Source organism: Chiloscyllium punctatum, chromosome 13 (genome assembly GCF_047496795.1).
Source record: "Chiloscyllium punctatum isolate Juve2018m chromosome 13, sChiPun1.3, whole genome shotgun sequence".
NCBI classification, from domain to species: domain Eukaryota; kingdom Metazoa; phylum Chordata; class Chondrichthyes; order Orectolobiformes; family Hemiscylliidae; genus Chiloscyllium; species Chiloscyllium punctatum.
Window position 1 is genome coordinate 43,205,358 of NC_092751.1, and position 72,089 is coordinate 43,277,446.

The following is a 72,089-nucleotide window of genomic DNA, read 5'->3' on the forward strand; positions in this document are numbered from 1 at the left end:
TGTTTGAACAGATATTTCGATATCGCTGCTTGTCAGAAAATAGGAAGAGATAATGGTTAATTAACAGTGTCCTTCACTGGACCAGCTTGTCTCTCCAGGCTCCAAAACTTGTTACTGTGTGGATCAGAGAACATTAGAATTAATACAACACAGAAGGAGGCCATTCAGCCCACTATGCGTCCATGAGTTCTCCAATTTGTCAACTTGAATGTAGAGGGAATGATCGGAGCTAGACTGAGAGGGAGATAAATAAACAGAGAAAAAGACAGTGCAGTGAGATAAACAGAGTGAAAAAAAATGAGCCACAGGGTGAGTGAGTGAGAGCAAGGGTTGTCAGACGAATGTGAAGTTAGATCAGGAGACAGCACGAGGAGAACTATACAGAAACTTTTCTGAGAAACTCTCACAGGCTGTAAGCCATTTGTCTGGTGACATACCCTGTGAGCACCATGCTGATACTGGCTGTCATCCCAGATCATTTATCGCCAATAACATCCCAGAGCTGAGTTGCTGACAGCTAAACACAATCCAATAGACCAATAGATTGATTCCAGGGAGAAGGTGGATTAATTTAAATATTCTAGGCCAACAGGAACTTGTAGCCCCTCTAGACACCGCGTGAGAGGCAGGGGAACTGGGAACATCAGATGGTAGTGGTTCGCAAGAAAAGGAATTTTAGGAATGTTTATGAGATGGCTTTTTGGAGCAACTTCTAGTGGAGTCCACTCGGGAACAGATGATATTGGATTTAATGACGCAGGATTCCTAAGGGAGATTACGGTGAAGGTAAACTTCGGAAGCAAGGATCGGAACATGGACTAATTTATTCTGCAATTTGAGAGAGAGAAGATAGAATCAGAGATAACAGTATTTCAGCTGAATACAGGCAACTGCAGAGGCATAAGGGAGAAGCTGGGTAGAATTGACTGGGAAACAGGTCAAGCATAAAAGACAAGGGAACAGCAATGGCAGCAGATTCCAAGATTAATCCAGGAGACACAGCCATGATCCTTGCCGAGGAATAGAGGCATGGTACAGGGAGGATGAGACAGCCAGCGCTGACGAGGGAAGTCAGGGATTGCATAAGAGTAAGCAAAAGAGTAAGCGTATAATGTGATGAAGGACAGTGGGAAACGAGAGAATTGGAAAACTTACAAAGACTAACAGAGGGCAAAAAAAGGACAGAGAAGATTAGATATGGAGATAAGCTACCCAGTAATAGAAAGGAGACTGTAAGAAGTTCTTTAGATAGATAAAGTGCAAAAAAGAGGCAAAAGTGAATATGGACCACTGGAAAATGATGCTGGAGAAACAGTAGTGGGAAACAAAGAAATGAATGAGGCATCAATGTTCATGCTGGAAGACACGAGTAATTTCTCAATAAAATGAAGAAAGTGATAGGGCAGAGCTGAGGATGGTGGTCATCACCAAGAAGAACATTTTAGAAAACTGAATGGCCTGAATTTGGATAAAATAACCTGAACCATATGGACTACACCCCAGCATTGTAAGGGAGATAGTTGAAGATGTCGTGAAAGTGAAAGTGGTAATCTTTCAGGAATGACAAAAATCAAAAAAGGCTGGAAAATTGCTAACGTGGTACTCCATTTAATAAGAGAGTTGGGCAGAAGATGGAAAATTACACACTGATTAGCCTAACCTTGGTTGTGCGTAACATCCTGGAATCCATCGTGAAGGATGGGATTTCTGAATACTTGGAAGTATTTAGTAAAATAGTGCAAAGTCAGCATTGTTTCATCAATGGGAGGTCATGCCTGAAAAACCTGCTGGAATACTTTGAGGGAGTAACGGGCAGATTTGACCAAGGAGAACCAGTAGATGTTATCCACCTGCTTCTCTAAATTCCTTTCATAAGGTGCCACGCAGGAAGCTATTGAGAAAGATTAGGGCCCCTGGTGTGACAGGCAAGGTGCTAGTTTGGACAGATGTTGGCTGTCTGACAGAAAGCAGAGAGTGGGGATAAAAATGTCCTTCTCAGGATGGCATCCAGTAACAAGTGGTATTCCTTAAGACTCAGTGTTGGGACCACAACAATTCACTTTATGCGATAATGGTCGACGTGAAGGAACAGAGGGCATTCTGGCTAAGTTTTCAAACAGTGCAAAGATGGAATAGAGGGATAGGGAGCATCGAAGAGGTGGTTCGGCTGCAAGAGGGTGCAGTAGCTCCCCTCTGATGCTCACCTTCCAGACCACCAACCTCAGGATACAACACATCATCCTCCGTCACCAACAGTCAGACCACACCACCAGAGATATATTTCCCTCCCCACCCCTATCAGCATTCTGCAGAGACCATTCCCTTCACGGCTCCCTCGTTAGATTCACACATAACCCATCCCACAACCCAAGAAGCCACCTTTCACTCCCGGAACCTTCCCTTGCCATTGCAAGAGGTATGAAAGCTGTGCCAACAACTTCCTCCTCAACTCCATCCAAGGCTCCAAAGGATCCTTCCACATCAGGCAGGGAATATCCTGTGAATCCAAACACCTCATCTACTCTGTCCATTGCTCCTGGTCTCCGTGACACTGGGGAAACATGACGTCAACTTGCAGAACGGTTCAGGGTGCACACACCCAACAATCCCACTTCCCATTGGCTGAATACTTCTCCTCCCCCTACTACTCCTCCAAGGACATGCAAGTTCTTGGCCTTCTTCACTGCCACATTCTAGCCACCAGACCTCTGGAGGAAGAGCGCATCGTCTTCCACCTTGGGAACCTTCAACCACACAGTAATCAGCGCAATGTCACCAGTTTCCTCATCTCCCCTCCCTCCACCTTATCCCAGATCTAACCCTCCAACTGAGCACTGCCTGTTGAACTGTCCTACCTGTCTATCTTCCTTCCCAGCTATCCACTCCACCTTCCACTCTCACCACTAACCTTCATTTAGCCATCGCCTTCCAAGCTAACTTCCTCACAGCCCCTCCAATTCATCTCACAACCCCCTTCCGCCCACCCACTTCATTCGTGATAAAGGCTTTATGACTGAAACATCGAATATCCTTCTCCTCAGAGTCCGCCTGACTGGCTGCGCTTTTCTAGCACCACACTTTTTGACTCTGATCTCCAGCATCTGCGGTCCTCACTTTCTTCTGCTGAAGGATTTTCACAGGTTAGGGGAGTGAGCAAAGAAGTGGCAGATGGAGTATAACGTGGGCAAATGTGAAATCATGCAGTTTGCCAAGAAAAATAAAGGCATGGACTATTTTCTAAATAGCGAGCAAGTTCAGAAGACTTGGGGGGAGGGGGGTCCAATCCAAGTATCTTGAAAAGTAAATCTGCAGGTTGTCAGCAGTTGGAAAGGCAAATAAAATGATTCCAGTTATTTCAAGAGGGATTGATTTTAATGCAGGGATGTACGTCTGAGGCTCTATAAGATTTTGACCATGCTACATTTGGGTTATTGTGCACAGTTTTGGGTCCCATATCTCAGGAAGGATGTACTGGATCTGGAGCATTCTCCGATGAGATTCACGAAAGTGGTCCCCAGAATTAAAAGCTTAACAATTGAAGAAAATCTGAGGGTTCTTGGTCTATATTTGATCTAGTTCAGAAGGATGTTAGGAGGTCTAATTGAAACTTACAAAACATTGAATGACCAGGTCAGGGTGGATTTTGGGAATATATTTCCAATGCAGGGGACACTTGGACCCGAGGGGAAAGAGTAAAGAGAAGACCTTTTCAAGCACAGATAAAGACGAACCTCTTCAGCCAGAGAGTGGTGAATCTAGGGAATGCACTGCTACAGAAGGCTGTCGAGGCCAGGTAATTGAGTATATTTAAGAGTAAGAAAGATAGGTTCTTGATTGTAAAGGGAATGAAGGGTTACAGATAGAAAGCACAAGAAAGGGTTTAAGAAGCTTAACATTCATCATTGAATGGTGGAGCAGGCTCAATGGCCTGAAAGTCTAAATGTCTGCTCCAATGTCTTCTGGTCATATGGTTAATATTGGCTCTCCTCATTCCTCATCGGAGATGTACACTGGAGTTTGATTTTCTTATGATTTATAAAGAGTAACATCCCAATACTGATAACTGGGAAATATCATGTTCCCTCTCTCCAGTCTCTGCAGCCATGTCCCCAATACCATAATCACACTGAAATTGAAAAGCAGTGCATGGTACTTAATCACATTTGATTGACATCAACAACATTAACAGTAGGACACTCACCTGTCCTCTCTGATCCTCGGAAAACCATCTGAATTGTGTGTCACATCATATTCTCTGTTAACATATCCATGACATTTGTCTATTATAACTCATGTTGTTGTGGGCACATTTGCCTGTCAGATTATGGACAAGAAAAGGTCTCTCCATATTTTACTGACAGTATAATCACGATCAGTAGTTACAGACTGTATGCTTCCATTCATAAACGGAGATACTTGGTTATGTTCTGACAATCCTTTGACATTACTCCCATATCCGAGGCAGATTGAATGATTACACGGTATCAATCTACCAGCTCCAATATTCCTTCCCTCAGCCACCCCGACATATCCCAAGTTAAATGAGTAAATTTTAAACGTTCTTTTGAATTTTAATAAAATCAATATTGAACACAAAGGGGTTTAATTGAGCTATTTGTTCAGTGACTGTGATTAATGTCCATCTCCGTGGCTCCTAATTATCACAGTAGAGAGTTTCAATCGTTGAAAGATAAATGGACTCTATTCAATGTGTTATCCCATAGTTTGAGTAGGAACATCATTGACAGCACTAACAGGGACCAGCAGCTCGAGAGAGAGGGGAGGAGAGATCAGAATCTTGAGAACTTTAGACTGGAACGTTGCAATAATTATTCATAATCTGAGGGCCATGGATTGGAATGTTCCAACAATAGATCAAAATCTGAGAACATTACACTGGAATGTTCCAACAATGGATCAGCATCTGAGAACTTTAGACTGGAATGTTCCAACAATGGACAGGAGTTTATCCTTGGGTTTGTACTGACTTTCTCAGCCTTGGATATCATTAGCATATCGGATCCAGGATATCTTTAGATTATTCAAGGTGGTTACTATCCCATCCTCGCGATAGTTGGTGTTCCTGTTACGTCATTATAGTTGTCAACTAAACCGGGTTGAACTGAATTTCTGCTCATGATATGTAAATTGTGGAAAGTGCAAGTCAATATCTTCGGTTCCAAACAAAAATACATTTCCTTATATGTTATAAGTATCAAACTACGATTTATAAGTTACTCACTGATATGCGAGAAGGAACCAGACTCTTCTCAAACTCCATAATCCATTTTGTCCTTCACACCAATCCTGTCCAATACCACCATCATGATATCCCAGTCTCGTCCTCAGTCTCAGTGCAATATCTGAATAAAACATTTGTGCCTTTGTTCAATCCGGATGCAACAGTTTCAAGTTCCTTGTAACCACATGTCCGTCACTAAATAATTGCTCTTGAGAATGTTTAACTTGTTCCTGCTCATAAGGGAAGACAGCTTATGGTGGTCAAGCCATTTACTCATAATCTAGAGCCGCAGAATAATGGTCTGTTGATATATCATGAAGGAAATCGGGGAGTTTAAAAGCAACCTTTATCATTTGTTATAAAAACCAATCTGCTTGCCTCAAGTCGTTTAGGGAAGTCAATATGTCATGCTTCCATCGTCAGGTTTCTGTGTGACTTCTGTGATGAACACGTGGGTGTACTGTACCTTTGAGAGAATTAAAAACCAACAATAACTACCTGACAGCACCAAGAGTTCTGAAAAATAGATATAATGTAACATTTGGTTGAACAACCCAATTAGCTAATTGTCTTGAAACAAATTCAGCAAAACATTTTAAATTTTACCCCAAAATACCCACCTCCAACCAATTTTCAATTTATTATATTGACAATCTTAACAGCCAATGATACAATACAATAGTTTGGCGGTACAAGACCATGGGAAATTGAACAGTTGAGAGGAGAACTGCCAACCCACGAGCATGCAAAGACTGTCTGAAAAATAGCTCGCCTATAGGTACCTTTATGGATTAGTAACTGGTGAAGCAGAGTACCCAAGAAGAAAAGAAGACAGGAATATGGAGAAGAACCAAAAGCTTACTGGTTTTGAGATAAGAAGTTTTGTATTGTAATTCTTAATTAGAAGTTTTATCGGAATAGTATTGTGGAGGGGGAAGGTCAAAGATAGATTAGAGCAAGAATTTGTAAATAGTCGTTTGTTTATCATTCTCTGTAGTTCTTTAAGAAATAAAGTTGTTAATTTTTACTTTAAACAGATCTGGACTCTAGAATTATCACAGAATACTGCATGGGATAAATCTTTTCTCTGTTGCTGGTTTTAATTAAGCAGGAAGGTTTATCCTGTGTTGTAACCCGACAAACCCACAGCTATGTGTTTTACTCTTTATGGTACTGTGGAACAGCTGAATCAGCCACTCAGTTCAAGATCTGGATAACATGCTGCCTTGACCAGGGCTTCACACATCCCTTAAGAGAAGAACTAAGGTAAAGTTGAACCTTTACCTTTACCACATCCCTTTCTTTGCCTGTTTTCTGTATTGCTACATGTGATTTCCATTCAGGTACACGATCATCCCCTAATTTAGGTGTATTCAATCTCATTGAAATTCTCCCCAAGAGTGATACACATCCCCATAGTTATCTCTGGTGCTGGCTTTATTGATGCTATGTACGGATGTAAGGGACTGATAAGTTCCATGTCAGTCATAGTGTATAGAGAAGGAATGGCTCTTTGTGGCACAGGAAAGAAATGGCGATGTATAAGTGAGAGAAAATATGTTTTTTGACAATCCCTGAGAGTGTTGTTGAGGCAGTATTTGGGGAATTGTGGATAGACTTTCTCTCAAGTTTCACCAGACTAATCCCTGGGATGATGGCACCATGAGCAGTGAGTGAAACACAGTGAGAGAATAAGAGGTGATTGCATTGAACCTTAAGGGGGATGGACAATCACTCATAATGTTCTAAACAAACACTGATATGGTGATAAGTTCATGGCTTTTTTTTTCCCACACAGATTACATGATTCTCGATAGTTTAAGAGCCGCTGAGAACGTTCCACCCAACCACCCCCACTCCCTATTTCAACTGAGACAGAGAGAGAAAGAGAGGAGAAAGGGAGGAGAGAGAGAGAGAGGAAAGTTCAGGCTTTTGAATAAACTCTCCCAACATTAATACAGTTCAATTGGTGTGTGATCCTACCATAAATGTTATGTTATCCCAACAGCAGCAGCAATACCTTCATTATAAATGTGTTAACTCTTTCCAGCAGTGTAGAGAGAAGGAAAGGCTTTCTTCGCCACAGGAAAGAAACGAAGATGTCTAAGAGGAAACAGAGTTGTTATGATCATCTCTGAGAGTGTTGTTGAGGCAGTATTTGGGATATTGTGCACAGACATTCTCTCCTTTATAAGGAATGATCGCCTTGCCACAGAGAGAGTGCAATTGACTTTCACCAGACTAATCCCTGCGATTATGGTACCATCAGGACTCAGTGAAGATTAATCTCTGGCGTTGTGAGAGAATGAGAGGCGATTGCATTGAAACTTGAGGAAGAGGGACAGTCACACACGATTTTCTAAATAGACATTGGTATGGTGAAAAATTCCATGGCTTCTGTTTTACTCGGGTTGCATGAGTGTCGATAGTTTAAGAGCCTCTGAGAATATTCCCCTCACTCCACACCCGATCCCCATGAAGCATGAGAGAGACAGAGGGCCAGTATTTGAATAAACTCTCCCAACGTTAATACAGTTCATTTAGTGCGTAGTCCTGCACTGAATGTCTCGTTATCCACAATCCCTACAGCAACCACAATACCTTCATGCTAAAACAGTTAACTATTCCCACCATATTCTGACCTCCATGGAGAACATAGGTGTGTCTTCTCGGAGATGGAAAATGCCTCCTTCAGACTTGACACAAATCATTTGGGTTCCCTCATCATTGCCAGCAAACTATGTTAAAGCAGCACACGTTCTACAAACAATGGAACCATGTTTAACATCATGGAGTCCTCCAGCAGTGCAGTCTCGATTTCATTGGTTTGTCATGATGGAACATCTGTGACCCCCACTTGTTCTTGTATAACTATCTCGTGGGGATGAACAGCCTCCTCCTGGTCTCATGGACCAGGGTTTAATGGTCTAATTGGGCTCTGCCTGCTCCTGTTTAACAGCTCGATGCACTCAACAGACCACTCTCCGTCCTGTGTAACAGGCAGGAGTATTGAATCTGCTGTCACTCTTCCTGTTCCTGAATGCTAGCTCATACCCGTGTGCAACCAGCTTCAGATGCTGAATGAGCTCTTCTTTTAACTGTGAAAATGTACAATGTCTGGCCGTGCTGTTACATAAATGTTACCGACACTTTAACAGCACAAACCGGAATGCTGTCCGGATCTTGCTGCACATGGACACAGAATGGTTGAGGAGCTGGTGGGGGACAAAATGTTCTGAACATTCTGTCATCTTCAGTCATCATACCTACTTCAGAGCTTTTGATGAGAAAATACATTGTTGGAGCAGCTGAAGATATTTGTGCTGAGGAGGCTAACCTGAGGATCTCCTGCAGAGATGTCCCGAGAATGAGAGGATTGTTGGTGATTGACCCCAAACCTCTTTATTTGTGTTCTGAAAGACCCCGTCCAGTGGGAAGGTTACATCTGATCCACATTCAGCTCAAATAAGTAGGTGGTCCCGATGCCATCCTCAGTCAAACACTGCCTTGCTATCAAAGCCATTCGCTCTTTCCTGAGCCCCTGTGTTCGCCTCATGTTCATATCAATATGTGACGGTGTATGTGTAGGGAGTGCTTTCCTCTCACAGAAGGTAATCAATGTCAGGAATTATCTGGGTTCCAGAGCTAGGGCAGCTTTATCGCTGAAAGCATTTAAAGAGAAGTTAGATGGATTTTTGACCTGTCAGAGAGCTAACGGGTGAAGAATTGGGCATTAAAGAGGAGTTACTGTCAACAGTAGATCAGCCATGATGTTATGCAATGGCTTGATCATCCGAATTACGAGATCCGGTTCGTTTTCTCCTCATATTCAGTAATTGCAATGTTAATGGCTGTAATTTTCACGAATGTTCTTTTATTGAACGTTGCAATCAGAGAGAGTAATGTATTTTGTGAGTCATCTCGTGTTGAGGTATGGGGACTGTATTCACGGTGAATCTGAGTCTATAATATCACCAACAAATGAACCATATTTTGCATAGAGGAAACGCTCTGTAAAGAGACCAGAGGCGTCTGTTGAAACAAATAGAACTTTCCAACCGACACCAAACCATGTATGACAGTCTTGAGGGACTGAATGCGATCCTGTGTTACTGTTGACCAGGTATTTGAAGCAAGTGGCCTCCATCTGCTCCTTGCAGGAGGTGTGAGGGGGTTGAATAGAACATAGCAACACAGGACTGAGCAGCAGGAGTGAGCCATTAGATACTTTGTCACCGCTCCAGGTGTTTTGGGTCACAGCAGCACGTTTCTGTCTGTATGCCATTTTACTACAAATTATGCAATAAGAACTTTGAATAAATGCAAACATCTAGGCACCACGGTCCTCTGGGGAAGGGAATTTCCACTTTAACAGCCCTTTGAGAATTTCTCATTTGTGTTCCAACAAATGTTGAAGGGTCACGATGTCCTTTTCCAGTCCCACTCCTCCACTGGTTACACCCATCTTAAATGCAGCCAGTTTAGTGAGGTGGCCAATGATTTAGGTCTCAGACTAGGCCTGAAAAATGTGAGACACAGAAAGTTGAACTCATAACAAATGGTAAAATGATAGAGTGCCCCAAATTGTTATTCTTCCTTTGAAGTTATTCTGCTCACACAAGCTACTGGTAGTGGGATTTCTTTCTGGAACAGTGGGATTTGGCAGAATTCCCTTCGTTTCAGGCAGAGGAGAGATGCCAATGAATCCTCACCAGGAACCCTTCACAAGTGGTAAAGATAACTCAGGGAGTTTCTGGTCTCACACTTTGCTATCGGGTGGAACAAAAAAAGTGAGAGGGATCAATCGGCTGCTGCTTCTCAGACAGGGAACATTTTTCTCCCTCTCTGTGTTGGAACATACAATTTTGTCAACTGAACACCAAACTGGACCGTGTGCGATCTCCTGGAACATTCTCTGGAAAACTTGATAATGGATTATATGCAGGTGTGTCGTTGATCTTGTTGTACGCAATTCCTTCCAATCGCAAAAAAAGTCCCCACTTTATAATTTGAAGACATGCTTACATTTGTCTGTGTAATTTGTAAATATTGGTAGTTGTCTTCATAGTATGTGTTTTAATATCAATGAATCTTTATCTTAAAGTTTATTCTCTAGCTTTAGTCTTTCTGACAGGAGATAATATGCATCCAGCTAATACACTTTCCAAAAGTCATGGCTGGTTCAATACTATTCCTCAGCTAAGATCAAAACTGCTAATCCCCCATAACAAAAGGCCGGCATTCCAGGAATGAGTAAAGGGAAACCTCTTTGAAAATTATTATATCCTTTTATTTTAGTTTAGGCGATCAATCCTGCACACAGTACATCATTTGTGGTCTCAGCAATGCCCTGCACAGATGCAGTAAAACATTCCTGCCATTACATCTGATACCTTTGGCCAAAAACAGCATCATTCCACTTACTTTCCAAATCATTTGCTGCATCTGACTTCATATGATTCATGTCGCAAGAACATGGAAACCTCCTGTATCACAGAGTTCGGCAATCTCTCTCCATTTAAATTGTTTAGCACTGTTTCATCTTTCATGCCAAAATAGACAACTTAGGTTAAGTTATTTCTGCTGAAGCTTTGCTCACTAACCTTCCCTGTCTATATCACATTGCAGACTCACTACCTCCATTTGAATGACCATCTTGGTGTATGAGCTAATTGAGCTCCAACACATTCCCTCCCCTTCCTCCAGATCTTTGATAAAGATTATTGATCATTGATGACCCCACAGAGATATCTGAGGCACTCCATCAGTTACTGCTTTGCAGCCTGAAAATAATCATTTATCTCTACTTTCTATTTCCTGTAAGCGACAGCTTCCCTGTTCCTGTGTAACAGCTCAGGTGGGTTGAATGGTCTCCTCCTGGACTGTGTAGTGCACTGAACAAGCTGAATTACTTCATTCTATACTCCTGTGTAATTCCTTAGAGGGGCAGAATTGTCTCCTCCTGTGTTATTGTAATGATCCTGTCTGACAGAATGGAGTGGTCCCCAACCCTGTAACAGCATCGAGGGGTGGAATGAGGGAAAAACACATGGGGTAGGGACAGCAGTATATCTCTGTAACAGCCTCGAGGGTGGATTGAGGGAACAAAACATGGGGTAGGGACAGCAGTATATCTCTGTAACAGCCTCGAGGGTGGATTGAGGGAACAACACATGGGGTAGGGGCAGCAGTATATCTCTGTTACAGCCTCGAGGGTGGATTGAGGGAACAACACATGGGATAGGGGAGGAAGTTGCCCATTCGGTTGCACCATTCAGAATGTTCATGGCTGATCCGATTGTGTCTGACCATCCATTTCCTGTCTGTTCCCAATAAACACTGACCCTTCTGTCTAGTAAATATCAGTCGAGCTCATCCTTGAATACCTTCAATAACCGAGTCTTCACTGCTCCCTGAGGATGAGGACACCACGGGTAGCACAACACTAAATGGAAAAGGACATCCTTATTTCATTGGGGGAATAATATTTTAAAACTATAGAACATAGAACATAGAACATAGAAGAATACAGCGCAATACAGGCCCTTCGGCCCTCGATGTTGCGCCGATCAGAGCCCACCTAACCTACACTAACCCACTATCCTCCATATACCTATCCAATGCCCGCTTAAACACCCATAAAGAGGGAGAGTCCACTACTGCCACTGGCAGGGCATTCCATGAACTTACGACTCGCTGAGTGAAGAACCTACCACTAACATCAGTCCTATATCTACCCCCCCTTAATTTAAAGCTATGCCCCCTTGGAATAGCTGACTATGTTAACTGAACATCAAATCACCACCTCTTTTCAGACATAAGGACAGAATAATTAAGTATACTTAGGAACATAATCCATTCCCGACTCCAGACCTATCCCACATTCCCGCTGATCCTTACCAAACAAATATGTATCGCACCCAGCCTCTGCTGCTGTCTCAGGAAGAGAATGCCTGAGAGCATAATACCGCAGGAGCATTAAGGAAATGAGCAGAATGAGGCCATTCAGCCCATCGAATCGGAAATTCCATTCAATAATTTCTTATATGCACCTCGACCTCATTCTCTGCCTTCTCCCTAGAATCCTTGACCCCCTTACAAATCAAAAACATATCGATTTGTGCCTTAACGACACTAGCATCTGTGTATCGTATGTGAGTAAGTGTTTGTGCGTGTGTCTGTGCATGTGTCTGCGCCTCTGTTTGTGTGTGTGTGTATGTGTATGTGCCGGTGTGTGTGCGTGTTTGTGTCCATGTGCTTGTTATCTGTGTGTTTGCATGTCTACATCTTCTGTCTGTGTTAGCCTGTGTTTCTATCTGTATTTATGTCAATTTGTATGTGACTGTATATGTAACTGTGTGTTTATACGTGTATGTATACCTATCTCCTTGTAAGTATTGTGTGTGTTCGTCTGTATATTTCGGTGTCTGAGTCTCTGTGCTGTGAGGTATCTGTGTTTTGCTTTTTGGAAGTGAAAGGACTATTGTTGGAACGGCCACTGGGTTTTAAGTTAGAATTGTCTTTCACTGGACATTGCTCTGCAACTGGTCAGTAGGACGTTCATGTTTCAGATTCTCCACACGAGGCATCCTGGTCCTCTCCAGCTCTTTAAGAGTCCTCCCCACATGACAGCGGTGGGGGAAGGGAGTGAAGGAACGGATATCGGGCACTCCACTAACCGGCTTGGCCCTTTCTATCCTATTCAGGCTGTTTCTCATGGAATGGGAGAAAGGGATGGAGGGAGAGTGGGAGTGGGTGACACGGCTGTATGTGCTGGTGTAGGTGGAGGGAGTTCTGAGGTGTCTGGAATGAGTCAGTCAACAGTTTTGAATCCATATAGTATTATTATTTGCTGAATTCAATAGTGAGAGTGGTAGTGCCTGAGCCTTATTTGGAGACTTGTTCGGGGTGAGGTGCGATAACAGTGAGTGTGAGGGAGCAGAGAGTATATGGTCACTCTGATCCTAACAGAGCGAGGAGGATATTGTTGCTTGCCCAATATTGTGGGACATTTCTTCAGATCTTCTCAGCGTCGAGGTGAGCCTACCCGAATGTCTTGTCCAAGTCGATCACTAATAATGACACAGACCTGTCCCTCAGCTTCCACAGAATCAGTTCAGGTAGAGCTTACAGATAGCAAGGAGAAGCAAATATTGGTGTGTTATATACCAAACCAAAACGGTAGCAGAAAGTAAGCATCATATGCTCTGGAAATTAGATAGGCAAGTATTGTGGATACCGCAGTCTTATTGGATGGTCTCAAGTTGTATCTAAACTGTGTTAAGTAAGTGACTGCTGAAGCTGTGAAAAATAAGTTCCATAAGTTTATATGAGGTGGGTTGAAGAGTATGTTGCGAAGCAAACTAGGGAGCAGGTTATTTCGGATTTGGTGTTGTGTGGTCAGAAGGACGAATTATTAACCTTGGTCTGAAGCAGCCTTTAAAGAATAATGGCATTTATAAGGTGCATTTTACAAGGTGTCTAATACAGTATAGAATGCTTGAATATTCCTGTCAAACATCATGGAAGACTGGAGGCTAGAGTTTCAAGATATCTTCAGTGAATTTGCAAAGTATAAAATAACATTCAGTGGGAGACAAGCAATGATTATTAGAGTCATTGAGCCCGACAGCATGGAGACAGGCCCTTCGGCCCAAACTGGTCCATTCCGACCAAAATGCCCATCCACGCTGACCCCATTTCCCTGCCATTGTCCCGTATCCTTCTAATCCTTTCCCATTTGTGTATTTGTTCAAATGCCTTTTAAATGTTGGTAATGTATCCGCCTCAACCACTTCTCATTCCATATGTGTAACAACTCCTGAGTTAAAACGTTGTTCCTCAGGTTCCCTTTTATTCTGTCCCCTCTGACCTTAAACTGATGCCCTCTAGTCTGTGATTATCCAACCCTGGGAAAAAAGACTGGGTGCATTCACTCTATCCATGCCTGACATGATCTTATAAACTTCAATATGATCCTCCCTCAGCCTCATGCATACAAAAGTAAAAAGTCCTAGCTTGTCCAACCTCTTTCTGTACCTCAGACCATTGAGACCTTGGCAACACCCTTATAATTTTTTTCTGCACTCTTTCCAGTTTAATAACATCCTTCCTATAGCAAAGTGAACAAAACTGAACATACCGCTACCAATATGGCCTCACCGGCATCCTGTATAACTGCATCATAACTCTCTAATTTCGATACTCAGTGATATAAACCGATTAAGGCCAGTGTGCCAAAAGCTTTCTTCAATGTCTACCTCTGAATCAACTTCCAGAGAACCATGCACCTGAATCCAAGGTCCCTCTGATCCACTACACTCCTTAGGACCCAACCATTCACCATGAAACTACCAAACGCGATTTGAGTTTCTAAAATGCAAGAACTTACACTGATCTACATTGAAATCCATTTGCCATTTCTCAGCCACTTCTCCAGCTAATCAAGTACTGCTGTAATTTCTGAAATTTCTGATAACCTTCCTCACTCTCCATGGTGCCGCCTATTTTAGTACAGTCTTCAAAGTTACAATTCATGCCTGTACATTACCATGTAAATCATAGATCTATGTAATATGTAGTGGTCCCAGCATCCACCCCTGAGGCATTCCACTATTCACAGGTCTCCAGTCTTACCAGCATGTTTACACTATTACTCTCTGCTTCCGACCATCAAAGCAATTTGGGATCTAATTTGCCAGCTCCGCCTTAATTCCATGCGATCTAACCTTCCAGAGCGGCGTACCATGTGGAACCTTATTGAAGGCCTTACTGGAATTCATCCAGACTACGGATACCATCCGGACCTCCTCAAAGTTGCTGGTCACTTTAGCAAAGATCTCCAACAAAATTGTGAGTCATGCTCTCTCTTTGCACAAAGTTCCGTGCTGAATTTGATGAAGGGCTTTTGCCCAAAACATCGATTTTCCTATTCCTCGGATGCTGCCTGACCTGCTCTGCTTTTCCAGCACCATTCTAATCTTACTCCACTCCAGACCCTGTCTTTCCAAACGCATGTATGTCCAATCTGTCCGAATCTTCTAAAGTAACCTACCCACTAGCTTTTAGGATTACTGGTCTTTCGTTCCCAGATTTATCTTTGTAGCATTTCTTGAATACTGGCTCAGCATTCACTATATTCCAGTTGTCCAGGACATCAATCGTTGGCCAGCGATGATAGAAAAGAGGCAAGCAATGCTCCCGCAATTTCCTCTCTATCCTCCTATCCTCCTGTGGTGTTCCTGAATATATCTGGTCAGGACCAGGAGTTTTTAGAAATACTGCAAAGTCTGAAACATACGTCTATTTATTCAGGTACAAGCACCAAAGAGTGACAAAGTGACTCAATGGTGGTTAACATAACAAATTAGAAAATATGTTAATCAGGGGAAGTGACTTCAGAAGAATTCCAGCTATTGTGGAAACCTGAGAATTCTCAGAAATAAACGATCCAAAAATGGAAGGCCATGAAACTGAAAAGGAAACCAAAAAGGGAACATACATGCCAACAAACAGGAACACAAAGACTGCATCAATCTGCGATCTATATTTCAAAGGAAACAAAATAAAAGCAACGTCAAATGTGGAAATTTGTAATCGGGAGAGGAGAGGTCATTGTGGAGAACAAGGAAATGGCCAAGAAAACAAACAGTTACTTTGCATCTGTCTTCATGGAGGAATATCCAGAAAATCCCCCAGTAATACCAAGTGATCATATCGGACTCCTGGAGCTAAAGACATAATGTCATTTTATATCAGTAACAAGGTAGTACTTGAAGATGGAGCTGGATTGAGCATTGCGAAGACTGACGAAACAGATGTACTTTCTATCAAAATGTCGGAAATATATCACCAATAGAAGTATTAATTGCACTGTCGATGACTGTGTTATATTTTCCTGTACATTCTGCAGAGACCGGAAACAATTGTGGATAAACGTGAATCAAGCACTATCGATGAATGGAAGGGATCCAAACAGCTACAAAGGGAAAAAATACATAGCGTGGAGAACTGCAGACCAGTTAACTTGACATTTGTAGTGAAACTGTTGGAATCTATAACACAGGATGACATTTTTGATATTTAGAAATTAATACCAACAATGGAGAGAATCAGCATGCATTTCTGATAGAGAAATCGTACTTGATAAACCTCGGAATTGTTTGAAGTTGTTTCTTACAGCATAGATAATGGGGAACCAGTAGACATGGCATATATTGGAATTTCGGAAGGGTTTCTATAAGATCTCAGTGAGTTCGTAAATGCAATGAATGTGAAGTGTATTTGGAGGAATATATGTAAGTGGAAAATTAAAGTTTGGTTCGCCTTCATTTAAGAGAGTCAGAACAGTGATGTAAAGACATGTTGAAGCAGGTTCACAGCGTGTTGATGGGACTGTACCTGGAGTATTGTGTACAGTTTTGGTGACTGAATCTCAGAAATAATATACTGACCACAGAGGAAGTGCAATGGACATTCTCCAGATTAATCCCTTAGATGGTGAGATTGCCTGATGAGGAACTCGGCCTGTGTTCTCTAGAGTTTCAAAGAATGAGAGGTGGGTCACAGTGAAATTTAGAAAATTCACAAAACATACGACAAGTTGGCAATTAACAGAACACTTCCCTCGCTGTCTATTCCACATTCAAGGTAAATAATGGCAGGATCTGGGACAGCCCAGTTAAAGCTACAATAAGGAGGAAATTCATCACTTGGAGGGGAATGACTAATACAGGGGCATGGAAAGCAAATGACAGGCAAGATTAGGGAGAATCTCCAGATATTCTACAAGTGTCTCCAGCTGAACAGAATAACCAGGGAACAGGTAGGACTCATTAGTGACTTGCCAAGTTGCATCCAAATCAACTTTAATGGTAGGAGACAGAGGGTGGTGATAGAAGGCTGTTTGTGCGATTGAAGGCTAGTGTCCAATGGTGTACCACAGGAATCAGTGCTGTGTCTCTTAATTTTTGTAATTCGGAGGTGTTGGTGTTGGACTGGGGTTGACAAAGCTAAAAATTGCATAACACCAGGTTATCCTCCAAAACGTTTATTCGGTGGCATTAGCTTTCGAAGTGCTTGATCAAAGTGCACAGCCACCTGATGAAGATGCAGCGTTTCGAAAGCTTGTGCCTCCAAATAAACCTGTTGGACGATAAGCTGATGTTTCCTGATTTTAATCCTTATCATAAAGGATGCAGCTATGAATATGGGCGAGGGGTGGGGGTGTCATAAGTAAGTTTGTGTTTGATACAAAGATTGGCCGGGTAGTTGGCAGTGAGAAAGAAGGCCTTATGTTACAGAAAGATGCAGATGGAATGGTCATATGGTCACATCAATGGCAGATGGAATGTAACCCTGATAAATATGAGGTCATGCACTTTGGAAGAAGGAACCAGGCAGGGTCGGGGTCAATGAATGGCAGCACACTAGGAAGATCAGAGGGTGCTGCTCCATACATCCCTGAATGTGGCTGGACAGGGTAACACACAATTTGAGAAAGCATACGGGAGCGTAAACACAGCCTTCACACGTCGAAGCATAGATTATAAGAGCTATGTGGAACTTTCGTTAGCCAAGATGGAATACTGTGTGTAGTTCTGGGAGCCACATTCCAGGAAGGATGTGATTGCACTGGAGTGGTTGCAGAGGAGATTCACCAGGATGTTCCCTGTGATGGAGCATATCAGCTATGGAGAGAGGCTGGATCAGCTCGAGTTCTTTAGTTTGGAGCAGAGAAGGCTCAGGGGGACGTGAATCAGGAGGATAAGATTACGAGGGACATGGACGCGGTGGATAGATAACAGCTGGTCCTTTTAATCAAAGGGACACACTTTTAAAGTAAAGGGTTTGAGACTTAGTGAGGATTTGAGGACTGTTTTTCACCCAAAGTATGTTGGGTCTGGGATGCACTTCGTGAGAGGGGAATTGTCATGGTAACCCAAAACCGTTAGAAGATACATGGTTGTGCACTTGAAATGCCATAAGATTCACAGCGATGGGTTTTGTGTTGGAAAGTGGGGCTACTGTAGACCGTGCTGTATTTCTGATAGTACAAAGTCTGTGCTTCTGTGATTGTATGGCTGTGGAAGGTCAATCATTCAGTAGATCAAGATAGGAATTGATGGGTTTCTGAAGAATATCTTATCACACTGTATATGAGTGAACTTGTAATATCTTCTGAAAATACATCAATGGCAAAATTAAGAGAAAAAAGTGCAGCTTACTGACAGTCTGATACCAGATAATTGAGGACAGGTAAATAGCAGATCAATGGAGCAAATACTTCGGTTATGCATTCACAGAGAGAAAAAAAAACCAAAAATAACATTTCCTCGCAATACTAGGGAACTTTAGTCTGTTGAGAAAAAGGGAATAGAATGAAATTAGCAACTAAAACGTTTTAGAGAAAATATTGGACTGAAATTAATGGGCATAGACAAAGTCACGAGAGGTTTATGAAATAGGAATCATACTTGAGAAAGTGGCTTTTAGCAAAATTATGGAGAAGGTATCAACGCAATACGACTGGAATCTCAGAAAGACTTTTGATAAAGCCCCAAGCCATTTGTGCAAATTTGAATCCAGTGGGACTGGGGCTAATATATGTTCATGGTTTTAGAATGGGAGAGTTGGCAGGAAACAGTGAGTAGGAATAAAACCATGTTTTTTTTTGAATGGAAGGCTTGGAGGATATAACAGGGATCGAGATTTGGCATCCAGCTATTCCCAATACACATCATATCTTTGGTTGAGGGGCTCAATTGCAATATTCCCAAGTCTGCTGACAGTACTAAACGATGTTATCCTGTGAGTGGATGAGGAGGATGTAAGAAAGGCTCCAAGGTGATTGAGTTAAATGGAGTGACTGGGCAAATACGTGGCAGTTGGAGAGCAATGGGAGAGATGAGAGGTTGTGTACTTTGATGGGAACAATAGAATGGCATCCTATCATTTGAAAAGTGATTGGTTGAAAATGTTGATCTATAAATGAACTAAAGCTGCATTTTTGTTTATTTCTGCGAAGCTATCCGAGTCCATGTAGGTTAGTGAGTTCTGAACACGGAAGTCAATACTGGGAATGGCATTGGCATGCTGTATACAGTGTACATAGACCCAGCAAGTGGGGAGCTGTAACAGTGAAAAGAATCTGGATCTCCCTGTACACCAGTCACTGAAAGCAATATTGCAGGAGCAGAAAGCAGGTAGGAAGATAAGTGATTTATTCACCTTCATTTCAGGGGATTAGAATACAGGAGTAAGGGTCATTTACTGCAACTGAACAGGGCCTTGGTGGGACCCCATCTCGAAAATTGTGCAGTGTTGTGTGCAGTTTTGGTGTCCTTACCTAATAAAGGGCAAACCTGACATTGAGGGAGTGCAGTGAAGGATGACCAGACTGATCTCTGGGATGACAGGTTAGTTGTGGGAGCAGAATTTGGGGTGACTGGGTCTGTATTCCATGAGCTTTAGGAAAATGAGTGGAGATATCAGTGAGATATATAACACTCTGACAGGGTATGACAGATTGGAAGCAGGGATGATAGTTCACTTTGTAGAAAACAGTTCACGAATCGTATTGCACTCACATCGTACTTAATAAACATGCGTTATCAAAGAACTCCCTATATATTGATGGGCCGAAGGCACTGTATTTCATAATGTTTAAACATATTTTGGGATATGAACATTGTGTGGGCAAAACTGCATTGAGGAGATGTTCGCCCATGAAATAGCATGGGGAAAGCTCAATGTGCTGAATGACCTCCTCCTCTCCCGATGTTTCTGTGCAGTCTGTGGGAAAGCTCTTGTCACAAGCTCTAATATGTTTGGAAAGATGTCCAGGCAGGGACAACAGGATAGTACTTCCCATTCCCTTTTCAGATAACGAGGTTGATGCCAGATGTTCTGTCAGGTTTTATCCTTTAAGATCTCAGAGTCGTTTGCTACAATTGAGTGTCTCACGTGGCCGATTCAGAGACCATCTCTGTGTGTCTGGAGTCACTTTTAGGCCAGACCAAGAAAGCACAGGAGATTCACTTCCTGAAAGTACATTGGGGAAGGAGATTGATGTTTACAATCAACATTAGAAACAAGATAACTATTAAAGACACCAGATTTTAGGTCTCGATATTTTATTAATTTATATTTAACTTCCACCAGCTGCCAGAGCATTGACCTGGTCTGGATTCATAATCCAATGATATGTCCACCACAGCACCATCTTCACACGGGAACCTATCGGAAACCACACTGACCTGATTATTTCGGTGCTACTTGACAGCTCTGTCAATAAGTATTCCCACCAATGTGACTGTCGTGATGGGACTGTGGGTGTGGTAATTGGTCAGATTGTAACTATTCTCCTCTTCGGGGACTGGACATAGTTGAGTAATTTTCCACGTTGTAAGGGAGATGTCAGAGTTGGAGCTGGAATGAAACACCTTCCCCAGGGACACGGCTTGTGGTGCAGCACAAGTCTTCAGTCCTGTTGCAGAGATGGTGTCAGGGCCGATTGCCTTTGTCGTCTCTACTGTGTTTAGCTGTTTCCTCATGACTGTACAGCAAATCGAATTGCTTGAAGACTGGTATCTGTGATTCTGTGGGAATCATGATGAGTGTGAGGTGGATCATCCATTCAACCCGTCTGGCTGGGGGTAGTGCAGACACCACATCCTTGACTGTTTTCACTGACGTACAGAGTTGTTTCGATATTTAGGATGAGGATATTTGTGGAGTCCTCTCCTCCAGTAAATTGTTTAATAGTCCAACGACATCTATGTTTGGATTTGGCAGTACGACAGAGCTTAGATCTGATCTGTTAGTCTTGGGATCATTTCCCCTCTCCATCAGACATTAGTTCTGCTGGTCGGAATTTAACCAGTTAAATGTGGTAGCTTTAATGGGTTGTCAACAGGTTTAGGTCCACGTGATTCCGACCCTGCAATGTTCACCCACACTCATCACTGAACCATGGATCGGCTTGTTGGTAATGGTAGACTGATGAATTATCCTAGGTAAAATGTTACAGATTGTCGTTGAACACAGTTCTGCTTCTGCTGCTGCTGTGGTCTACAGCATCAAATGATAACCCAGTTTGAGTTGCAATATCTACAATTCAATTCTACTGACTGTCCCCCAGTTCACACCAAGACCCTTTCACCCATCAGCCCTGTATTCTTCACTAACCTGGTTTCTGATGCGGTAACACTTGCATTTTAATATTCTGATTTTGCTGAGGGCCTCTCCCTGCTGTCACGCCTCTAATTTGTTACTTTAATTCAATCCATTTATACTAATGATCTAAATCGTTTCTCTTCCACAATGTCACCTTCTGTATTTGAAGTGAATGTGTCTCCCTCTGTTTTTCTCCCTGACCGTGATTAAGAGCTCTATAGTGTCAGTGATTCCAGACTTATGTAGTTTCAGAGTCAAGGAACTTGTCCACCATGCATTATTGTTCAGGCCCCAGTGTACGACACTCCATGTTGGACAGGATGTTTGAGCATCTTTGACATCCTTCTTTGGAAATTGTCCAAAATCAGAAATTGCTGAAGAAATTGCTGAAGATGTTGCAGCATCTTCTGGAATGAATGCAGTGTAAAACTTTCAGGTCCTGTGAGCCTCTACAAAACTCTCAGTTTCTCAAGCAATTTTGTTATTTTTATTACCAGTATCCATAGTTATTTGTTTTGTGAAAATTTGTTCCGTGCCTATTCATTTCTGGAGAAAATCAGCAGGTCTGTCAGCATCTACAGAGACAGAGAAACCGCGTTAGCATTTCAAGCCCAGTGTGACACTTCTTCACAACTGAAAAGCATTGGAAACTTGGCTTTTTAATACCATGCCAGAGGTGGGAGATCGGTGACAGGGAAAAGAGGGCGTGGTAAAGATATACCGGCTTTTAGCAGTGGTGAACGAGAAGATGATATAAAATGGGTTTCAATTAAGGTGTGCATGGAGAAAGGGGTTCTCTCTATTGAGTGTAAGATAAAGAAGACACAATCACACAAGTTCATAGGGAGGCCAGGAGGGAGAATGTTGACTATGTGGCATTATAAAGATCTGGCCATAAATATGTTTTCACTGTCGAGATCATCGCCTCCTTTAGACAAAGGCTATCAGGTGCTTGGCTTCTCATTGGCACTAGTAAGTGTTTCATGCTGCCTTAGTTTTGTAATAGGGAGAAAAAACAAATCACAGTGTGTAGTTTGATCGAAGTATTGTTTATCTGTCATGTTTACTATAGTTTTAAATTTGCAGTATTTATCTTTAAATGCTTGTTCTTAAAGTTAGCATTGGGTGGAGTGTAGAAGGTTGAGGGATGACATTATAGAAGTTTCTAAAATCATGAGAGGTATGGATAAGGTGAATAGCAAGGTCTTTTCCACAGGATGGGGGAGTTCAGCCGTAGAAGGCATAGGTTTAAGGTGAAAGAGGGAAAATATACAAGGGACGTAGGAGCAGTGTTTTTGCACAGAGGGTGGCGTGGGTATGGAATGAGCTGCCAGAGGAAGAGTGGTAGATGCATGTACTGCTAACACATTTAAAACTCATTTAGACAAACATATGAATGGGAAGCATTTCGAGGCCTATGGGGCCAAAGGAAAGCAGATGGGACGAGCATAATTTGGAAAACCTGGCCAGCATGGACATTTAGAAAAGCTTCACGCAGGTTCAGAGTGGTTTGGTGAAAGGGAAATTATACTTTGCCCTGTAAGATCATGCAAAGTATTTCTGAAGATGTCTGAGAATGTAACAAGCGGACTTGATAAAGGAGATCTGGTAGAAAGCAGGATTTCTAGAGATTTTCCTCAAGGTATTACAGAACAAAAGTTCTTACACAAGACAGAAGCTCGTAGGATGATGGAAAATGTATTAACATGGGATGATGATTGGTTAGCACAAAGCAATCGGAGAGTCAGGATAAATGGATCTTCATGATAAAGGTGTATCTGCTGGAGGACCACAGCTATCAGTCCGATGGCATCAGTTATTTACACTCTATACTGATAGTCTGGTGGAGGGAGCTGAGTGCAATATACATCTGAGTTTGAGGATGACACTGAGAATCAAAAGGCAGGCTGTTATTTAATGGAGAGCGCTTCCAGAAAAAGAACAGTACAAAGGGATTGGACTGTTCCTGTGTATGAAACATAAAGTCAACATGCTGATGCAGCAAGTAACTAGGTTGGTACATTAGCCGGCTTCCAGTGATGAAAGGGTTGTGATATTGAGAATCTCTAAAATGGTGAGGCGATTATTCATTGGGGTTTAAATGAATGAGGAGTGATACTGCTGAAAATTACAAGACACAGAAGGGATTTGAGAATGTAGATGTTGAGAAGTTGTTACCATTCCTGAGTGCAGTCTCGAACTCGAGGACATAGATACCGAATATGAAATATCAATTTCTATCTGAGATACAAATTGATGTCTTTTCTCAGAAGGTAGTGAATTCCTGGAATTCCCTAACCCAGAGAGGTGTGGAGGGATACAAGGAGTCGGCAAGAAAGTGGAGTTAGACCTGGAGTAAATCAGCCATGTTCGTATTAAATGACAGGAATCTTGAGGGGCCGAATAGCCTACTGTTGTTCCTATTTGTTGATTCCACATGTTATGCTTTTGCAAAGTAACTGGTTATTTTCCCGGAAGTTGCGTTGTGTAATGCTACATTCGGGTGAGCAGAGGATTTGTTTGAGTAAACGCTGGGTAGGGTATGGTGGGTGTATTCTCAGTAAATCTGGGTCTGTAACACGACCCACATCTGAAGCAGACGTTGCAGAGAGGGGAAGCCTGGAAACAGGGTATAGGGGTGTGTGTCTCTTCCTGACCCAGCCTGGATTTTCCAAGTACATTTCCAAAACTGCACCTAACCATCGGAGTGGCCTTGATCTGCCCCTGTGTAGCAGGCCCGAAGGGCTTAATGGAACTTCAGAAGACAGCGCTGAGGGACAAGAGGGGGCCTTTCGGTCCTTTGACACTACTCCACCAGCACATAAGGTCATGGCTTATCTCGTTGTGGTCCCAGCTGCACGTTTCTCTCCATGCACCATTATCCCTGATTCACCTGTCTATGGATGATCAGACGAAGCCAGCCTTGATATAATATAAAGATTCAACCATCCCAAACTTCTGGGAAAGAGAATGCACACTTGAATGAATTCCCACTTTGTGATTTTATTCTCACTCCAGATGTGACTGAAGATGGAGGGTGTCACTCTTTCTTTTTCTAGTCTCACTTGTCCACTGCTCACAACAAATTTTAAATGTAACCAGGTTGGTGACGTCGCCAATGATAAAGGTCTCAGACTGGGTCAGGTTCAGTTATAAGAACAAGTCAGGCAGATTTTTTTAGTCAGCCACAAGTTACTAACAGAACTAATGGAGGAGTATGATGGATCTGTGGGTAGCACTGCTGCCTCACATCTCCAAGGTGCTGAGTCCAATTCCAACCTCGGGCGACCCTCTATGTGGAGTTTGAACATCCTCCCCCTGACTGTGTGGGTTTTCTCCCAGTGCTCCAGTTTCCTGCCACAGTCCAAATATGTGCAGTTTAAAGTGGAGTGCCAATAGTGCCCAGGGATGCGTAGGTTAGGTGGGTAAGTTATGGGAAATGAAGGGTTACATGGATAAGATTGGGGGGGCACGTCCAGGTGGGTCAGTGTGGATTTAATGGACGGAATGTCCTGCCTCCACACTGTAGAGGTTCTATGACAATGACAACAAATTTAGGCTATGCAAACACCCAGTGGGTATATACCTGACCCATTCTCCTCAAGGTCTCGTATGTAGTTTTTTTCTCATTCCAAGAGTAACCTGTTAAAACCTTTCACCCCAGGAAACCGTGAAATGAAATATCTCTGAACTGCTTCCAATGTAATTATATCCTTTCTCAGATAAGGAGACACAAAAAATTAATCTCACACTCAGATCATACTGTTTATAATGGCTTTATAATGTCTTTGGAACACTCTTTGCCACGGAGCAATGGAAGCAGATATGTTGAATTTTTTTTGAGGCACAGACGGAAGGTTCATGAATAACAACAGAGTCAAGGATAATCGAGGAATGGGCAGCAATGCGCAGTGTGGAGGGAAATGTAGACAGTGGTATCAAATAACACAGCTTCAGAACCTCCAGGAATATAATGTAAAATGAAATGATAATATCGATAAAATGTTAAGAGGCAATACAAGATGGCGGCGATCCAGAAGGTCAGGTTTGCTGGGCTCTGAATCACAGCACGGGCGAAGTGTTTCTCTAACCCACCCCATCCCAGCCATTTACCTAAATTTCAACACTAAAAGAGCAATAGAATCTTTACTAATCCCATTTTGTCAAAGGGAGATGACAAAACATGGGAAAGGATTGACTAAGTCCCAACAAGCGGTGAACCCGTCAGAAGCATCGAGCATGCCTGAGGCTGTAGCTGCAACCCACTCTGCTCGTTTAATAGACCCAGTTCCTCACCAGGCCTTGGTCACTGAGTTCACCAAGTTACGTGAAATGATTGAAGCCATGATTGAAGAACCGTTCAGCCGCTGCTAGAGCCGCTCTCAGCCGTGCCACAGAAACATGAGCAGCAACTTGACAGCCTTGGAAACAGAACAGACGATGCCAAGGGCCGAACTGCAGTGACAGAGACCGTGATCGATTCCTCTCGGGAGAGGATCCTCGCCCATGAAAACAGGTCTGCATCTTAACTGAAGAAGATGACGACCTCGAGAACAGGGGTAAGATGAAGAATATTCACATCGTCGGTTTACTGGAGCGGACAGAAGGTGGTCAGTTTTTTCAAGAACTGGCTGCAGCGATTCCTTCACTTCAAAACTGAGGAGGGACGGATGAAGAGTGAGAAAGTTCATCGGGTTATGGCACGGACGTCAGACTCAGACCAACGCCTTCATCCTGTCCTTGTTCGATTACAAAGTTATGGGGACAAACAAAGACTGATGGAATCTTTCAGAACCCAGGGGTTCTGAAATCCAATGGGTTTAATTGACAAGAGCTCCAGGATGATGTTCTTTCAGGACTTTTCAGCGGCGGTGATTCAGGAAAGAAAATCTTTTGATGATATCAAGAGAAGAGTAAGGGAACTCAGGATTCAGTATTCCTTACAGTTCCCTGCTGTGTTCCATATTGCTTTGAATGGATCCTTGAATCCTTCTGACTCTCCAGAGAAAGCGAAAACTTTTAAAGTAAGCTGGATATTTAGATAATCATGTTTCAATCTTAAATAAATTTTGTTGGATTTGTTTGCTATTAACCAGTGTTACATTATAGCTGGGAATGGGTTGATACCCATTTTTAACTTCCTCATTAGTATTACTTCTTTTTTTCTTTCTTTGCTTGTGTCTGGGATGCACCTCAAGCTGGAGGGGGATGCAAAGGTATTTGTGTTGACTAAGTGCCGACCGAAGGGCAGTTCAAGCCCGATTTTTGTTGTGAATTGCCCTGGATTCCATATTGGTAGCGGGCACAAGATAAAGCTTTGAGATATGTAAGCATTCCCAGTGGGCGCTGGGGGGTAAATTCCCCAATCAAGAGTCATTGGCATTTTGGATTTTATTTCGTTTTTTGGTTTTTTATGTGTTTAGCTTTGGAAGGTTTTGAGAGCTTGTTAGTTGTAGTAGTTTTAGTTTGTACAGTTTTTAGGCTCAATGAGTCTTTTTTTCATTAATGATCAGCGATGTGTAATTCGATGTGAAATTCTAGAGTTGAATTGTTGCTACAGTGTGTTATGGATAATGATGTGCTTAAATGTTGTACCTGGAATATTAAGGGGAGCCATCTGCCAGTCAAGAGGAAAAATGTATTTTCTAATCTTCAAAACGAGAGGGTGGATGTTGTCCTATTGCAGGAGATGCACCTTGATGACAAGGACCATTTGACATTACAGCAGGGCGAGTTTGATCGGATTTATTTCTCGTCTTTTAATACTAGGAGTAGGGGAGAAGCCATACTAGTGAAGAAGAATCTTCCATTTAAATTATTAGATTGTATTAGACACTCATGGAAGGATCATCATCCCCAAAGTCTTGAACTATGGGAAATAATACAGTATTTTGAATGTTTATTGCCACCCGGCGCACCCTCTTAAAATCCTGGTAGATGCATCTTCCAAATTAAGTTATCTTGCATCGTAGCACATGATTGTAGGAGGAGATTTCAACTGTCTTATGGACCCACGGTGTACAGAATGTCCAAATGTCCCCCAGTACCCTCGATATAATGTAAGCAATTAGTGGATATGTGTGCAGAACTCGAGCTGGTGGATGTCTGGAAGCAGATCCACATCACAAGTAGGGATTTTATTTTCTCCTTTAACCCGCAGAAATGGCACATGAGGGTTGATCTCTTCCCCATCCCTGCAACAATCTTAGATAGGGTGGCATCCTACACAATTGGGAATATTACCCTAACATACCTGCCCCAGAAGTAAGATAGAAGTGACATAAGATTATATTGTATGCAGATGAGGGTCTTATGTTTTTGTCAAATCCCACAGTTTGGGCAGCTCACGTGATGCAATGCATTAATTCGCTTATCACCTTTTCGGGCTATAAGATTAATTTTATACATTTGTGGCCTTCCCTGTGGGATGTCTCAGAGAAATAACTGATGTTGAAGGCAAATTCTGGTTTCCTTTCAAATGGTCACGGGGGTGGTTTCCCTATTTTAATATATTCATTACATCCATCTTTGATCATTTATTTAACGTGAACTATGTCCATTTGTTTGACAAAATTAAACAAGACCTTCAAAGATGGGAGGCACTTCCAATATCCTGGTTAGGTCGGATAGCGGTTCTTAAAATGAATGTCCTTCCTCATTTACTATACCCCGTGTGAATGGTTGAACTATGGGAAATAATACAGTATTTTGAATGTTTATTGCCACCTGGCGCACCCTCTTAAAATCCTGGTAGATGCATTTTCCAAATTAAGTTATCTTGCATCGTGGCAGATTATTGTAGAAGGAGATTTCAACTGTCTTATGGACCCACACAGATATTTCCCAGACAGATATTTTGGAGACTCAATGGCTGGTTTATCTCTTTTATTTGGCACTATAGGCGACTCTTTATCAAGCTAACCAAATTGAAACTACCCCACAGAGTATGGGGAGTAGGTCTTCCAGATTAAAAGCTATCAATTAAGCTCTTGATTATCCTATGTTAGTGTGTGGACCACTGAGGACTCGGTGTCAATATGGTGAGATATTGAACACTCTCAGACAAAGTGAAACCTTACTAGTCTGTTGTTCTTAGACAAAATGACAACATTTATGGAGTATTATCATAACCCAATGATTATCAATAAAGTTAAAGCATGAATGCCAATGCGTCAGGTCAAGGGCAATATAGCCAAAACCATGTTTCTTAACCCTATAATTCGTATACAGAATTGTCAACCGGGGATAATGGATTCCATGTTTAACCTATGGGAAGCCAGGGGTGTAACTTGCTTGAGTGATTTAGAATTAGTAGAATCCCTACAGTGTGGAAACAAGCCCTTGGGACCAACAAGTCGACTTCGACCCATCCAGACCCATTCCCCTACCATCCTATATTTACCCTGACTAATGCTCCAACCTACACATCCCTGAACACTATGGGTGATTTATCAATAGCCAATTCATCTAACCTGCACATCTTTGGACCCTGGTGCTGTGAGGACGCAGTGCTATCTACTGAGCCAACACGTATTATTTTAAAGAGAAAGAATGACATCATTTGCTCAAATAACTTGTAAGTATGGACGACCTAGTAGAGGCCTCTTCTGTTTTTTTGCCCAGATCCGAGATTTGATTTTTAAAAAACATACCTTTACCAGACTCTTACAGATATGATAGAGAGAAGTGAGTGCTTATTGCTTAGAATAAACTCTCTGTGAGTACCCTTTTTCATTAGTTGGAGTTTGTCCCCTCAGACAAGACTGTGCAGCTTTGGGATAGCTGCGAGAGAGAGTTGGGGGTTCCGAACAACTCGGAGAGATTGAGAGGACATTTGTGAAAATGCTCGAATGATTTTGATCTGTAATAGGACCCATTCCATGCAGTTGAAAATTCTTCATTGGGTCTATCTGACCCCAGATTGTCTCTCAAAATGCAAAGTGGGATTATCTTCAGCATGTGGTAAATGCAGAATGACTACAGGCACTCTTACCCTTGATTGTTGTCCTGCTGCAGTCTTCATATATATTGGAGCACTGTGTTATGTGTGATAGAGTAGGTATTGGGGACTGAATTGGAGATGGACCCGGTTTTTCTTTTCCTGGGCCTGCTCAGGGTACCTGACGCAGATGCACACGAGGAAATGCATTATATCCTTACTTTCTATGCTAGGAAACATGTTCTGTTGTGTTGGATGTCTAAAAACCCTGGGTCTGTTGTGTCGTCGTAAGTTCTTCATGGAGAATATCCCTTTGGACTTTCTCACTAGTATGGTACATCAAAAAAAACAGAGATTTTCATAAGACATGGCAGCCCTTTTTGGATTACCACGATGCAGGTTTATCTGTCACATTAGGAAGGGCTTTTATATAGCCATGACGATATTGTCTTATGAATCTAATATCCAATGAGAAACAATTATGAACATAAAGATGCGTATCAGTTAATGCTCTTGAAGAACGAGAGCTATCGTTTTGTTATGCTGAGCTGTACTATGTATTCATTATTTATTTTTTATTTTGGTTTTTCTTCTGTCCATTTAACGTTTTTAACCTGTTTTGTATGTACATGCACATGAGTGTAATTCTGATCAGTTATTTGAGTTGTGTTGTTATTGAGTTATTATAATATTAAAAATCTCTTTTCAATAAAATTATTTTTAAAAATTAAAATGCTAACATTGATAGAATAGAGTCCCAAAGAAATCTCATTAGAGAGACCACTTATGCTGGTTTACCCTGAGGGCCACCACATCTCGGGTGATGGGGTGAGGTTGAGGTTGAGAGAGCTTCCCCTTCATGGAAACCTCTGTCAGTGTGAGGAACTGAACCGGCGCTGTTGGCCTCCCTCTGCAACACGAACGGGCCGTCCAACGAACTGAGTGGGAGATAGTGCAACTGTTACAGACAGAAACAGTCACATGCAAAGGGCAAGAGAAACTTTCATAATAATGAAAATGGCAAATTCTGATAACGGTCAAGATAACGGCTGAGGGCAAGATCGTTCTCTGCTCGAAATTGTATTTTGTAACAAGACATGTTTAGAAGCTGTCTTTGACTTAATATCATTAAGGTAAGTCAAGTGAAATAACCAGAATTACTAAGTGTGATGGGAATCTATAACCATAAAATAAGTGTAGATGTCTTGCTTGGTCTGTATAAAGCATGCTGACCGTCATATGAAAGTATAAAGCAGATGGAATATATTGTTAGGAGAGTGCGTTCCATGGGAAATGCCCTCGAACAGGTGCTTGAAGAAAAATGGGGTAAAAGTGCCTGAGTGCCGTCTGGTCAATCATGATGGGTGGGAGAATCGGGCTGGTATTGAATGAGAGGGACATCATGGGGTGGGGTAGGTAGCTAATGAGGTGAGTTCGATAAGATAGCACCAGGAAACTAGCTCAGCTTTGTACAGACAATCCCTCTGTCACACTCATCGAAAATGAAACTGAGACAAATTACTGTTTTATACAGCTCAATGTAATGAAGATTCTCCAGCCCTTCCTCCCTCCCAGTTACAAAGTTGCAGGACAAATGCTCATTCAAAACTCTCTATCGCCTGAACTTATACTAATATACCATTCACTCATAATTCTTCATAATACTGACCCGTGTTGCATGGTACTATCGAAATGTCTTCATTTCAGCATTCTGGAAACAGTGAACATATCTTTCCATGACATTTTTTTCTCAGTCTCCCCTCCCTGTCTCTATCCCAAAACACACGTATTTACAGTCATACGGTTCTACAGACGGAAACAGGCCCCTTCGGTCCAGAGGTTCCATGCCAAACAAAATCTCCATCCACACTCATCCAATTTCTCTGCCCTTGCTCTGTATCCTTTAATCTTTTCCTATCTGTTTATTTGTCGAAATGCCTTTTCAAGTTGTTATTGCACCCATCTCAACCACTTCCACTGGCTGCTCAGCCCATAAGCATACCATACTCTGTGTAAAAAAGTTGCCCCTACGGGTTAATTTTCATTTTATTCCTCTCGAAGCATTAACAGATATTCTCTAGTCCTCGATTCCCCAACCTTGCGAAAAAAAATAAATTGTTCAACCCTATGCACGTCTCTCACAATTTGATAAGATCTGCACTTCTTGTTGTGGTTCTGTTCGGCGAGCTGCGAATTGGTGTTGCAGACGTTTCGTCCCCTGTCTAGGTGACATCCTCAGTGCTTGGGGGCCTCCTGTGAAGCGCCTATGTGATGTTTCCTCTGGCATTTATAGTGGTTTGTATCTGCCGCTTCCGGTTGTCAGTTCCAGCTGTCCGCTGAAATGTCTGGAACACAAATTCCCAACACAGCGAACAGAACTACAACAACGAACACCCGAGCTACAAATCTTCTCACAAACTATCTACACTTTTGTAAGAACCCCTTCAGTTTCCGAGACTTTAAAGAAATAAGTTCGAACCTGTCCAACTTCTCCCTATAACTTAACCCCTTTAGCCCAGGAAACAACTCTGAAATTTCTTCTACACTCTTTCTAAATCAATAATATCCTTTCTAGAGCAAGGTGAACAAAACTGAACCCAATACTCCAACTGCAGCCTTACCAACTTCCTGTATAATTGCAACATAACGTCACAACTTCTATACTCAATGCCCTGATGAAGGCCTGTGTGCCAACCGCCTTCTTCACTGTCCTGTGTATCTGTGACCCAAATTCCAGACAACCGTGCACCTAATCTCTAATGTCCTTTGTTCCACTACACTCCTTAAAGCACTCTCATTCATCATTAAACACCTACCTGGATTTGACTTTCCAAAATGCAAGACGTCATCCTTGCCTATGTTAAACTTCACATGCTATTTCTCAGCCCACTTCCAATGCCGATTAAGGTACTGCTGCAATTTCTGGTAATGTTCCTCATTGGATCCTTTCTATTTTAGTATCATCTGCAAACTTACTAACCTTGCGTTGTGCACTCTCGTCCAAATCATTGAACAGCCAAGGGCCCAGGACAGACCCCTGAGGCACTCCACGAGTCACAGGCCTCCAGTCCAACAAGCATGCCTCCACCATAGCCATTTGCTTCCGAACACCAAGCCAATTGTGTTGCCAATTTGCCAGATTACCTTGGAGTCTATGCGATCTAATCTTCTCGAGCTGCCTACCATGTGGAACCTTATCAAAGGCTTTACTGAAATCCATACAGACGATGTCCACCGCCCTGCATTCGTCAGCCTTCCTGGTCACTTCCTCAAAAATCTATGAACAAAATTTGTCAGGCATGATCTGCCATGCACAAAGCTATGCTGAATTCTCCAAATCAAACTCTTTCTTTCCAAATGCAGGCACATCTTATCTCTCAGAACCTTCTCAAGTGGTTTACCGAAAATTGAAGCTTACTGGTTTACCGAAAATTGCATGTGAAGCTTACTGGTGCATACTTCCCAAGCATTTATTTGCAGCCCTTCTTGAAGAAGGGCACTCCATTTGCTACTGCCCAGTCTTCCGGGACTTTGCCCCTGAACTGTCTTCTCTCGCCTCTTTCAGTGCTCTTGGATATATCTGGTCAGGACCAAGAGATTTATCTGACATTATGCATTCTAATATGTTCAATAGCACCTTACTGTGATATTAATGGTACCAAGATATGACAACTAACCCCACCAAAGGTAACAGATCTTCATGAATTTCTTCATGGTAAACACAGAGGGGAAATTGAGGACCTCGCCCATCTGTTGTGGTTTTACATATGAATGCCCACTTTGTATTTTAAGGCGTCCTATTTTCTCTCAAGTCGCTCTTTTTCTTTACTATACTGAAAGCACATCTTTGGATTCCCTACTTTTCTCAGCCAAGGCTATGTCATACCCCCTTTTCGCCTTGCTGATTTCCTTCTTCAGTAAACTCCTGCATCCCTTGGGTCTCTCCAGAGATTCCATTGATTCCAGCTGCCTGAACCTGAGCCACGCCTCCTTTTTTGCTGGTCAGAGCCTGATTATCTCTTGTCATCCAGGGTTCTCTCTTCCTGCCTCACTTTCCCTTCACCCTCACAGGAACATATAGACCTTGAACTTGAGATATCTCACTTTTAAAGGACTCCCACTTACCAGAGATCCTTTTGCCTGAAACCAAGCTACTCCAATCAACGTTTGCAAGTCCCTGTCTATTTCCAACAAAATTTGTCTCGCCCCAAATTAGAACTTGAATCTGTGGACGAATTCTGTCCCTCCCATAACTGTTTTAAAATTAATACAATCCAATCACCGGTCCCAAAATGCTCCCCCACTTTACCTCCGTCCCCTATCCTGCCCTATGTCCCAACAGTAGGTCGAGTTTGTCCCTTCACGAGTAGGACCCTCGACATGCTGCTTGTGGAAGCTTTCCTGAACACACTTAACTAATTGCTTTCCATCTTAGTCCTTAAACCTCTGGAAGTTCCAGTCTATGTTATTATAATTAAAATCACCTATTATGTCAAGCCTATTGCTCCTGCAAGTCTCGCCAGTCTCCCTGCATATTTGTTTCACTAATTCCCATTGATTATTTGGAGGCTTATAGTGCAACCACTATAACATCACCAACCCCCTCTTACTTCTTTGCACCATCCACAAAACCTCACTGGACATTATCTCAGTTATTTCATATTTAATACCTGAGTGGTATGCGCCTGAGTCGGAACTATTGGTATTTAAACTGTTTCAATTTAGATCTCTCCTTCCTAGTGATTGTCACACACACAGCACCCCTTGTCAAGGCGCAATGGGGATACAGAGCTGTAAATGGATGAGAGCTGCACATCTTGTCACTGCCGGCATTGGCTGCAAGTTTCCCCACACTGGGCCGTGATCTATCACAGCGTTACCGAACAATGCAAAAACCTGGGGTTATATATGAATAAACCAGTGCGGACTGCACAGCTCCTCACGCTGGACATTTAACCCAGTATTATAGATCAATTATTGGTGTGGGCTGCACAGAGTTCCACTCTGGACATTGCTGGGTTGCATTCAGCAGTTCGCTAGCTGGATCTACACAGTGCTCCATCCTGAATATATAATGGATGGGTTGGTTATGTCATTTGGATTGCGAATGTGAGAGAACTAAACATCTGGCAATGCCTTTATTTTGTGTTTTCATTCTTGTGATTGGACCCTTCAAATCCAGACTCATCCGGTTAGACCCGACCCTCTGGATGAGTCATGGTGACTGTTGTTACAGCATCTGATTCTGCAACATGACCAACAATGGAGCACAGGCTGCAGAGAGGACAGTCTCTGTAAAATGGCATGAGGGAATCAGTCAGATCAGCCGTGCTCTTAGTGAATGGTGGGGCAGGATTGTGTGGACCACGAATGCAATTTATTCATATATTTCTGTTTGTTAGAGGCAAAACAACCCTTCTCTCCCAGTGCCCAAAGCTGGTGGGGAGTGAGTCACCTCCTGCTATCCCTGCATAACAGGATCCTGGGGCCTCACAAGCCTCTAGATTTCCCAGTGATGGTCTCGAGCAGTTGAGTGACTCCCTCCTGTTCCTGTGTCCCAGTCTCGATCAGTTGAGTGACTCCCTCCTGTTCCTGTGTCCCAGTCTCGAGCATGTTGAGTGACTCCCTCCTCTTCCTGTGTACCAGTCTCGAGCATGTTGAGTGACTCCCGCCTGTTCCTGTGTCCCAGTCTCGATCAGTTGAATGGCTGCCTCCTGTTCCTGTGTCCCAATCTCAAGCGGTTGAGGGACATCTTCCTGTTCCTATGTCCCAGTGTGGGCAGTTGAATGACTGACGCCTGTTCCTGTGTCCCAGTCTCGAGCAGTTGAATGACTCCCTCCTGTTCCTGTGTCCCAGTCTCGAGCATGTTGAGTGACTCCCGCCTGTTCCTGTGTCCCAGTCTCGAGCATGTTGAGTGACTGCCTCCTGTTCCTGTGTCCCAGTCTCGAGCAGTTGAGTGACTCCCTCCAGTTCCTGTGTCCCAGTCTCGAGCAGTTGAGTGACTCCCTCCTGTTCCTGTGTCCCAGTCTCGAGCATGTTGAGTGACTCCGTCCTGTTCCTGTGTCCCAGTCTCGAGCAGTTGAGCGACTGCCTCCTGTTCCTGTGTCCCAGTCTCGAGCATGTTGAGTGACTCCCTCCTGTTCCTGTGTCCCAGTCTCAAGCATTTTGAGTGACTCCCGCCTGTTCCTGTGTCCCAGTCTCGAGCAGTTGAGCGACTGCCTCCTGTTCCTGTGTCCCAGTCTCGTGCATGTTGAGTGAATCTCTCCTGTTCCTGTGTCCCAGTCTCGAGCATGTTGAGTGACTGCCTCCTGTTCCTGTGTCCCAGTCTCGAGCATGTTGAGTGACTCCCGCCTGTTCCTGTGTCCCAGTCTCGAGCAGTTGAGTGACTCCCTCCTGTTCCTGTGTCCCAGTCTCGAGCAGTTGAACGACTGCCTCCTTTTCCTGTGTCCCAGTCTCGAGCAGTGGAGTGACTCCCTCCTGTTCCTGTGTCCCAGTCTCGAGCATGTTGAGTGACTCCCGCCTGTTCCTGTGTTCCAGTCTCGAGCAGTTGAGTGACTCCCGCCTGTTCCTGTGTCCCAGTCTCGAGCAGTTGAGTGACTCCCTCCAGTTCCTGTGTTCCAGTCTCGAGCAGTTGAGTGACTCCAGCCTGTTCCTGTGTCCCAGTCTCGAGCAGTTGAGCGACTGCCTCCTGTTCCTGTGTCCCAGTCTCGAGCAGTTGAGCGACTGCCTCCTGTTCCTGTGTCCCAGTCTCGAGCAAGTTGTGTGACTCTCTCCTGTTCCTGTGTCCCAGTCTCGAGCATGTTGAGTGACTGCCTCATGTTCCTGTGTCCCAGTCTCGAGCATGTTGAGTGACTCCCGCCTGTTCCTGTGTCCCAGTCTCGAGCAGTTGAGTGACTCCCTCCTGTTCCTGTGTCCCAGTTTCGAGCAGTTGAGTGACTGCCTCCTGTTCCTGTGTCCTAGTTTCGAGCAGTGGAGTGACTCCCTCCTGTTCCTGTGTCCCAGTCTCGAGCATGTTGAGTGACTCCCGCCTGTTCATGTGTCCCAGTCTCGAGCATGTTGAGTGACTGCCTCCTGTTCCTGTGTCCCAGTCTCGAGCATGTTGAGTGACTCCCTCCTGTTCCGGTGTCCCAGTCTCGAGCAGTTGAGCGACTGCCTCCTGTTCCTGTGTCCCAGCCTCGAGCATGTTGAGTGACTGCCTCCTGTTCCTTTGTCCCAGTCTCGAGTAGTTGAGTGACTCCCGCCTGTTCCTGTGTCCCAGTCTCGAACATGTTGAGTGACTGCCTCCTGTTCCTGTGTCCCAGTCTTGAGCAACTGATTGATGCCTCCTGATCCCAAGTTTGTGAAAGTAGATGCCCTCCTCTTGCTACTGACGCACAGGCTTCAATCGGTCTGTGTTCACCTGCTGCTCCTGTGGAATGGAGTTGAGGGACTGAATGGCCTCTTCACATCCCTTACAGCTTCTCTTGACTAAAGGCCTTTCTCCTGTTTCTGTGATTTACCATCAAAATCTGAATGATGAATTTTTGTATTTGACTCTAAGTAATTGAAAAAAAAATGACTGACAGAATTCAGAACCGCAATAACCTCTTCCTGTTCCAGTGTTATACACTCAAGATTCAACAGAGTCTCAGTGATGTACAGCTCAGAAAAAGACCTTTCGATCCAGTCGTCCATTCTGACCAAATATCCTAAATGAATCTCGTCCCCCTTGCCAGCACTTGGCCCATATCCCTCTAAACCCTTCCCATGCATGTACCCATTCAAATGCCTTTTAAATGGTGCAACTGGACCTGCCTCCACCCACCTCTTTTGGGTGCTCAGTCCATAAACACAGCAGTCTCTCTTTGAAAGTGTTGTACCTCATTTCCCTTTGTAAATCTTTCTCCTCTCACCTTAAACCTTTGTCCTCTAATTTTCGACTCGCCTATGCTGGGGTAAAGAAGTTGACTGTTTACCTTATCTATACCCCTCATGACTTTATAAACCGCTATAAGGTCACCCCTCAGCTTCAACACTTGAAAATAGCCCCAGCCTATTCAAACTCTCCCTGTAGCTCAAACCCTGCAACACCTGCAACATTTTAAAAAATCTCTTCTGCACTCTTTCAAGTTTGACAACATCTTTCCGACAGCAGGGAGACCAGAATTAAAGGCAATATTACAAAAGTAGTCAAACCAATGTCCTGGACAGATTTAACATGTCATGCAAATGCTTCGACTCAAAGCAGGCACCAATAAAGGGACGATCACCAAGTGCCTTCTTCACTGCGCTGTCTACCTGTGACGGCACTTTCAAGGAACGGAGAACCTGCACCACCAGGTGACACAGTACCTCAGTGACTAGCATTGCTACCTCACAACACAGCGATCTGGGTTTAACTCCATCCTTGAATGAGTGCCTGTCTGGTGTTTACACATTCTCCCCGTGTCTGCGTGAGTTTCTTCCGGGTGTTACATTTTCCCTCCACAGTACAAAGGTACACAGGTAAGGGTAGATTGGCCATGCTCAATTGCCCCAAGTACCCTGCGATGTGTAAGCGAGGTGGATTAGCCATGGGAAATGCAGGCTCGGAGGGATAGGGTAGGGGTGTATCCAGTGGGATACATTTTCCGAGGGTTGATGTGGCCTCGATGGGCCGAAAAGCCTGTTTCCTCCCTGTAGGAATTCGATAATTTCAATGGAGTTCTCTTTGATTGGCCACTTTTGACAGGACTTGACCTACATATCTTGCCCTGATTTATCTTGTAAAATGTAACACCTCACCTTTATCAAATTAAACTCCATCTGCCACCGCTCGGTTCACCTAACCAAGTTTCCACTGTGTTCTGAGATATCATTCTTCACTGCCGACTACACCACCAAATTTGTAATTATCTACAACCTTACTCACCATACTTCATATACTCAAATGTAAATGATTTGTATCAGTGACAAAAGGCAGTAGACCCTCGATTGATCTTTATGGCACGTCACTGGTCACAGGTCTCCAAGTTTAATGAACAAATGTCCACTGTCACGGCCTGTCTCCAATATTCAAGAAAATGTTGGATCTAAATGGCGAGCTCTCCCTGGATCCCAGGCAGTCTAACCTTGTTAACCAGTCTACCATGTAGAACGTTCGATGAGAAAGTGAGGATTGTAGATGCTGGAGATCAGAGCTGAAAATGTGTTGCTGGAAAAGCGCAGCAGGTCAGGCAGCATCCAAGGAACAGGAGAATCGATGTTTCGGGCATAGCCCACAGTTTGGTTTTCTGACTGAATTCCATAAAGACAACATCCACTATCCTGCCTCATCAATCATCTTCATCACTTCCTCAAAAATTCCACCGAGTCAGTGTGACATGATCTCCAATGTACAAAGCCCTCTTCAGTCCTTATCGTTCCAAATGCATATACATCCTTTCCCTCAAAATCCCCTCCAACAATTTAGCCACCATTGACGTCAGGCTCACCAGTCTATAGTTACATGGTTTTTCCTTCCTTTCTTAAATGATAACACTACGTTAGGAGCCTTCCAGTATTTTGGCACCTCACCTGTGGAAATCAATGATACAAATATATCAGCAAAATGCAGAGCAATCTCTTTCGTAGCTTCCCACAAACTTGTGCGATACAACTGATCAGGTCCCAGGGATTTGTGCACCTTTATGTGTTTTACAATGTCCAACACCTCCTTGTAATACAGATACTTTTCAAGCTGTCACTATACATTTCTTCATTCTCTCGCTCTTGTAACTCCCTCCACATTAAATACTGAGAACAAATACTCGTTTCATATCCCTCCCATCTCTTGTGGTTCCACACATAGAAAGCCTTCCTGATCTTTAAGGTGCCCTATTCTCTCCCTAGGTAATCTTTTGCCATGAAAAGATTTGTAGAATTTCTTCAATACCTCGTTAACCCTATTTCTAATTTTTGTGGCCCGATTTCCGAGTTGACTATACACTTATTGCCCTTATACTCCTCTGGGGATCCACTTGCTCTCAGCTCTGTTTACCTGACATATGCCTCCATTCTTACCTTGACCAGAGCGTCAATATATCTAGCCATCCAGCACTCCCTGCACCCACCAGACTTGCCCATCTCACTAATGGGAACACGTTGGCTCTTGACTCTCTGAAACCAAGTTTTGATTGCCTTGCATTTTCCAACCATCACTTTACCTGCGAATGGAGTATTCCAATTGGCCTTTCACAGGCTTCGCCTAACACTTTCAAAATTGGCCTTGTTTAAAGTTAGAACTTTATTGTTTACATCAGGTCTTTCCTATTCCATAACTAGTGTAAAAGAATATTTATACGTAACAGACTTGAAATGTTAAATAAATACTTCCTGCCCCTCTGTAACAGGCTCGAGAGGCTGAATGTGATTCTCCACTCCCTGTATAACAGCCACGAGACTTTAAATCACACATCAACCCCTGGATTACGAGCAGCCAATAAACTGTATCTGATGGAGGTCCATCCCTTCTCAGTTACAGAATAAATGACCTCCAAGTGTCCTCTCAGTGACACCTCACACAGCTGCAGCGACAAATCCTTTTATTTTGAATGCTTTTGTTGGCAAAATGTACTAATATTCCAGCGTTCCACCTTTTCTAGTAGCAACAGGCTAATATGGACTGAATGGTCTTCTCCTATCCCTCTGTAAGCGGCCCATAGGGACAGAATTGCTTCGGCCTGTTCCTGAGCAGCAATGCTCTGTCTCAAGGTTATGAAAGGATTTGAAAACATGGCATTTAAAACCCGGAGTAGCCTTACATTGGTCAATAAGTACCGTACTGAAGGTTAATGCATCTAGAAACTTGCCAATCAATCGTTTTTTTTTTCTGCAGCCGATCTGTTATTTTATAACTGCTCCCTTTCATAAACAGAGTGAAACATATATAGACCCCCTGCAGTGTTCTGTTAATACTCCCATATGCAAGGTAAAAAAGATTTAAAAGATTGAAAGGTTTATGGTCCATCCCTCAGCAACTCTCATCCATTCCATCCAAACACAGTAAATGTTCCCTTTTATAGTGTTATGGAAAGTGATGTATGGAACTGGTTAACTGATCCTATTTGTTCAGTGACTGTGATTAATGCCAGTCTCCATGGATTCTAATGATCCCAGACGAAGGTTTCCCTCTTTTAATGATAAATGGGCGCTGTTCAATGTGTTATCCCATAACATGAGCAGAGCATCACCGACAGCACTGACAGGGATCAGCAGCTCCAGAGAAAAGGGGAGGAGAGATCAGAATCTGAGAACATTAGACTGGAATGTTCCAACAATGGATCAGAATCTGAGAACATTAGACTGGAATGTTCCAAACATGGATCTAAAACTGATAACATTCGACTGGAATATTCCAACAATAGACAGGATCTTATCTGATTATGTTTGGCATCTTTCTGCATATGATTGGTTGCCATTGTCATCGCAGATCTGTTACGTTCTTCGCATTATTCAATATTTTTATTATCCCTTCCTGGCTATCGTTGGTGTTCCTGGTAAGTGTCACTGTCCTTTTTTTTCCTATAAACTAGTTATGACTGTATTTCTGTTTTTTCATATATTCTACACTTCTACTCACTATTATTGTTCCTGTTGTATCTCACAATCCAGATATTCACCATCCAGACCACTACTAACTGCATCAATGAAGGTGTTCAATTACGTCTCCCTCTCTGCTCTGGCAGTGTTAATCATGGGTCTCTATGTTGAACTACTTAGTTTCAGCGGAGAACTACAATTTATTTTATCATGGCCTTTGTTGTTTAAATACTAAGAACATGGAGGTCACTCTCCACTGTTCTGGTTGCAAACTCCACTTCCTTCCACTGTTTCCATCCCATTCCTGGCCAATATCTGCTGATGAAGCAGACATGTCACAACTGTGGGTGATCCATTTTTTCCATGAACTGATTCCTGACCCCATTCCCTGAATATTTTTAACTTGAAATACTCCCCACTCCAGAATATTAATCACTGGTTTATGCCCTCTGCCTTTTGAACCTTGAGCTATGACATACAGTCTTAATGAAGCCAATAATCTGCTGCTGATGCTAATGGCTTAAAACCTGCTGAAGCCAATCTGATTTGAACTCACGCCAAACTCGCATCCATCTGTCATTCATGTGCACGCCGATGTATATTGTTATTGTGTCTGGCAATGCCTTTATTTTAACATTCTCAAACACTTTATCTCATCTGTCCATGAAACTTCTCTCATTCTCTCTCTGTCGATTATCCAAAAGCCTGCCAGTTGTTCGTATTTAAAATAGTTTCCTCAATGTGCGTACCTTCTCAAACGAGTTTCGCATTCAACCACGCCTATCGCGCACACACATGGACTCTTTCTCTCACACTCTGATGAACACACACACACACACACATGCAGAGAGAGCAATCCTTCCCATTGGAGACGGTAATCTGATGCGAGTATAGTTAGCATATGATAGTAAAGTTTGCAATACTCTCTATGCTGGCAGATAATGCATTTTACTGAGCAACACACTAGCATGCTCTGCACAGCTCTCCGTGCTGGGCTGTCATCTTGTCCCAGTTTATGCTGTTTGTGGTGTTCTGTGAAGAAGATTGAGAATCTGATATAACAAACCATTTCAACTGATCTGACAATGCCTTTATTCAATGTTCTCATTCTTGTAATTATACTCTCGAAGATCTCACTTCTCCAGTTAGTCCCACTGCCCTGTCTTTTTCCGCATATTTCCACAACCTCCTCCCAGTTAATTAACTCTCTGTTCCTATTTAATGTGAATCTCTCTGTCCCTCTGTATCTTTCCGTGGCCTTGGGTTTTGGCTATATTTTTTTATCAAGTGCTGGCATTGTGTAGCTCAGAAACAGTGAAATGGTGTGTGTCAGGCTGTTTTTCACTTCCCGGTATGTCCCATGTGATTGCCCATGGACAGGCGTGTTTCAGAAGTTATGAGACACATCCTTGTAACTTGGACTGTACCTGTATTTGCCAACTCAGGTGACCTTGCGATCAGTAACACGGGGAAGCTCTTTGAGTAAAGTACCAGGCATCTAAATTGTGTGACAGTGCTGTCACGGTTTTTAAAAAAGGTTATTTTCCCATTTTTTAATAAGATTAGATTAGATTACTTACAGCGTGGAAACAGGCCCTTCGGCCCAACAAGTCCACACCGCCCCGCCGAAGCGTAACCCAACCATACCCCTACATCTACATCTACATCTACCCCTTACCTAACACTACGGGCAATTTAGCATGGCCAATTCACCTGACCTGCACATCTTTGGACTGTGGGAGGAAACCGGAGCACCCGGAGGAAACCCACGCAGACACAGGGAGAATGTGCAAACTCCACACAGTCAGTCGCCTGAGGCGGGAAATGAACCCGGGTCTCTGGCGCTGCGAGGCAGCAGTGCCAACCACTGTGCCACCGTGCCGCCCACAATAAGAGGTCTTAAAGTCCAAACTGCCTACTGGAAACGGCTCAAGTAAATAACTTTTAGGGTTTTAGGGTTTTTAATAAATAGTTGTAACAATGGCCAGCTCGCACAGACCAGGCTTTCTAGTTTTTTTCCTTACGGCTGTAAGTCACCAGGTGCTTGTGTCCCAGAAGGGTTGGAAGTTTTAGTAAATTATCTCTAGCTGCTATTCTCTCTGAAGCTTCACTTGATGCTGTTTCCTCCTGGATTGGAGAACTGTATGTCTGAATGCTCCTTTTTACAATGGAGTGTGTTTAGGTGATGTTAGTATATTGGAGCAGTTTATTTGTAGAAAATACTGTATCCATTATTCAGTTAAGGTTTCCAATGGTTAAGTTATTCAAAAATCTTCTTCGTTTTGTATGGATTTTCATTAGAGTGTTTAAATTATTATGTTTTAATTAATGGTGAGTGGTTTGGCGAGGAGCATCATATCTGGAAATTCCACTTTGCATCTGCCTTTAAAATAAGAAAATGTTGGCATCCAAGCTACCTTCTTGAAATAGTTTGAGTCAGTCTGGTTGGTCTATAACAAACTGGGGACTCCTGTCTGTTTCTAAATTGGTAACACCAAATTGGGTTTAGAATTACAATCCCTACAGTCTGCAAACAGGCCATTTGACCCAACAAGTCCACACCGACCCACCAAGGAGTAACTTACCCAGACCCATTCCTGTACCCTATTATTACACATTTACCCCGACTAAGGTACCTAACCTATACATCCCTGAAAACTATGAACAACTTAGCATGGCCAATTCACCTGACATGCACAATTTTGGATTGTGGGAGGAAACCAGAGAGTCCAGAATAAGCTCATGCAAACACTGGAGAGTATGCAACGGGAGACTATTGGATTCAAATGTCGTGTATGGTAGTTGTTGCGGATGTTGAATTCGATTGGTTTAAAACGTGTTTTGGGTATAAAGATTCTTTCAGTCACTGAGAGTTCTCTGGGTGTGGAAGAAGTGAATTTGGTGGTTTTATAAAAGGTAATGAAGGTAAAGCTATAGGAATTGGCAGACAAGCTGGAGTTGGGGTTGTGATTGTCTGTGAGAAAAGGAGAGATAATTATAACTATAGCTCGGCAATTACATTTGGTGGAAGCGCCATTAGATTATTTGGAAATGGTTCGAATTCAATTTCAAGTGAGGCACCTTGAACATGAGAAGGAATTGAAACCATTTAAATTAAAATGAGAAGTAGAAATAAAAGAAAAGAAAATGAAGAAGAAAGAGAGAAAAAAGAGAGAAGAAAAGCAGAGAGTTTCAACTTCAATAATTAGCAATTAGAGAGGAAAATTGACATAGAAGGCGGAGATGAAGGTAGACGGTCGGCTGGATGAGGAGGATAGTCAGGATGAGCAATCCTTTAGTAGCCAAAGTCTTGATGGGGATCTGTTTAAGTATGCCCAGGCATTATCTAAATTTGATGAGAAGGATGGGGAAGCCTTTTTAATTTCTTTTGATAAAGTGGCTAAACAAATGCAGTGATCAGTTACCATGTGGACTTAGTTGGTCCACACAGAGCTGATAGGTTTTTGCAACCCGATCAGTAGAGGTATTTGGCCATTGTGGGGTGGTGAAGAAAGCCATCTGAAATGCATATGAGCTTGGGCCAGAAGCCTACAGACAGCGTTTCTGGAATCTAAATCAAGCTGCCTCGTTAAACGCACATTGAGTTTGAAAGAATCAAACAAACTAATTTTGAAAGGTGCGGAAGGGCATTAAAACAGAGCAAAACTATGGCACACTTAGAGAGATTCTTATTTTGGAGAAGTTCAACAATTCACTTCCTGCAGTCGTGGGAACTCGTGTGGAAGAGCAGAGAGTTACAACGGCAAGGTTAGAAGCTGAAATGTCTGATGATGATAATTTGGTTCAGAAATCAAAGTTTGGTTTCCGTGAGAGATTGAGAAGAATGTGCGAGATCTTCTTAAAACATATACCTGTGAGAGTAAGGTTAACTGGCATAGGCCAGGAGTATCAGGTAAAGAGGTTAGAGCATTAAGAGGTACAGAAGTATGTAACTCTTTTATGCTGAGACATGAGGAGCTATGTCATTCAGAGGGACTATTGGAGAGATGAGAAGTGCTCCATTATGTAATCAGTGGTTGGAGTGTCCAGTAGAAACACCAACAGATTTATTCCACAATAGGGAAGGAGGCCTTGAGCTTGGTGTTGGCGTTACAGCATTTCAGCATTTAAATTGCCACTAACATACCTGAGACAAATCTTTATCACTGATCGTGACCCCTTAACATTTTTGGAGACGTTCAGGCGAAAAAATACCAGTCTGTTGCAATTAAAACATTTACCTGTGAAAGTAAGGTTTATTAGCATAGGCCAGGAGTAGCAGGTAAAGAGGTTAGAGCATTAAGAGGTACAGAAGCATGTAATTCTTTTATGCTGAGAAATAAGGAGCTATGTCATTCAGAGGGAGTATTGGAGAGATGAGAAGTGCTCCATTATGTAACGTGTGGTTGGAGTGTCCAGTGGAAACATTAACAGTTTTATTCCACAATGGGGAAGGGGGGCCTTGAGCTTGGTGTTGGTGGTACAACATTTCAGCATTTAAATTGCGAATAACATACATGAGACAAATCTTTATCACTGATCGTGGCCCCTTAACGTCTTTTGGAGAAGTTTAGGGAGAAGAATACCAGTCTGTTTCAATTAAGCTTATTATTGCTGCCATTCAATTTGAAATTATACAGGTGACAGGGTGAGAAAACCTAAGTTTTGACACATTCTGGAGACTTGGATGAAGAAAGACAAAGGCATTCCATGGCAGGAGTAAAATGACTGAAATCTAATCTCGTTGAGAACATTTATATGCTCAGAGTCAATATAATATATATGCATTGCAGTCATAGAATCACAGAGTCATAGAGATGTACAGCGTGGAAGCAGACACTTCAGTCCAATCCATCCATGCAGACCAGATATCCCAACCCAATCTCGTCCCACCTGCCAGCATATCCCTCCAAACCCTTCCTATTCATATACTCATCCAAATGCCTCTTAAATGTTGCAATTGTACCAGCTTCCACCAAATCCTCTGGCAGCTCATTCCATACACGTACCACCCTCTGCGTGAAAAAAGTTGCCCTTACGTCTCTTTTATATCTTTCCCCTCTCACCATAAACCTATTCCCTGTAGTTCTGGACTTCCCGACCCCAGGGAAAAGACTTTGCATATTTATCCTATCCATGCCCCACATAATTTTGTTAATATCTATAAGGTCACCCATCAGCCTCCGACGCTCCTGGTAAAACAGCCCCAGCCTGTTCAGCCTCTCCCTACAGCTCAAATCCTCCAGCCCTTGTAAATCTTTTCTGAACCTTATCAAGCTTCACAACATCTTTCCGATAGGAAGGAGACGAGAATTGCACGCCACATTCCAACAGTGGCCTAACCAAAGTCCTGTCCAGCCGCAACATGACCTACCAACTCCTGTACTCAATACTATGACCAATAAGGAAAACATATCAAGCGCCTTCTTCACTATCCTATCTATCTGCCACTAATAAAGGAAGATTAGGAGGTCAAAAATGAATCCATCTTTGTATAATGATAGATCCAAAGATGTGCAGGTCAGGTGAATTGGCCATGCTAAATTGCCCGTAGGGGTAGATGTAGGGGGGTATGGGTGGGTTGCGCTTCGGCGGGGCGGTGTGGACTTGTTGGGCCGAAGGGCCTGTTTCCACACTGTAAGTAATCTAATCTAATCTAATCTAATTTTATTAAAGGTGGAATTGTGAGGATACTATCCCTATAAAAAGGTTATTTTCTCTTGTTTTTTTAAAGAGACATTTTAAAGGCAGAGGTGCAGAACTGCAGTCTGAAAACGTTTTAAGTAAATAACTGAGGAGGCCTTTAAGTTTTATTAAATGGTGATAACAATCGAAGGGCGGTGGTCTGCTCTCATAGACCAGGTTTGCTCGTTTTGTTTTTCGCTGCAGCATTCAAAAGCTGCTGGAGATCCCAGCAGGGTTAGAAGTTCCAATACATGATCCCGAGCTGCTTTTCTCTCTGAGATGGTTGTTGATGTTGATTTCTCCTGGATCAAAAAACTGCATGTAAGAATCTGTATTTGAATATATCTTTGTACCGAGCCGTGTATACCAAGAAGGTACGGTATCTACTGTTTGTGTAATTGTTCCACATATAAGCTATCCCAAAATTTTATTTTCTTTGATTGTATTTTTACTAAAGCATTTGAATAGATTATATTCGGCTTAATGTCGAGTGCTTTGACCAGTCACAACATATCTGGGAAGCACACTTCACATCTATATTCAAAATAAGGAAAGCTTTGGGTCTAAGTGGCCTTCTTAAAATATTTTGCGGGGATCTGGTCTGGTCCACAATACTTGTACCGAGGGGTTTCTGACTGACTCCTGTATTGAAAAGTTAGTGGAGGTGCTGGGGATGGTTTGCTGGAGCTTGTGCTGTGAGCTTCCTCAGACGTTCAGAGAAACCGGTGGATTTGGTGACCCAATTTTGGATGGAGCCTAGGGACTATGGTAACATGAACACCAAATGGAACAGAGGCTGCAGACATGGAAGCTCTGAAACCACGGAGTGAGTGTGTGTAGGGAAAGGGATCTGCTGTATCCACCCCGGGTTTTCCATGAACAGCTTCCCAAGCTCCACTTAACCCAGGAGCAGAGTGTGAGGGGACCCTGATTTAACAAGGAGCTGGTCACAGAGCGGGGTCACCTCCTTCAACACGACCTGCAGCTTCACACCAGGGGGAGGATGGTGCTGCCAGGGGCTGTTAGGGTCACTGTTTCATTCAGCTTCTGTGATCCGAAACTTTCCAGGCAGGACTAGGTGACAGCTCCATCATCTCCCAGTATCTCAACATCAATGTCACCATTCAGTGACAGAGGATGTATATAGTGGATAAGGTCAATACATTGCTTCTCCCTCAGCGGGAAGCTGCCAGGTGTATCCTTATTTTCCCAGTATAGTGGGATTCCCAAGATGTACATGGTATCCGCAGAGTAGCCATTACATGGGGAGAGGTAGAGGAACTGAAGGAGCTCTCACTCTATTAAAGTTAAAGTGTGTACATGTACAATACATCATGTTGATGAATACCCCTATCCTGAAAGCAGCCACAGTTCCTTCAGTCAGAAGCAGGCAGCCATTCCCATCGTCTATGGGTTTCCATGTAGAAAGGAATAATTGTGTCTTGGATAAAAGCCGTCCCCTTGATACACGTTTCAAAACACCATCCCCACCACCAACTAACTACAACAAAATATTCCATGTGTACGGAGAGCAATGGGGTCACTTGCAGTGTCAAGGAGCAGACGATCAGGGATGGAGCAAAACCTCCCATGTCTGAACGGGTCTGAGTGAACCCCCCCAGTACACAGTATCACTAAGTCCTGTAATCCCTCTCCATTTCAGTAACATACTGCCTTCTATTAGTCCTGTAAATGAAATTATAGGTTATATTTTGTTGTATTGCACCTGCCAAATTATTATCCATTGCCTTTAACTTTCTGTATCTATTTGCAGACACTCCACACTCTCTTGATAATTTAATCTCTTGCTTATCCAAGCGACATCACCAAACTCAGTATCTGTATATCTGTTCCATCCTCCTGATCATTGATATAGATTGTAAATAGTTGAGGTAACCGCACTGGTCATTGTGTGACTCCACTGGTGACATTCTGTCAAGCTGATTAAGACTGACTTATCCGGAGAGACTCCTTCCTGTTTGATAAACCGTCCTCCCCCTTTACAGTGTCACACGGTCGAAAGGCTGAGTATGGACGAGGAGCATCAGTCAGAAATCCAACCCCTCGAATCTGCTCCGCCATTGAATATAATCATGGCTAATGTTATCGCGGCCTCTGTTCCACTTTCCTGCTATCTCTCCATCCTAAGACACCTTCTTTGCAGGAATCAGTTGAAGGAACCATCTCTGCGCTCCGTCCAATGTAACAATACACTTTCTTAATTGAGTGGAAAAAATCTTTGCACACTACTCCAATGTGATCTCACTAAGATCCAGTACAAGATGCAGCAAAAAAAATTACCAGGCTACTGAAAGGTTCCCACCCAGTTTAGAGCTGTCTCAGCTCTCTAGGGTAATACACAGCATTGTTTAAAATCATTGTCCTTCTCTACTCCACATGCATAACGGGAGATCTGGAGAATATCTCACAATGATGCTTGAGAAGAGCATAAATAAAGTGGCTAGATGACCTCTAACATTAATTTTAATTAGAATCTGACCTTCGGGGAGGTGTCCGAGTACTGGAGAACAATTAATACGATTCCACTTCGCAGTAATCATGATTTGGAAATGCCGGTGTTGGACTGGAGTGTCCAAAGTTAAAAATCACGCAACACCAGGTTATAGTCCAACAAGTTTAATTGGAAGCACACTAGCTTTCGGAGAGCTGCAACTTCATCAGGTGATTGTGAAAAACAAAATTGCAAGGCACCACATTTATAGCAAAAAATTACAGTATGATGTTACTGAAATTACACATTGAAAAATACCTTGATTATCTGTTGAGTCTTTCATCTGTTCGAATACCATGATAGTTTAGCTTCTTCCGTGTGTAAATCAAAAAAAAAAATTTTTTAAAAGTTGCATTCTAAGGTTAACTGTAACAATTGGGTTAGCTAGACAATATGTCGAAGGTGTTGGCACCCTGTGTTCTCTGTCTACGCCATGATGTTTAGATCAATTCTAATCTAAAAAGTCAGATAACAGAGTTTTACTATATTCATGCAGTTTTTGATCAAATTACAATGAAACTCTGCAAGTACAAATTCACCCCCCAAAATGTATGTGTGCCTGTGGGTCTTTGTGTCTGTCTGTGCGTATGTCTGTCTGGCTTGGGGGTTGTGAGTGTGAGAGAGAGTGTATATGTGTGTGTAGGGAGTGCAGTGTGCCTTAATTATGTGAGGGGGTGCACGTGTGAGTGTGAGAGTGTGTGTGTGTCTGGGGTAGGGATTTGAGAGTGTCTGTCAGAGAGGGTATATGTGCCTGCATGAGTGTAGAGTGGTCTAAATCTCTGAGAGGATGCATGTATGAGTATGGGAGCATCTGTGTCTGTAAGGGTGTGTGCGATTGTCTGTATTCGTGTCTGTGTATATGTGTGTCCGTGTGAGTGTATGTATGTATAGGAGTGCGTGTGTGCGTGTGTGTGTGTGTGTGTGTGTGTGTGTGTGTGTAGGTGTGTCTGTGTGTGTATATAGTGCAATGGTGATCATCTGTAATGTGACATGAACTCAAGTCCCGGTTGAGGCCCTCCCTATGGGTACCGAACGTAGCTATCAGCCCCTGTTCGATCACTATTGGCTGTTGCCTGTCCAGACGTCCGCCTTGGAGGATGGTCACCCGAAGGTCCGAGGTCAAATGTCCTGTACTGCAGAAGTGTTCCCCAACTTGAAGGCAACACTTCTGGTCTGTTGAGTGTTGTGCAGTACCCAATCATCCGTTGCTGTAGTCTTTGCTCGGTTTTCCCAATGTATCATGCCTCAGGGCATCCTTGCCCGCAACGTATAAGATAGACAACGTTGGCTGAGTCACATGAATACCTGCCACGTACATGGTGGGAAGTGTCCTCACATGTAATTTTGATACCAATGTCTACATTCTGACACGTCTTGCAGCGCCTACCGTGACAAGGTTGTATGGAGTTGTCCTGAAAGCTGGGCAGCTTGCTATGAACAATGATCTGTTGGAGGTTTGGCGGTTATTTAAAGGCAAGCAGTGGAGGTGTGGGGAAGGTCTTGGTGAGGTGCTCATTCTGATTGATAATGTGTTGCAGGTCACGAAGAACATGGCGTAGTTTTTCTGCTCCTGGGAAATACTTAACAACGAAGGGTACCCTGTCGGTTGCCACAGCAAGGAACCATAATGACCTCCTCAGGAGACAGACACGTGCTGCAACCGACAGGGTACCCTCCGTTGTTCAGTCCTTCCCAGGAGTTGAAAAACTTCACCATGTACTTCTTGACCTGCAACACATTATCAATGAGAATGAGCACCTCACCACGACCTTCCCACACCTCCACTGTTTTCCTTTAAACAACCGCTAAACCTCAAACAGATCATTGTTCATAACACGTTGCCGGGCTCTCAGGACAACTCCAAAAAACGCTGTCACGGTAGGCGCTGCAAGACGTGTCCGATTGTGGACATGGATACCACCATTACACGTGGGAAAACCTCCCACCATGTACGTGGCAGGTACTCATGTAACTCAGCCAACGTTGCCTATCTTATACTTTGCAGGCAAGGATGCCCTGAGTCATGGTACATTGGGGAAACCGAGCAAAGGCTATGGCAATGGATGAATGGGCACCGCACAACAATCAACAGACAGGAGGGTTCCCTCCCAGTTGGGAAACACTTCAGTGGTCCAGGACATTTGACCTCGGAATTTCGGGTGACCATCCTCCAAGGCGGAATTCGGGAGAGGCAACAGCGAAAAGTGGCCGAGCAGGGGCTGATAGCTAAGTTCGATACTCATAGCGAGGGCCTCAACCAAGACCTTAGGTTCATGTCACACTACAGGTGACTACCATTTCACTATACACACACACACACACACACACACACACACTCACACCAACACAAAGCCACTCCTATACACACATATACACATGGAACACACACACTCCCACACTCAGACATGCATCCTCTCAGAGACTTAGACTACTTTACACTCATGCACACACATATATCCGCTCTCTCATAGACACTCACAAACCCCACCCCAGACACACACACATTCCCACACTCACACATACACCCCCTCACAGATTTAAGACATTCTACACTCACTACACATATATATATATATATACACTTTCTCTCACACTCACAACCCCCAACCCAGACAGACACACACACACATACACAGACAGACACAAATATCCACACACACACCAATTGTTACATTTAACCTGAGAAAGCAACTTTTAATAATTTTTTTATATATACAAATGAAAGAATTGAAACTGTCATGGTATTCGAACAGATGAAAGACTCAATAGACAATCAAGGTATTTTTCAATGTGTAATTTTAGTTACATTACACTAAATTTTTGATATAAATTCGGGGGTGTCTTGCAATTGCGTCCTCCACAATCACCTGATGAAGAAGCGACTGTCCGAAGGCTAGTGTGCTTCCAGTTAAACCTGTTTGACGAGAACCTGGTGTTGTGTGATTTTTAACTTCACAGTATGGGTGGTAGAGATAGACCAGGGAACTATAGGCGAACGAGTATTAGATCACTGTTAAGGAAACTACTGGAGAATTAACAGAAGGAGAAAATTGAGCTCCAGTCAGAGTAGCAAGGTTTGATCAGGGATAATCATCATGATTTTATCAGAAGAAAGTCACATCTAATGAATTTGACTGAATTAGATTGAGGAGGTCGCTTACTTAGTTTTGCAGCAAGGCCTTTGACAAAGCCCCATGTGGGAAAATTTAAAATAAAGTAAAGTCTCATGCAATCAAGGCTAACGTGACAAGGAACAACGAAAAGTTTCTTAGTGTCAGGAGACAGAGGGTGGTGGGATAAGGCTGTTTGTGTGACTGGAGACCAGTGTCCCCTGGTGTATCACAGGGATCAGTGCTGTGTCCCTTATTATTTGTAGTATTTATAAATGGTGAAGATGTGAATGAAGGGGGTGGGTGAAGGGGGTGGGGTTTGTGATTAGTAAGTTTTTGATAAGTAAGTCTGCCGGTTTGTTGGCAGTGAGGAGAAAGGTCTTATGTTACAGGAAGATGTTTGTAAGTTTTATTAATGACTTAGATGAGGGAGTCGAAGGGTGGGTCAGTAAATTTGCAGATGATACAAAGATAGGTGGAGTTGTGGACAGTGAGGAGGGCTGTTGTCAGCTGCAGAGGGACTTAGATATGATGCAGAGCTGGGCTGAGGAGTGGCAGATGGAGTTCAACCCTGCCAAGTGTGAGGTTGTCCATTTTGGAAGAACAAATAAGAATGCGGAATACAGGGTTAATGGTAGGGTTCTTGGTCAGGTGGAGGAACAGAGGGATCTTGGGGTCTATGTACATAGATCTTTGAAGGTTGCCACTCAGGTGGATAGAGTTTGTAAGAAGGCCTATGGAGTATTATCGTTCATTAGCAGAGGGATTGAATTCAAGAGTCGTGAGGTGATGTTGCAGCTGTACAGGACTTTGGTTAGGCCACATTTGGAGTACTGTGTGCAGTTCTGGTCGCCTCACTTTAGGAAAGATGTGGAAGCTTTGGAGAGGGTGCAGAGAAGATTTACCAGGATGTTGCCTGGAATGGAGAGTAGGTCGTACGAGGATAGGTTGAGAGTTCTCGGCCTTTTCTCGTTGGAACGGCGAAGGATGAGGGGTGACTTGATAGAGGTTTATAAGATGATCAGAGGAATAGATAGAGTAGTCAGAAACTTTTTCCCCGGGTACAACAGAGTGTTACAAGGGGACATAAATTTAAGGTGAAGGGTGGAAGGTATAGGGGAGATGTCAGGGGTGGGTTCTTTACCCAGAGAGTGGTGGGGGCATGGAATGCGCTGCCCGAGGGAGTGGTAGAGTCAGATTCATTGGCGACCTTTAAGTGGCATTTGGATAGGTACATGGATGGGTGCTTAATCTAGGATAGAAGTTTGGCACAACATCGTGGGCCGAAGGGCCTGTTCTGTGCTGTATTGTTCTATGTTCTATGTTCTAAGATACAGATGGAATGGTCAGATAGTCAGATCAAGAGCAGATGGAACGTAACCCTGATAAATATGAGGTGATACACTGTGGAAGAAGGAACCAGACAGGGGAGTGCTCAATGTATGGCAGCACATTGGGAAGCTCAGAGGGTGCTTCTCCACTCATCACTGAATGGGACTGAGCAGGGTAATGGACTAGTTACGAACTGGACCTTAGGTGTAGCATTTATCAATCGGGGCGTAGATTATAAGAGCTATACAGGGCTTTGGTTAGGCCAAGATGGAGTACTGTATGTAGCTCTAGAAGCCACTTAAAAGGAAGGATATGGTTGTAGTGGATGGTATGCAGAGGAGATTTACCAGGATGTTCCCTGTGATGGAGCATATCAGCTATGGAGAGAAGCTGGCTAAGCTCGGGTTGTTTACATTGGATCAGAGAAGGCTGAAGGGGATGTGATTCAGAAGGCAAAGATTATGAGAAGCATGGACATGGATGGATAGACAGCAGCTGTTCCTTTTAGTCAGAGAGTCGAGAACAAGTGAGCACACTTTTAAAGTGAAGGGTTTGAGGCTTAGAGAGAATTTGAGGATTCTTGTTCGCCCAAAGGCTGTTGGGGTCTGGAATGCACTTCCTGAGAGCGGGGTATTCACAGGTAACCTCACAACCATCAAAAGGTACTTGAACGAGCACGTGGAAGTGTCATAACATTCCCTGCTATGGGTCTGGTGTTGGAAAGTGGGAAAATATAGGTCGTGCTGTATTTCTGTTGGTCTATGCTCTTGTGAGTGTATGGTGTGGAAGGTCAATTACTGAGTAGCTAAAGGCAGGATTGATGGGTTTCTGAAGAGTATATTCACAAGGGTTATAAGAGTGAACTGTAATAGCTTGTCAAATCATGTCAATGTGAAAAGTATGAGAAAATAAGTGCAGCTTCCTTACAATCAAACCAGAGAATGGGCAATGGAGAACAGGGAAATGGCAGTACTATGAAACTTCAGTTCTGTCTTCACAGAACTTTCTAACAATACGAGAAAAACCAATTCGGGTGTGGAAAAGGGTTCTAGTACATGGAACATAGAACATAGTAAATAAATGATTTAAGAGAAATTATTGGGACTGAAAGTAATGGTCAGAAACAACAGTAACACGGATTGAGGAAATGGGGATGATGTTTACGAAATGGTCTGGGAGACAAGTATTTGGTTTTTCAGGAAAGTTTTGGGAAAGCTAGTTTGCAAAATAAAATCTGAGTGGATTGGGGCGAATATATGGCCATGTTTCTAGAATGGGACAGCTGGCAGGAAACAGTGAATCGAAATAACCAGACTCGTCAAGCAACAACCTGACATTGTCTGTAAGGTACGATTCAGTGAGTATGACTATATCCCAGACACCCCATCACCTTCCCCGGATATTTCCTGTCTCACCAGCAGAAGAGACAGAGAACAGCCAGGGAATTCCTAGAGGCATGACACTCATCCACAGATTCAACCAATAAGCACATCGATCTGGACCCAATATACCAACCACTGCAGCGGACAGCTGGAACTGACAGCCGGAAGCGGCAAATACAAATCACTATAAATGCCGGAGGAAAGATCACAGAAGCGCATCACAGGAGAATCCCAAGCACTGAGGATGTCACCTAGACAGGGGATGAAACATCTGCAACACAAATTCCCAGCTCGGCGAACAGAACCAAAAGAACGAGCACCCGAGCCACAAATCTTCTCACAAACTTAGAACAGACACAGCAGAAGTGGCAGCGCAATCGGATGCAATTGGGAGGGAATTGCTCTGGGAGTCCTCAACAGTGAATCCCATGAAGTCTTATGGTGTTAGTTTGCCTATGGGAAAGAAAACCTCCTACTGATTACGATGTACCAACCTCTCTTAACTGATGAATCAGTACTCTTCCATGCTGAACAACACTTGGAGGAAGCCCTGAGCGTAGCAAGGACACAAATTTGTGCTCTGGGTGGGGGATTTCAATGTCCACGACAACGTGGGGCTCAGCTGCAGCATTACTGATCGAGCTGGTGGGGTTCTAAAGGATATAACTGCTAGACTGGGTCTGCCACAGTTGGTGAAGGAACTAACAAGAGGGAAGAGACATATTTGACGTCATCAGTACTAATCTGTCAGTTGCAGAAGTATCTCTCCATGACAGTATCTGTAAGAGTGACCACCGCATAGTCATTATGGAGACAAAGTCACACCTTCACATTGAGAATAGCCTCCATCATATTGGGTGGCACTGTCACCGTACTAAATAGGACAGACTTCGAACAGATCTAGCAGTTCAATTCTGGGTTTCCATAAGGTGTTGTGAGTCATCAATTGTACAACCTCATGGCCTGGCACATCCCCCTTGCAACAATTACCATCAAGCCAGAGGATCAGCCCTGGTTCAATGGAGTGTGCAGGATGGCAGGAGCAGCACCAGGCATTCCTAAAAATGATGTGTCAGCCTGACGAAACTACCACACAGGACAACTTGTGCGCCAAACAGCATAAGCAATCAGTAATAGAGAGAGCTATGTGATCCCAAAAGCAACGGATCAGATCGAAGATCTGCAGTTCTTTCACATCTCGTCGAGGAATGGCAGGGACAATCAAACAAGTCATTGGAGGAGGATATTCCACAAATATCCCCATCCTTAATGATGCAATAGCCCAGCACTTCAGTGCAAAAGATAAGGTTGATGCATTCACAACAATCTTCAGTCAGAAATGCTGAGTGAATGATCCATCTTGGCCTCCTTCAGTGTTCCTCAGTAATTCAGTTACCAGTCATCAGCAATTCCATTTAGTCCACGCGATGTCCAGAAACGGTTGTAGACACTGGATACTTCAAAGGGTACATACCCTGACTACATTCTGGCTATAGTGCTGAAAACTTGTGCTCGAGAACTTGCCACATCCCTAGCCAAGCAGTTCCCATACAGTTGCAACAAAAACATTTACCTGATTGTGTGGAAAAATACCCAAGTATCTCCTATACATAAAAAGCAGAACAAATCCAATCAAGCCAATTACCAACCCATCAGTCTACCCGCAATCGTTAGTAAAGTGATGGAAGGTGTCAGTCCTTTCAAGCAGCACCTGCTCAGCAATAACCTGGTCAATGACGCCAGTTTGAATCCACCACAGCCACTCACCTCCTGACCTCATTATCTCAAACATGGACAAAAGAGCTGAATTCCAAAGGTGGGGGGAGAGAGACAGGGGCTTTAAATCAAAGCTGCCTTCGACCAAGTGTGACATCAAGTGGCCTTAGCAAAACTGCAATCAATGGGTATCCGGGTCAAACTCCCCGCTGGTACGAATCACACCTGACACGTAGGAAGATGGTCATGGCTGATGAAGGTCAGTCAACTCAGCTCCAGGACAAGTCTGTAGGAATTCCTCGGGCAGTGGTTTAGGCCCAAGCGTCTTCAGGACTGCTTCATCAATGGCTTGCATCGATTATAATGTCAGAAGTGGGGATGCTCGCCAATGATTGCACAATGTTCAGCAACATTTGTGGCTCCACAGATACTGAAGTAATCCATGTCCACATGCGACAATATCTGGACAGTATCCAGGCTGACAAGTGGCACGTAATATTGACGCCACACAAATGCCAGACTCTGACCATCACCACTAAACTCCAATCTAAAAACTGCCCCTTGGCATTCAATGGTGCTACTATCACTGAATCCCCCAGTATCAAAATCCTGGGGGTTAATCATTGCTCAGAAACTCACTGGACTCGCCCACAGTAACTGCAAGAGCAGGTCAGAAGCTATGAATACTGCGGCGAGTAACTCACATCCTGACTTCCAAAAGTCTGTCCACCATCTACAATGCATTAGTCAGAGGTGTTATAGAGTACTCCCGATTTTCCTGGATGATTGTAGCCCCAGCAACATCAAGAAGCTTGATACCATCCAGGACAAAGCAACGAGTTTGAGTGTCGTTTCATCCGCAATGCTCCACCATCAACGCTCAGCAGCAGACTTTTACTATCTACAAGTTGCACTGAAATGATTCACCAAAGATCCTCAGCACCATCTTCCCAACTCATGACCACGTCTATCCAGAAGGACAAGAACAGCAGCTGTATGGGAACACCACCATCTTCAAGTTCCCCTCCAAGCCAATCACCACCCTGACTTGGAAATATATCAGCGTTCCTTCACTGTCGTCCTCCTTTACCGGCGTTTCTGTGTAGTCTGTGGGAAAATTGTCACAAACTCTCAGATGTTAGGAAGGAGGTCTCTGCAGGGGCGACAGGATTGTTTACCGTTCCCTTTTCCAGTACCGAGGCTGCTGTCGGGTGTTCTGTCTGGTTTTATCCTTTAAGACCTCGGAACAGTTTGATACAATACAGTGTTTTGCTTGGCCGATTCAGAGACCATTGAAGAGTGTATCACATGTCTGTGCGTCTGGAGTCACTTTTAGGCCAGACCAGGAAAGCACGGGAGATTCACTTCCTGAAAGTACATTGGGGAAGGAGATCGATGTTTACAATCAACATTGGCTTCAAGGTCACTGTTACTGACACCAGATTTTGCATCTTAATATTTTATTAATTATTTTTAACTTCCAGAATCTGCCAGAGCATTTGTCTGGTCTGGATTAGTAATCCAGCGACATCTCCACATTAGCACCATCTCCGCATGGGGACCTATCGGAAACCACACTGTGCAGGTTATTCCTGTGCGGCTTGACAGCTCTGTCAAAAATAATTCCCACCAATTTGTCTATTGTGACTGTACTGAAGGAGTAGTAATTTGTCAGCTATGTTATTAATTGTTTTGAACTTCCACCAGCTGCCAGAGCATTAGTAATCCAGTGACGTTTCCACAACAGCACCAGCTCCACATGGGGACCTATCAGAAACCACACTGATCAGGTTTTTTTCTGTGCTGCTTGACAGCTCTGTCAAAAAGAACTCCCATTAACTTGACTGCCGTAATGGGACTGAGGGGGTGGTAAATGGTCAGATTGTAATTATTCTCCTCTGAGGGGACTGGCCATAGCTGAGTAATTTTCCACATTGCCAAGGAGATGTCAGAGTTGGAGCTGGAATGAAACAGCTTCCCAGGGACACAGCTTGTTGTGCAGCACAAGTCTTCAGTCCTATTTCAGGAATGGGGTCAGGTCCCATTGCCTTTGTCGTATCTACTGTGCTCAGATGTTTCTTCATCTCACGTGCATCGAATAGAATTGATTAAAGAATGGCATCTGTGATTCTGCGGGCATCATGGCGATGGTGAAGTGGATCATCGATTCAACACTTCTGGCTGAGGATCAGGCAGATACTACATTTTTGTCTTTTACACTGATGCGTTGGTCTGTTCCATTATCTGCAATGGGGTTGTTTGTTGAGCCCTTTCCTCCAGTCATTTGTTTAATCATCTATCACCATTTATGAGTGAATGTGGCAGGACTGCGAAGCTCCGATCAGATCTGTTGCTCAGGTGCAGTAACATTAATGGGTTAGCATCAGGTTTAGGTTCACATGGTTCTGACCCTGACATGTCCACCCACAGTCATTGCTGAAACATAGATCGTGTTGATTGTAATGGCAGACTAAGGAGATTATCCCTGGTCAAAATTTGACAGGTGGTGGTTGAATGGTGTTCTGCTTCTCCTGCTATTGTGGTTTACAGCACTCCATGAATACGCAGTTTTGAGCTGCATTATCTGAAATGCAACTCTGTTGTCTGTCCCCTCGTTCACATCGAGACTCTTTCACCCATCAACCCTGTACTCAGTGTCCAGCTCTGGTTTCTGATGTGGTAACACTTTCATTTCCAAATTCTCACTCAGCTGAGGTCATGCTTCTAATCTGACACAATCCATAAAAAAATAACTGATTTTAATTCAATTGTTTAATTCACCTGAATCGTTTTCCTTGAGTAATACCATTTTCTGTGTTTAAATTGAATGTGTTTCCCTCTGGTTCTCTCCCTGACCATGATGAAGAGCCCTGTAGTGTCAGTGATACCAGCCTTATGTATTTTCAGAGCCAAGGCACTCTTTGGATTCCCAATCATCTTCACCACATTGTATGTTTTCTCTTTTGTTTTGATGCCTTATGGCTGGCTTATCCTCCCATGAGTACGTTTCATCTTTTTTGGGGAGAGTTTCTGATACCCTCCGAATTATCCCGCATAAGTTCCTGCCATTGCTGCTGCATGGTCTTCCCTACTCGGCTTCCCTTCCAATTTACTTTGGCCAGCTCCTTCCTCGTGTCTTTGTAGTTACATTGCTCAATTATAATCACATTACTTCAAAAAGAGAGCAATAGATATAAAACGAAAGAAGAATTTTTGAGAGATGGGACATAAAGAATAATTGGCAAATTTCTTAACTAGATACAAAGAGAGAATGAGAGAGAGGATATAGACGAGGAAATGTGAAAAATTAGAAAACTTGATTATCTAAAGAAGTAGATGTACATCCCTCAATGTTTTGGTAATTGCGGTGTGCTGTAGTCCTTTGTACAGTACATGTACAACAGAGGAATCTGTTCAAATGCTGGGTCTGATGCCAGAATTTTAATCTCCGATAATACGATAGACACTAGCTTTGGAAAGAACTCTGCAGGTCAATATATTGAATTCCCTGTAGAAAATGGATTAACTGAAATACGTTGCGATACCACAAGCAAGAATTTATAATAAACATCCTGATAAGAATGAGAGTATAGTGTAGAGAATTCCAGAAAAAGGAGGGAACATTGAGAAAAGGGGAACATATCACATTAGATGAGCACAAAGTAATGTTTCTTCTATTTTATACATCATGTGCATCATTTTTCGATAACTGCTATTCATTTAGAATGTGTTGTGCACACATGAAAAATATCTGCACACACATTGATTAAACAGTGTATACAAAATCATTTTTCTGATATTGAAATGGTCTTGTTGTCATGCTACCAGGATACATGAACACCAACTGGTCACCGAAAGACACGACCCACTATCACTATGTTCCATAATACAGAAAAAGAAGGGCCCCATTTCGACTGTAACAACACACACATACTAAAACACGCAAGGACGTTCTTAGAGAAATGGCATTGTAACCAGAGGTCCATCAGTAAAAACATCAATTTATATCCTATCTATCTTATCTTGTAATAAAGAGAACTGGAAATGACATCACCCACCTTAAGAAACCAAGACCTATAAATAGAGAGGCGGGACATACCACCAGAGCTTCAGCGCAAACCCTCACTGATGATGTCACTTAGTCATGGTGATGAAACTTCCGAAAACAAACCTTCAAGTTCAGCAAGCTAACTTGCATACATAAAAATTGTTGTTTTTAATTAATTAGTGGAATTTAGGAGTTCTCTGTCACCCACTTTTCAAAAGATTATGATGTGAGATTAGCGTTTCTGGGTGTGTGGTTTCAATTAACAGAGGGGTTCGACATTGATGTCATAACAGTTTGGAGCATCGCCGTATGGGATTTGGACCGACTTGAACAGATTGGGGGTACAAAAGGTCCCAGCAGATTCCAACACGTGGCATTTATTGACCTAAATCTTCAAATAAAACCGGTGAGAAAATTAATTGAATTCTGTTAACTTGTGGTCGGTTCAATTAAAACTGAGAGAAATGGCTTATAATATTACTAAAGAGGTTCCCAAATTTGCCAAAGAAGTTTAGAAAAGCAGAAGACGGAATATATTTAGAATTAGCAAGTAGGTTAGAATTGGGTTCAACCAGGGACAAAAGGAAAGCTGAAATTGTAATGGAGTTGGTCAAGCACTTTGGTGTGTCAGAGAAACAGGCAACTGCAGTCGAGTTGAAAAGACTTAAATTGCAAATGCACGGTTTGTGAAAATTTGTAGTTCAGGTTGAGGTTTATGGTGTAGGTTTGCTCGCTGAGCTGTAGGATTGATATCTAGACATTTCATTACCTGGCTAGGTAACATCATCAGTGGCGACCTCCAAGTGAAGCGAAGCTGTTGTCTCCTGCTTTCTATTTATATGTTTGTCCTGGATGGGGTTCCTGGGGTTTATGGTGATGTCATTTCCTGTTCGTTTTCTGAGAGGTTGATAGATGGTATCTAGATCTATGTGTTTGTTTAGGGCGTTGTGGTTGGATGTATCCTGGGACAGGCTAAGCAAAGACATGCCAGAGAATTCCTAGAGGCCTGGCACTCCAACCATTTGTATTTTCACTCTTTCTGACATGTTACTCAAGAGCGAGATAATTTGTTGAATTAGGACAGAAATTAAGGATGGGGACAGAAACATCAAGATTGGGGATCTAACAGTAAGAGTGAGTGACAGATTGTCAGTCCCAGGAATGCAGTGTGTTCTTGTGAATGATTTAATAGGATCCAAGGTGGGAGAGTCACCCCTTGTGGTGGAGAATTCAAATTAAAACGAGGGGACTGAGGAGTTAAAGCAAATATACCCAGGAATTTTCCAGACAGTGTAGTAACAAGATCCCACTGTCATAAGTTAACAGCAGAAAGGACAAACGAAAAAAAAGACAAAAGAGTTGATGCTCAGTGAACTGACCCCCTGTTTGATGTAACGGTGCAGGTAAAACCTGAACACGGAGAAAAACGGTAGGTTAGTACAGAAGGGAAATGGGCCGAAGTGCACCAGATTGTGTTATTGGTCGCATACCGTGTTACGGGTAGCACATCAACTAACTGCAGGTGGTCACCTAAGTTTACGGAAAACTCAGGCTAAAGTACATAACCAATTCTACTGGCCCGCAATGCACAAGGACGTGGTTATTTTTTGTTGTACATGTAACACATGCCAAATGGTAGATAAGTCACAGGCAGTAATAAAACCAGCACCTTTGTTGCAAATTCCTGCATTTGAAGACCCTTTCATGTGGGTTGTGATTAATTGTGTAGCTCCCCTTTCTAAAATAAAAATAAAAGAAACCAATATTTGCTGAGCATAATGGATGTGTCTATCAGATTTCCAGAGGCAATTCCATTATGGAGTGTTAAGGCAAAAAGGGAAGTGCAGGAGTTGGTAGCTTGTTTTACTCGCTGTGGGCTCCGCATAGAGATTCAGTTAGACCGAGGGTCTCATTTTACTGCTCAGCTGTTTTAGGAAGTCATGGATAGCTTAGGCATACAGCACTTCAAATCAGGGGCGTCCCATCCTGAATCCCATGGAGCATTGGAAAGTTAGCATCATACGCTGAAGACCATGTCAACAACGTACTGTCAGTATTGGCCAAATGATTGGGACAAAGGTGTCACATTAAATTGCTTATCATCGAAGATGCCCGAAATAAATCTACTCAGTTTACTTCCTTTGAGTTAATGTTCGTACATGAAGTGAAGTCCTTTGAATTGAATTAAGTCTAAATTGACAGGACCAAAGTCGGAGATTTCACACTTGGACTATGTATGTGAGGTGAGGGAGAGATTAGATGGAGTAGGTGAGTTAGCTCAACAGCACCTGAAGAGGGCACAGCATTGAGTCAAGCAGGTGGCAGATAAAAACTCTGAAACAGCGTAGTGTGAAGCAGGTGGGGATGACGTATTAGTAGTTAAAATAATGCTCAGGATACCAGAAGCCAACTGAATTTGAATATTATTGTTCCGACACCTGGAAAACAATCAAATTATGAGAATTATTGTACCATGGGGAGGATATAAACCCAGCATTTTAAACACATGGGGAAGAGCCACTGCCATCCAACAGCAGAGTAACTGCTGCAGAGCAGGAGTGCTAAATGTCCCTCTCAAAAGCACTCTCTATCAAAGATACATGTTCATGTCAAACCTACTTGCAGTAAAACAAAACGTGACCCGGGGAGATCAGCGGCTGGAAGAGAGAACACAGCGGGGAAGATAGAGACTGTATGGTCTTGCGATTGCAAGGTTTAATATGTGGGTTGGTAGAACAGCATATTTTTATGGAGTTGGAAACAGATAGCAAGTAGCTCAGAAAAGATGGTCTTGTATTTTTGAACAGCTGTTATTTAGTGTTCACTCTTGACGTTAACAAACTAATTTTTGAATGTTTGTTTAAATAGTGGAATGTAGGAGATCTGTGTCACTCATATTTTAACAGATTACGAGGTGAGGCCAGCTTTTCTGGGTGTTTGGTTTGAATTAACAGAGAGGTTTGATTCCACCTTGGAAATGAACATCCAAGCTAACCCCATTTCTCTGCATTTGGCCCATATCCTTCTCGTCCTTTCCCATCCACATATTTATCCAAATGCTTTTAAAATGTTGTTAATATACCACCCTCAACCTCATCTGCTGGCAGCTCATCCATGTACCAGCCTTCTGTGTAAAGAAGTGGTCCCTCAGATTCCCTTTTATTCCTTCCTTTCTCAATGTAAACTGATCCCATCTAATCCTCAATTCTCTAAACCTTGGAAAAAGACTGAGAGCAGTCGCCCTATCCATACCCCTCATGATCCTATACAGCTTTATAAGGTCCCCCCTCAGTCTCCTACACTCTATAGAAAAGGTCCTCGCTTGTCCAACGTCTCCCTATAACTCAGACCATTGGGTCCTGGCAACATCCATGTTAATTTCTTCTGCACGCTTTCTAATTTCATTAAACGCTCCCTAATACAACGTGTCAAAAACTGAACAGAATGCTCCAAGTGCGGCCTTACCAAAGTTCTGTATAACTGCAGCATAAATTCCCAACTTCCATACTCAATATCCGGCCTGTTGAAGGTCAGTGTGTCAAATGCCTTCTTCACTGCCTTGTCTACCTGTAACTCCACTCTCAGAGAACCGTGCACCTGAACGCCAAGGTCTCTCTGCCCACTACACCCCTTAAGGTCCTCCCATTCACCATGAACCTGCTACCTTGAGTTCAGTTTCCAAAATGCAAGACATCATGCATCTATATTAAATTCTATTTGCCATTTGTCTGCCCACTTCCCTACCTGATTAAGGTCCTGCTGCAATTTCTGATAAACGTCCTCACTGATCACACTACCAATTATATTAGTGTCATCTGCAAACTGACTAATCATGCCTTGTACATTGTCAACCAATTCATAGATGATAAACAGCAATGGACCCAGTCTCCAGTCTGACAAGCATTCTTCCATTAAACCCCCTGCTTACCATCAAGCCAACTGTGTATTCAATTGGCCAGTTCCCCCAGCATTCCACGTGATGGAACCTTCCAGAACATGTGGAAACATATCAAAGGCCTCACTGAAACCCATAGAGACTACGTTTACCGTTCGGCCCTCATCAACCTTCTTGGTCACTTCATCAACGAACTCTAACAAATTTGGGAAGCATGATCTCCCACTCACAAGTCGATGCTGACTGCTCCAAATCAAACCCTGTGTAAGTAATGGGTGCAGTCAATGGTAGGCTGTCCTTCATTGTAAGATGATTCAAGTTCGTAAGTAATGCCATCTTCCTGCTGTTGTCGTTCCTTGCTGAGACAGTGGTTGGGACACTCTCTACAGATTTGATCTCCTTTGTAACGAATGATCTCCTTACCATAGACATGCGTGATGGTATCACGAGGATAGAGTGAAGAAGCTGATTGTTTAATTAGTAGAACTTTGAGAGAAGAAGAAATGGTGACGTTAAACACGAGGAGTGGCAGCGATAATTTATTTCCAAAAGTCACATTGATAGAGTGAGAAATTCCATACTTTACCCAGGATTTATTGGTTTGATTTATTGCCACATGTACCTCAGGACAGGGAAACACTTTATTTATGAGCAGTGGAGACAGATCATCGTAAGCATGGCCAGAAAGATCATAGGGTGGAAATATACTTGGACAGAGTAAGACATACAGGTTACACTGAACAGGACATGCACTAGACAAGGTCAACATGAACAAGATCAGCATTATTTGATCTTAGATAGTCCATTCATCAGTCTAACGTGACCTTCCTAATAGTTTATATGCCTAAATTAACTCGCCCCATGTTATTGGGCTGTCGGTGTGTGAACCCGTACTGAATGTCAGGTTGCTCACAATTCGCAACAGCAGCCACAATACCTTCCATCTGAAACAGGTAGCCATTCCCACCAGCTTCCTCCCTCCATAGAGAACACCAGGCTGTCTTGTCAGAGATGATTATTGCCTTCTTGTGACTTCAAACAAGACATATGGCTTCCCTCCTCTCCACTAGAAAACTACATTAAAGTCCCACGTGTGTCTCATGAGCGACGGAGCTACGAGGAACAACGTGGAGCAGTCTGTCTGTGCAGCCTCTGCCCCACTTGGTCATTATATTAGAGCATCAATTAGGAAACAGCGAGGACTGCGGTTGCTGGAGATCAGAGTAGACAAACGTTTGCTGGAAAAGCACAGCAGGTGAATCGACGTTCCGGGCAGAAGCTATTCATCAGGAATCAGTATCAATTACCTCATTCTGCCTCTGTGTAAGTGCATTGAGGTGGGATTGGCCTCCTACTGTTCCTGTGAAAGTGACTCAAGGGACTGAATGACTTCTTCCGAGTCTTATTGGGCTGGGCCAAAGGCCTGACTGGGTTATCCCTGGTTCCTGTTTAACGGCTCAATGTGCTGACAAGTGTGATGATGCTGCAGCTTTAAGAGGTTATTTTGTTCTGGTTTCTTTTAAGCGAGAGATTGAACGATCGTTACAAAGCTGGTTAGTTAAGACCACTTGAGTAACAGCTAGGGAGGCCTTGGGTTTATTTTAATGCAGCTTGAATGAGTGTGATCAGCTCTCACATATTAGGATCTCCGGGTTTTGCTTTGTCAGTAACATCAGAAACTATTGGGGTCTCCACAGAGTTGGAAGCTTCAGTGACTTTCTCCTGGCAGCTACCCTTGCTGACATTTCTCTTGATGCAGTTTTTAATTTCTGGGTTGGAGAGATATTTGTGACATTCTGTGTTTGAATTTTCCTTTTTGCCAAGGGCTGTGTTTAAAGGATTTTCCTATATTGGAACAGTTCATTAGTAATAGTTTTTGTGGTTCTTTTCGCCGAGCTGGGATTTTTTGTTGCAGACATTTCATCCCCTGTCTAGGTGACATCCTCAGATTCAATCAATAAGCACATCGACCTGGACCCCATATACCGGCCAATGCAGCGGACAGCTGGAACTGACAACCGGAAGCAGCAGATACAAACCACTATAAATGCTGGAGGAAAGATCACAGAAGCGCTTCACAGGAGGCTCCCAAGCACTGAGGGTGTCACCGAGACAGGGGATGAAACGTATTCAACACAAATTCCCAGTTCGGCGAACAGAACCACAACAACGAGCATCCGAGCTACAAATCTTCTCATAAACTTGAATTAGTAATAGTTCCTAGATCTGTTATTCTGTTAATTTGTCCAGTAGAATTACGTTATTCTAAATTCCTCTTTCTTTGGTTTTATTTCATCTTTCGTGTTTAAGTAAATGGCATTTTGCATCACACCGAGTAGTTTGACCAGTCACACTGTATCTGGAACGGACAGTTTACATTTTCTTTAAAATAAGATAACGTTAGAGTCTCGGCGACGCCTTCAAATATTGTTGAGGAGCTTTTGTGTGGTCCATCACACTAGACTCCATCTCTTCATGAGTAATAGGCTGGAGGCACTGAAAGGGCTGTCCCTGCCCTTCTCCAATAGTGTGAATGGGCCGAATGACTTCCTCATATTCCTGTGAAACCAGCTTGAGGTGCGGAATGAACTTTTATTTTACTGTGGCAATGTGCAGTCTCAGGCAATCTTTTTACATGAATGTTATTGATTCTTTAAAAGCATAAGCCTCAATAGAGTTTGTGTCCTGCTGCACATGGAAACAGACCAGTTCAGGGCCTGACGGGGGCGTCAGATTATTCTGAACATTGTGGAATCTTCAGTGACCATCCCCACTTCTGATCTTATGGTGGGGAGGGTGATAGTGGGGGTGGGGAGACATTGATGTGAAGAGGAAGCTACCCTGAGGATCTCCCACAGAGCTGACCCAGGACTGAGATGATGAACATCTTCCTTTGTGCCATGTTTGATTTCAAATACTGGAGAGTTTACTCTGATTCCCACTAAGTCCAGTTTTGTTAAGCTCCTTGATATCAACAGAAGTCAACCACTGCCTTGATATCAGGGCCAGTCATTTTTACCTAACCCCTTGTGTCAATCTCTTTTGTTCATATTAATAAGCCATGATAGAGGAGCAGCAAGTGTTTTCTTCAAACAGGTGGCATTGAATGTCAGGATTTTTCTCCTCAAGGGTGTTCGGGGACTTAGATGACTGAAAGTATTTGAAGAGGAGGTAGATGAATATTGACCTGTCGGAGAGTTGAGGGCTATGAAGAATTGAGTATGAAAGAGGATTTGCGACCAAGAGCAAATCAACCACGATCTTAGTGAAGGACAAGGCAGGCTTGGGGACTGAACGCCCTGCTCCTGTTTCTGATGTTCTCACATTCTGTAATTGGAATGTTAGTGGGTGTAATTTTCATGCATGTGCAATTACTGCATATTGCAGTCAGGAGGCCAGAGGATTCTGTGAGCCATCACTGGGTGAGGTATTGGGTCAGCATTCACACCGAATCTGGGTCTACAACATGATCAACAAATGAAACACAAGTTTCAGAGACGGGAAGCTCTATAAAGAGAGATGACGGGCCTCTTTCATACCCAACCTGGGTTTTCCAATTACATTTCCAAAATCACTTCAAAGCGTGGTGACAGCCTTGAAGGGCTGATGCACCAGGTTATAGTTGTAAGTAGCCTCCACCTGCTCCTGCCTAGCAGGTTTGAGGGGCTGAATGGAACACAGAGACATGGGACTGAGGAGCAGGAGCGAGCCATTAGATACTTTGAGCCTTCTCCTCCAGACACTAAAATTGTGGTTGATCAAGTTATGGTCTCAGCACCACTTTCCTTTCTGTGTCCAAATATCTGTGCCTCACTTGCCTGTCAAATAATTAACTAACGCAGCCTTGAGCCCATGAGAACATAGAAGCACAATAAAAACTTCCAGTGAAGAGAATTCCATCGTGAAAGTTCCTTTCAGAATTTTTTATCTTCCCTCTTATAGAATCAGAGAGTCATGCAGAAAGGAAACAGACCCGTTAATCCAATCTGTTCACTCCGATCAGTTATCAAATCTGATTTAGTCCCATCTGCCAGCATTTGGCCAATATTCCTCCTTTACCAGACCCTTTTTAAATGTTTGATTGAACCCCCTTTGACCACTTCCTCTGACAGCACTTTCTGTACACACAATACTCTCTGTGTGAAACGTTTAACTTCAGGTCCCTTCTAAATCATTCGCCCTCTCGCCTTCAACCTATCTCCTTTTGTTCTGGACTGCCCTATCCTGGGATCAGAACATGGCGATTCAGAATATCCATACCCCTGATAATTTTATAAACCTCTAATATGTCACCCCTCAGCCTCTGAGGAGAAAGCACCTCAACCAAATCAACCACTCCCTGAAGCTCAAAACTTCAGTTCTGGAACATCTGTGTAAATCTTTTCTGCAGACAATCGAATTGTACACAGTATTCTTAAAATAGCCTCACCAACATCCTGTACAGATGCAACATGCCACCACAACTCCTATACTCAATGCTCTGACTGATTAAGGCAAATGTGCCAAATGTGTTCTGCACCAGTTTGTCGACCTGCGACTCCACTTTCAAGGAACAATGTACCTGCAGCCCTAGTCCCTTTGTTTCACAACACTCCCCAGGACTTTACCATTAAGTGCATAACTTCTGCCCTGATTTGCCTTCCCAAAATGAAATTTATCTAATTTAAACTTCATCTGTCAGTCCTTGCCCCTTTGTCCCATCTAACTGTGGCCTCGTTGTACTCTTAGGTAATCTACTACACCACCTTTCTGATGTAATCTGTACATTTACTAACTATGGCCCCGATATTCACATCCAAATCCTTTACATAAATGATGAAATGCAGTGAACTCAGTACTGATTCTTACAGTACACAGCTGCTCACAAGCCTCAAGTCTGAAAAATATCCCTCTTCCTTCAAGCCAATTGTAACTAGCTTCCCCTGTATCCCATGTGACCGAAACGTACTAATCTGTCTACCAATCGAAATGTTACGAACACCTTGCTGAGGTCCATATAGACAATGTCTACCAAACTGCCTTCATCAATCTTCTTTGTCACCTCTTCAAAAAACTCAATCAAATTAATGAGACATGATTCCCCATGCAGGAAGTCACGTTGTCTACCCTGATCAGCCCTTGGCTTCCCAAACGTATATCAATCCCATCCCTCAGAATCCCCACCAACAACCTATTCACCACTGACATCAGGCTCACCGGTCTATAGTTCCCCGACTTTTTGGGTCACTGTTTCCTTTCTCGTCCCACTCCTCCACTGCTCGCAACAAATGTTAAATGTAACCAGGTTGGTGATATCAGTCTCAGACTGGGTCAGTGTCAGTTTTAGGAACACGTCAGGCTAGTTTCTTTAATCTGCTAAAATAGCACGTTTATGATCAAGAGCAATGTTACTCAAACTACGAGGGAAAGATGAATGGCAATCTGTTTGGATAATGCAAATAAAGAATCGATATCTCCCTTTCTAAAAACACTGGCGCACGTGTGCGCGTGCAATCACACACACACACACACACACGCACACACACACAACCGATAAACAAAAGCTCTGCAAGTTCAAGTTGAAAGAACGTTGTCGACATATTAGTCTAACTCATGACGAAAGGAAAAATTGAGAGATTGACCCAAATGTTATTCTGCTTCTGAAGATATTCTGCTCACACAAACTGCGAATAATGGGATTTCATCCTGGAGCAGTCGGATTTCACTGAATTCCCTTTGCATTCGGCAGTGAGGAGATTGCAATGAATTCTGGTCAGGATTGCCCAAAGGGTAGCACAGTGGCTCAGAGCACCAGGGACTTGCGTTCGATTGCAGGGTCGGGTGACTCTCTGTGTGGGGTTTTCATATTCTCCCCTTGTCTGTATGAGCTTCTAATCAATGCTCCAGTTTCCTCCCACAGGCCAAAGCTGTGCAGGTTAGGTGGAGTGTTCATGCTAAATTGTCCATAGTGTTCAGGAATTTCTAGGTTAGGCGCATTAGTCAGGGGTAAAAGTAAGGGAACGGGTCTGCGGAAGTTACTCTTTGGAAAGTTGTATAGACTTGTTGGGATGAAGGGCCTGTTTTCACACTTCAGGAATTCTACAAAAATAAGAATGGTAACGATGACTGTGGAGCTTTTTTACCGTTTGCACGCATTGCTGTGATGAAGAACAATGAAGGAGAGAGAATTCAATAGTCTGTTCGTTCTCGGGCAGATTATATTTTCTCCCTCTCTGAGTTGAATCACACAGTAATGTCATCCTCTCCCAAACTGGACCATGTGAGGTCTCCTTGTACATTGTCCAAACTATGTCTCCATCACATTCCCTGTTCCATGCAGGTGCATCATTGCCATTAACATACACAGAGCCATACCCTTAGCAGAAAATGGTCTCGGTCGATTTGAAGATATGTTTAGATATCTCTGCGTCATTAAAAAATAAAATGTTTAATGTATTCAGAATACCTGTGTTAAAATGAATGCATTTTGTAACAAAGACAGAAATTGTTGGAAAACCTCGGCAGGTCTGTCAGCATCCAGATGCCTTTTACATGTGGTAGTTTTTTCCAGCCTCCGTCATTCCTGTGGCCGCTCATTCCATACGCACACCACCCTCTGCATGAAAAGATGCCCTTTAGGCCTCTTCAAAATCTTTCCCCTCTCACTTTCAACCAATGCCCTCTGGTTTTGGACGCTCCTAACCTGGGGGAAAACTCTGACTACTCACCCTATCCATGAACGTTCCGATTTTATAAACATCTTATGCTACGAAATGTGACTCCAATCAACACGAATGGCTGTGTTTTCAGTCATCCTGGGCCTAAATTCTCAAATTCAATACTGACACCTCATCTGTCTCCATCAGGTCACAATTCTAAAACCATTTTAATCATTTTGTTCAGATGCATCCTGAGACACTTCTGTAGCTTTACACCAAGGCCTTTGTGCCTGGAGGCAGGACACTAGCACTCCTCTTCAATACCCATAAAGCTGTAACATTATTCTCCTGTGTGTTTGTTCATCAGTCTGTTCTGACACGCTGTGACATACGTCTACAACAGGCAGAACTTGAATTCAGACCATTTAGTCCAGAGATAGGAACATTACCACACAAGTTCAGGAACTGGAATCAAATCGAGAGCTCTGGCTCAGAGGCAGGGACACTACGCACTACACTACCATACCCAGATTTTGGGTCATATGTTAAGTGCCAGCTTTCAGCTCGGTATGGATTTATTATAATCAGGTTAGCATTGCTGAACTATACAAAACGCTTCGTATTGTTAAACAAGTGCAAGACATTTGTCTCAACTGTAGGATGTTGAGTGCCATCAAAATTAACTATGACACCTTTAATTGCTTTATCTGTAGTCTACAATATTAGGGAAATAATTCCTGCAGACACACTCTGCACAATGAAGGGTCTCAAATAGATATTTATTACTGAACACCAGAGACGGAGAAAGAGCATAATTTCTGGCCCCAAAGCACTAACCAGCATTACCCACCAAAAACGTGTGTGACTGCTCTCTTC